This window comes from Sorghum bicolor, chromosome 5 (assembly GCF_000003195.3).
Source record: "Sorghum bicolor cultivar BTx623 chromosome 5, Sorghum_bicolor_NCBIv3, whole genome shotgun sequence".
Taxonomy (NCBI): domain Eukaryota; kingdom Viridiplantae; phylum Streptophyta; class Magnoliopsida; order Poales; family Poaceae; genus Sorghum; species Sorghum bicolor.
In genome coordinates this window covers 62,479,924-62,541,251 of record NC_012874.2, presented here as the reverse complement: position 1 = coordinate 62,541,251, position 61,328 = coordinate 62,479,924, and the positions used below count along the sequence as shown (strand labels likewise).

General features: G+C 41.9%; 2 protein-coding genes across 3 annotated transcripts; both read left to right on the top strand.

Annotated features, from left to right (window-relative positions):
• LOC8058616 (serine/threonine-protein kinase-like protein At1g28390) lies at positions 879-4,347 on the top strand. Its single transcript, XM_021460802.1, has 2 exons — positions 879-1,097; positions 1,861-4,347. Exon 2 carries the CDS (start codon positions 1,957-1,959, stop codon positions 4,003-4,005), a length of 2,049 nt encoding a protein of 682 aa, XP_021316477.1. The 5' UTR covers positions 879-1,097; positions 1,861-1,956; the 3' UTR covers positions 4,006-4,347.
• LOC8059347 (thioredoxin reductase NTRB) lies at positions 31,161-33,975 on the top strand. 2 transcript variants are annotated; one of them, XM_002450915.2, is made up of 2 exons: positions 31,161-32,128; positions 33,691-33,975. In XM_002450915.2, the coding sequence occupies exons 1-2, from the start codon at positions 31,177-31,179 to the stop codon at positions 33,756-33,758; spliced, it is 1,020 nt and encodes a 339-aa protein (XP_002450960.1). In that variant the 5' UTR covers positions 31,161-31,176; the 3' UTR covers positions 33,759-33,975. The 2 variants fall into 2 exon arrangements, with proteins under 2 accessions (XP_002450960.1, XP_021317396.1); XM_021461721.1 differs by having other exon boundaries at positions 33,672-33,975.

Genomic DNA, 61,328 nt, shown 5'->3' with positions numbered 1-61,328 from the left:
TGTTAGTCACCAACTCAACCTATTCGTGGATCACGTTGACAATCACTCATTACAAAACATACCACAACGGTACTTTCTCGACCTTGTGTTCGCAGATGGTGAACTAAACAGGGCCGTAACTACAAGAGGTCTGAAGAGTGATGACTGATTGTCAACTGTGGGGCTGGAAGGCCTAGTTCACCGAATTTTTTTAGTTTGGCTACTATAGCACTTTTGCTTATATTATATAATTATTTTTCAATTATGGATTAATTAAGCTTAATTTTTTTATATTAAATGCTTCATGTATACATTTAAAGATACGACGGAGGGAACTCAACAAGGCCTAAGAAGTAACAAGTATTGTAAACAGTTTTTTTTCTTTTTTTTGGTCGTATTATGTTATCGCTACTTTCATCTCTGTATATGAATGCTTACTGTTTGCAGTATATTTGTCTTTTTATTTATGCATGATGTCATAACTGTCTCCCCTGCAGGTGCAGCTCGAGGATTGGATTAGAGCGCAGCCACTCAAGTCAAGACAGAAAATCCCTTTTCCCCAGCCATCGCCATCTCTCTATCTTCGCCAATCCCTTGCCTAGGCGAGACCGGAGAGAGACGATAAAGAAGTCATATAGGTCCTTATCGGCGACGGCGACGGCTCTCCGGTGATGATTCCGACAGGGACAGGCCGTCGGTGTCACTGATAAATAAGACAAAAGGATTAGGATGACCCATTCAACTGCTTGATTCTGTTTATTATCCGTCGCATCGGCATCGGCCAACCAACCACCCGTAAACCAATATACTACTGGAGTACTTTTCAAAGTCAAGCATGGCCGTCAACGCCGCTCCGGCGCCAGCTGGCTGTCTGGCTGGGGGTGGGGGAGGAGCTTTATTGTTTCCGACGAGTCATGTGCAGAGCTACGGAGGAGTCCCTCAGACAGAGCAGCTAAGGTTTGGCTGGTCAAAGGCTGAGCAAGGGAGGAAGAGGGGAACAGCTGCTCGCCGTCGGCGCCACGTACGACACGGGCCCGGGCGGCGGCAAAGTCTCCGCGTGAAATCGGCCGGCGGCGAGGTGCGCCGTGCGCGGCCGCCGCCTCTCCATCGCATCGCACGTATGTTTCCTTGTTTCTCTGTCTTTTTTTTTTCCTCTGAAATATGCAGAAAACCATTTCGCGTGAGATTTTTTGAGAGCTTTTTTCTCGGCAACCATCAATCTTGTGCAGATTGGTGTAGTGTAGTACATATGCATAAGCATTTCGGCTACTACTAGCCACTAGGGGGAAGGCTGTTGCGACGTAGGGATTGTTTTGGGCAATTAATTTCTTGAAATAGAAAACTTGGAGGAAACTGAAAGTCGTTAACTTGCCTATGAAGTTTGAGTTCCCAGGTTTCTTGTGTGTGAAGTTCATCCACTAGGTCGCTCAAATTTGTAGGAAATCACAGAGATTTTCCTATGTTGCATCCAATTGGCTCACCTGAAGAAACCCTGTGATTCATGGAATTGGGAACAAAAAAAGGATTAATGATAGGAGTACATTGCAATTGGGATGGAAAATACTACTAGATAAACCCATGAGGCCATGAGTTGTCCTAGTTGAGTTACTTAAATTCATAAGAAATGGGTATAGGATTATGGAGAGACAGGTACTCTAAGTCAAATTTCATTCATGTATCCTCAAAAAAAAGTGTCAAATTTCATTAGGTTGTGCATTATGCTGAGTGTCCTTAGAATTCATATTCATGCTGACTGAACTGTTTAAGTCTCGGAAACTAAAAGCAAATAAAGTACCCTCTGCACATTGACAGATGAAGTTAGATATATCAACATTTAACATGTCTTGCAAATAATGACATTTAAAAATTATTTCCTATCAGGCTGTCAACTTAGATCTTGATTGCGGGACCCAAATCATTATTGGCCAACTGGAGCAGAAGATCCAGAAAATAAGCTTATGAGTACAGATCTCATCCATGGGTTCAATGAGTCAAAAAATTAAAATTTTCACAGAAGATGAGATTACAAGTATTACTAGCAATTATAGCACTCTTATTGGCAAAGGTGGTTTTGGAGAAGTCTATAGAGGGGTCCTTGATGCTGACAATGATCTAGTTGCGGTGAAAAGATATATCCGACAGGACTTGCGTGATGAGTTCATGGAAGAAGTGAACATCCACAGTATGATGAACCACAATAATGTGGTGAAACTCATAGGATACTGTGTTGGTGAAAGCACTCTGATGTTGGTAACAGAGTATATCTCCAATGGAAACCTTGATGACATACTCCATAGAAGTGAGGCCCCTATCCCTTTGGATGTAAGACTGGGTATTGCAATAGGGTGTGCAGAGGCACTGAGCTACATGCATTCGATGGATTCACCGAGTCACAACCATATATATCATGGTGATATCAAACCAGCCAACATACTTTTAGATGACAATCTTACAACAAAAGTATCAGATTTTGGACTGTCAAGGTTTCTTTTCGGTGGTACTACTCAGTTCACTACAACTTTAAAAGGAAGTATGGGTTACATGGATCCTGTATATTTTCATGAGGGGTGCCTGACCCCGAGAAGTGATGTATATAGTTTTGGTATAGTCCTCTTGGAACTAATAACCCGAAAAAGGGCAAAATATGGGGATGTTAACCTAATCCCTACATTCAATAAAGCATGTGCCAAGGGGAAGGGATTGAAGGAACTATTTGATGAAGCAATAGCTGAAAAGGATAATTTGAAGGTTCTTAAAGAATTGTGGAAATTAGCAGCAGAATGCTTGTCACTGAACATCCATACACGTCCTCAAATGAGTGAAGTGGCAAAACGCCTTTGCATGCTCAAGAAAGATCTAAAGAGTACTCCACAATCCATATTGGCAACACATTCCATATGGTTCAAACCGTACACACAGAGCTCAAGGCCTCCTAGTTTTAAGAAGAAATTGAGCTTTTTCAGGGGAAGTACTAGCTATTCTAAGATTCTATCTGAACTCTGCAATGTAAGAACGTTCACAAAAGAGGAGATAAATGAAGTCACACATAATTACTCTAATCTACTCAGTGGAGGGACATCGTCATCAACTGAGGTTTATAAAGGAACACTTGAGGACAATACAATGGTGGCAGTGCATAAATTGATTTATGAGGACTCTGAAGAGGCATTTATCAATGGAGGGATGGTAGTATCAAAAATTGCCCATAAGAATATTGTCAAAATTTTGGGTTGTTGTTTGGAAGCCCAAACTATTGCTTTTCTATACGAGTACATTGCTAAAGGTAGTATCTCTGACATTTTGGGTAGTCAGGAAGATTTCCCACTAGATTTACGTATGAGGATTGCAATTAAGACTGCAGAAGCATTACAATACCTACATTCATCAGAAACTGGCCTCATTGGACATGGCAGCGTTTCAGCATCCACTGTACTTCTTGACAATAACTTTGTACCAAAGCTCACTGAGTTTTCAAGGGCATGCATGCTCTTCAAGAAGAGTGAGACTACTGCTGGTGTAATTAGTAGCAGCCTTCTAGAAAAAGCTCTCAACAACGACCCGTCTCGCTACGGTTCTGTGTTGATGAACCTGGAAAGTGATGTGTACAAGTTTGGTGGTGTTCTCATGGCACTGATTAGTAGGGATAAGGATAGTAACCATGATGACCTTCTCGCTAAATTCACAAGAGCATATGAGACGGAAAAAACTGGGAAGGCATTGTTCGATAAGGATATAACAGCCGAAGAAGATATCATTCTGCTTGAAGAGTTAGGGAGATTGGCACTGAAGTGTACCATTTTGAATGCAGACAAGATTTTTATGAGGCCAACAATGAAGGAAGTGGCAGATGAACTTCGAAGAATTAGGAGATCTTGGAAGGAACACTGGACATCCGATGCAGCTACACACGTAACTACTGAAACTACTACAGATGTGGTGCCAGCAGAGCCAAGATTACCGAACCTGATGCGCCACATGTTCGGGTACCGTCGAATCTCCATCAGTGATCCCATACATGTATGCTAATTAGGATCTACGGGAAGATCAGCACACTGTGTGATGCTGATGTGTAAACTGCAAGCAGATGTAGCATTGTAGTGATATTTTTCTTCCTCTTGTTCTCTTTTTTTTTATATATATATAATGTACCTGTTTCTAGAATTCCTAGCTTGTGATGTCGAAATTGTAGATATGTTTGTTTCCCTTTTATTTACTTTAACAAGTATGGTTTCCAGAAACATGATATGATAACTGATAAGTCAGCTAGGTGGTGATCTTTATGTAGATCTGAAGACTGAAGTCATCTCTCCACTATTATATTGTTGGTCAGCTGGTGCTGTTCAGTAACAGAGCATGGATTTTAATTTAGTGTGTATATGGACAATCACGTTATGCAGTGTTCTGATCTGAAGTACATGTTCTTTTTCCGTGATCATGCACATCAATATATGAAAAAGCCATATTTTACCATCACTCAGAGCAGTCATTGGCTTACTGATTGCTCTCAAGACATTTGTGTGCTACTCTTATCTGTATAGCAAACAAATGTACTAGAAATATTCGTTCATACAAATGATGAGGGGCAAACAAAGAAACAGGGCCAGAAGTTCATCTTAAAGTTGTAGAACCAGTACAAGTTGGCAACTAGAGAACAATGGCTTGCGACTTGTGATTATGGGAGCAACCTTATCGTACAGTACTAGTACTCTGGTGGTTGTGCCAAGGTACAAGATTCTCATGTGTTAGACCCTGTTTGGTTGGGACTTTTTTTTTCAAAAACTTATCACATTGAATATTCAGACACATGCATAAAGTTCTAAATAGGTTATTTACTAAAAACACAGTAATTTGTGAGACGATTATTTTAAACCTAATTAGTTTATAATTGAACAATAATTTGTTGACGTCGCTGCCGCGAGAGAGTGGGTGGGTGGACAAATCAGTAGGCCCGTAGAGCTGGTGCTGCACGTGGACTGGATCCACCCAGCAGCCCGCATTGGCGTATCGACGTTTCAGGTGGACCATGCGTCAGTGTGTGCTAGTCCACAGAGTATTGGGCCTCAGACATCAGTCTCGTCCCCGCTAAGGCCTAAGGCTCCAAAGCCCAAACTCAGGATGGTAAGTTTCTGAAAGAAAAACCCATCAATGTGAGCCCGTTAGCTGCTTACTAGTGCTTACTGAGATAATTTTACAATTTTAATTTATACTAGCAAACGTACATTGCAACGGAAGAAAAAAAACTTGCAAATATCCAACCAATTCGCTTCATCTTGTTGCACAACTGCAGCGCCCATGACACCTTAATTTGTATAGATGCTACTTGTTAACCCCGGATTTTTACAAGACAAGATCTGCCCGTGGGACCGTCCCGTGGAAGGAAAGAGTGACTGATTGTTGGATCGACTAAATAGAAGCTTGGACAGAGATAGTCGATTAAAACATGTTGAGCCACGACAAGATGAGAAGGAAGACTTGTCGGACTTCATTATAAGGAAGGATTGGAGTCCAAGCTACCTTTTATTTTTAGTAATCGTATGATTTTAGGACATATGATTAGATTTTTGGGTTATAAATACCAAAGACCCAATCATTGTAAAAGATATACAATTCAATACAAAACCTTTTCGCCTCCGGCCACCAACCTTAGGAGTAGGAGTAAGAGTATATCTCGACAAGACCTACGACAAATTGAGTCGCATCGGTTGATTTTGACCTTCAGTTTGATTATGAGTATTGTCATGGTTCATATCTAGTTAACCACGGCTACATAATTCAAACTCGTGTTAAGCTTGATTTAAACTAGTTATCGGTTTAGATCTTGTTTGTAAGACTGCATTGTTTCAATCTCTTACGAAGAATTGATCTAAGCTAGTTATCAGCTCTATCAAATTGATAATTTGATAGATTCATTAAGTTACCAATATTGTTTGTACTTAATAATTTATTTATCATAATAATATCTCGCCCGGTCAAGGTTCAACACATTAGATTAAGTTTTTTCACCTTCGTCATAACAAATTTCAGTAAGTGCTAAGTAGATAATAATCGATTAAATCTATATTAACTAATCCGTTAACCTTGATTGTTACATGTTGTGCGTTTGAGATATCTATTCAATCATAATCAATCTGGAAACTAGCCCAAAATCTGATCATGATAAAGTAGATAGATCTTGTTCGTGCTTCATAGACCGTGTATCAGCTAAATAGCCGATCCAGCTAAGCTTCGATGAATAGCGTATGCATGGCAATTTGATTAGGACATTGAATAGACTAATAATCTATATTGAATTTATTGAAGCTCGTTGATCTTTAGACCAGGTGAATTTAAATTTAATGTATTTATGAAAGTAACTTATTAAGACCGCATGCCTTTAGACCAGTTTTAGTAAGTTATTGTCTATTTAAAAAATAAAAGAATAAACATGTATAAAATATATGTTTTATATAGACAACGAATCGACTAATTAGTCGATCCAATTATCTTCGCTCACAACCTGATTACCCAACTTAGATCAGAGAGCGATTGAATCAGTAGATAACAAATGTCATAATCTATTATTATTAAAATATTGCTAGGAGTTGACTTTTTAGTCAATGTCCTTTGATTAACAGCTATCTTAAGCCATATATTCTAGAACTGTTTGGTAGCAACCGACAGATTTCATAATTTGACATTTGTCTTTTTTCTTGTCAATTTTAGGTCAAATTGACTGGCACGCCGTGGATCTAAGTCACCAAACTCAGTTTGCATGTTGAGGCTTAGGAGGTCAAGAACTCTAGCTTTTAAGCGGTCTCTGAGCCTCTTCGATAGGCCCGGTCCTGTCAATTTATAGGCCTGGACGATGTGAGAAAGATGGGCCCTTCATTTTAATTATAATGATATACATAAAAATTATATCTATATCTTTTTTTCTATTTTCACTTCTAAATGCATGCTTTTTGGTAACACGAGGACACTAGAAATTTTGAAGTTAGTAAGTACCATTGTATTAGATTCACTTCAACGTTAAAATATAAAATAAATTGAGTGTTCATAAATTACCAAGTTGTTGTTGGTTTTTTTTCTTTTTTTGGAAAGTTGCCAAGTTGAAAACCGAGATAATAATTATTCACTGCTCTCACTGCACCCTTAGTTATTCCTCAATCCCAAATTAGAATCTCAGAAGAGGTTCTAAAGAATCAATAAAGGAGCTTAAGGAACAAGGGCAATTGAGCAAAGCGCTTTACATTGACACGTATGGGCTTAAGGACGTCTTGTACTAGCCTTGTTTAGTTGCAAATTTTTTTTCAAAATAGACACAATTCGTTTGTATTTGACAAATATTATCCAATCATGGACTAACTAGGCTTAAAAGATTCGTCTTACAAATTAAAGATAAACGATACAATTAGTTATTTTTTTATCTATATTTAATGCTCTATACATGTGCCGCAATATTCGATATGACGGGAAATCTTGAAAAATTTCACAATTTTTTTGGGAAGTAAACAAGGCCTCTTGCTTATGGGCATATACATATTTTCTATTGGACTAGAGTACGTATACCAGCTATACTTAATAGTATAAGTACGTAGACGGTAGACTAGAGATTGGGCCCCTTGCCTGTGAGGGCCCTGTGCCTTTGCACAGCTCGAACCCCCTAGGGTCGGGCCTGGTCTTCGAGTGTGTTGCACAAAGATCAAAAATTTTGTGCCAACACTACTTTTGATGTTGTGAGTAGTTGTGGCAACAATCACAAACGAATGAGCTTGTTAATGTAAGCAAGAATCATAATGTTACATATCTAGCATTTTTGGCCTCATCATGCTTAAGCACAGTGATAGCATACGATCCAAAGGTAAAGACTGGGCCTAAAAATCTTTCTCGGGCTGCCAAACCTGATGAACCCATCTCCAAGCGGGCATGGCTAGATTTCAGCAACATAGGCTCGGTGTAGCTCCGTGAAGAAGCAGTGTAGCTTGGAGGCGAGGGGACTGATGTTGTCCTTGTTGATTGGAGGCTCCAACTTGATGATCACCAAATTCTTCATTGTCGTGAGTGTAGCAGCTTGTGAGGTACACCTCCTGACGAAGTAGAGGACGGAGCGACTGCTCCACCAGGGTGAAGCCCTTGGGAACGTGAGGGCGTGGGTCGACGGCGAAGTTCGCCATGGAAGCCGACAAGCTCAAGGGAGCTGGGGGGTTTGAGGGAACTAGGGTTTTCGCCTCGGTGACAATGGCAGAGGAGGGTTGCAAAATGTGGGTGGTTGAGTCCAATTTATTTCCTTCTCCTGACTGTCTTAACGGTCTAGACAAGTCAAGATTGACGGGCTTTTCTAAGGCAAGCGTTGGATTTATGGCTGTAAAAGAAGCAAGATTTGCACCTTATTTGATTGACACAGGCCTTCCAAGAATGCCTAGAACTAAGGCAACGAGAACATGGTGGCCCATTGGGTTGGGCCGAAGGGCAGGCCAGGGAAGGGGATCTTCTTGTGTTGCACGGTGCTAGGAGTGGGCTGGGCCCAGGGGGATCCTTTTTAGGGGCATTTGAATTTAATTTAAACCAATGTAAACCGCTCTTTTACCACCCCTAGATCTCGCTTGGTCTTTAATGGTCCAGCGAAGAACACGGCCAATAGAGCCATGAGCACGGTTAGGGAGATGATCAACTTTTCTAGAAGAAAGATCAGGAGAGCCGTAATTCAAATGGTAGTTGCTAGGATAATTCAAATGGTAGTTGCTAGGATAATTCAAACTGATCGAGAATTTTTTTCTTTTTTTTTTTTAAAGGAGGGGAGCGGGACAACATCGGCTTACGATTTTGTAGGTCCAACCGTTGTCCACTCAGCCTCTTGCTCTTAGTCAAATATGTGCTGATAATTTTCAGTTTATTATAAGATATTCTTTAGTTTTTTTAACTATATGTGATGTCTTACTTCCTAATTCAGTTTCCAAAATATCTTACACATATTCCCAGAACAGCGCCAAAATATCACCTGTACATTATAGTGCGTAAGGACAGATAAGACCATGAGTTCGATCAACGACCATGATACTTGGCAAGCTGTTGTAGACCACCATAAAAATAATGGCATCATCACACTACTGCAGGTTGGAACTTTGCCAGAGTGCCGGCTGCACTCGGCAAAGGCAAAGGCTTTGCCGAATGTGGCACTCGATAAAGATTTGTCGACAAAGAAACTGTCGGCAAAAATTTCTTTGTCGAGTGCCAAATATTGGGCACTCGGCAAAGGCTTTGCCGAGTGCAAGGTCAGCACTCGGTAAAGAAAACGACGATCGTCAACTTGACGGCTTTCTTTGCTGAGTGCTGACATGGTAGGCACTCGGCAAAGAAATTTTTATTTTTTCTTTTTAAAATATTCTTTGCCGAGTGCCGGACACTCGGCGAAGCTACTGTTTCCCGCACTTGGAGGGAGGAGACCAGGATTCTGGTTGGTTCACATCTATACGTAAATATAGGACAGCGGGTGTTGGATAAGAGCATCTCCAACAATACTACCTCAAACAGACTACCTAAATGTCTAAACTCTATTTAGGTATCCACTTATTTTTATACTATCTAAATTTTGCTTCTAACTCCAGCACTACTACCTAAATCATGGCCCCCAAATTCAGTTTAACAGCCAATGACATATGCTCCTCCCCTCCTGTTCATCGGCCGGTTAGAGCGCCATCTCTTCTGCCGGCTGAGGATGGACTGCCACCATGGAGAGAGAGAGAGAGAGAGAGAAAGAAAAGAGTGCCGCTGGGGAGGAGCACCGCCGGGGAGGGCCGCCCGCCGGCTGGAGGATTGACTGCCACCATGGAGAGAGAGAGAGGAGGAAAGGAGTGCCGCTGGGGAGGAGCACCGCCGGGGAGGGCCGCCGCTGAGGGAGGGCGAGGCGCAAGTGCGGGTGATGTCGGGTCCGAGCATGTGGGGATGAGAGAGATGAAGGGACAGATAGGTAGACACTTTTGTTAGCCCAACAGATCTAGGTAGTGGGAGGAAAAATTTGTTGGGCCAACAAATTTAGGTAGTCTAATAGGTAGCCTGTTGGAGTGCAGTTTTTGGCCTCTACTACCTAAATATAGGATAAGTAGTCTGTTTAGGTAGTCTGCTAGAGATACTCTAAGAATGAGACTACTTTACTAAAAGCAACTGCCGTAGTAAGGATTGGGTCGACAAGACTATCTCCAACCATCATCACCTAAAATATAAGACCCATTTATCCTTTGGCTAGCGTTACATATAAAAGGTTCCATAACTATTTTTACTCTTCTCCAACAATAAAACCTAAAAGACAACACTCTTTGCAAATGGGTCTCGAAGAGAGAGGATACCCAAATTTGGGTTATGCCTCTCCTGATACCTAAAATGGGTCTTCTGTATGGGTACTCTGTTGGAGGCTATAGGTATTGTGTTGGAGACTCATTTTAGATTTTGGTTCCCAAATGGGTCTCCTATCGCTGTCTGCAACAGGAGACCCATTTGGGAACCCAAACCCAAAATAGGTCTTCAATATAATACCTATAGCCTCCAACTGTGTACCTATACAAAAGATCTATTTTGGGTACCAGGAGAGACTTAACCCAAATTTGGATATTCTCTCTTCTCGAGACCCATTTGCAGAGAGTGTTGTCTTTTATGTATTATTGTTAGAGAAGATTAAAATTAGGTATGGAACCGTTTACCTATAGCGCGCTACTCAAAGGACAAATAAGTCTTGTATTTTGGGTAACGATAGTTGTAAAATGCTTTAAAACCAACGGTAGCTAAATACTTTTGTTGCTTTACGAGATGGGGTGGTGGAGTGTAATTACGACCACCTTGTGACCGCAGCAGCCCTGCAACAGTAGTAGATCATGCCACCATAGTCTGCGTCGTCGTCGTCACCACCGGTCCTTGAACGTCGACGTGGTCACTCCATGGAGGAGGCACGCCGTGCTGCTATCCCGGCCAAAGTCGAGAATGGTGGTCTGTTCTGCCAGCAGCCATGGCAGCCAACAGCAGCGCTCATTTGACCCTGCCCGCGGTTTCCACCCTTGTGTGTGGGGTGATTTCTTCCTTGAATACAGCAGCCCCACAACACCCCGGCAACTGGTTTGTTGGTCATCATCAATACGTACTTAATTACTGCACTTAAAATAATAATAATAACATATACAGAATCTTCCTTCCTTTGTTTTAGGGCCTGATTGTCTGGGCTTTTGTACCAAGCGTCACAAAGCTACTTTTCAGCTTCTCGTACTAAATATGTCCTGGTGAAACACCTTCTCCATAAAAACTATTTTTGAGCTCCTCTCACGTACAAAGTTTCATAAATGGAGCTGGGTGAAGCCAAAAAAACCAGATTCTTCCAGCTTTCTCTGTGTTTTTTCTTCCCTGAGAAGCTCTTTTACCAAATACAAAAATAGCTTTAGCTTCACTAGTGAAGCTGCTTTATGGAGTAGAAGCTAAAAAATTGCTTCCTAGTAAAGCTATCTATACGTCCTAATGAGTCAGAAAATCCTAAACTTTGAATAGCTTAATAAAAACTAGTATCAACATTTATATCTTCAAATATATTTGTTATGAAAATATATTCCATAATCAATACAGTGACACTTACTATGTATCATAAACATTGAATTGAGACTTCTATTTTTTATGGGGCAGAGGTTGTATGTATATTCAGATGTAGAAAATCGTATATAAGTATTCTTTGGTAGCATCGATTGCTAAAAAATGGCAGTCCTCTTACATCTCTGAAATGTTTTCCTATTAAAACATAATTAACCAATAAGCATTATTTTGACTATTTTGTTCATCGAAGCTTATGATGTTTGACCTTTTAAATATACTGTAACCCTATAGAAAGAAATGGAGGGAACAATAATGCAGCCTCCCGCTCAACTAATACCTTGTAATTTTTATAAGCTGATTTTTTGCTTAGAAATTGATGGAAGAACGAGTGCAAAAACTTAAGGAAGATGTGGGAAAACTGCTATCAAGTTCAACTACCTGTAGTCTATTTCAGAGGGTCCATCTGATTTACGCGTTGGAGTGCCTTTGCTTGGATTATCTTTTTGAAGAGGAGATCAACAGTGTGCTAGCACAAATTATTGATGCTGATGTCAGTGACTGTGATCTTCATACAGTTTCATTGTGGTTCTATCTTCTTCGTAGTAATTGTCACTGAGTCTCAACAGTTAAGATCTATTAACACTCCAAAATGACAAGTTTATGGACCAAATAAACAAAATACAAGATGTTGGGTAATCTGCACCCACCTTTCTAGTTGTTGTATGGTAACCACAATTTACTCAATGAAAAGTGCATGCTAAGAATCTACGTCATTCTTTAATCGTGAGTGGCAAAGATACCAACCTTAGAGTGACAATACTGGTTATCTCAAACTTCAGATTTGGGAGCCTCTTGAGCAACTCTTAAAAGGTACCATCTAATAAAATGAAAACAACAATTAAATGCAATATTTAGCCCTCTAAAAGGAAGAAAGATGATCTTCCTTTGCACTCAACTGAAAATGCAATATTTAGCTGAAGAAACAAGCTAGGAAATTATTAAGGGGTTGCTAGTTACCAACCTTAGAATAAGGATGTGATGTTCTTCCTTTGAGAATTGGGAGTCTCCATGAGCTTGTCAAACTTGAATATAATTGGGGTTGATTTTAAACCATCTTGTTGTAAACTTCTCAAAAAAATACAACAATGCAATATCATCTATTATGTTGTCTTTCAATAGAAATGCATGGTCTATTCACTATCACTCACAAAATTTGTGCACTATGTTTTTGAAGGAACAAGCTGGAATTGATATGATTGCCTATTGGTGTCTTGTCGGTTGTAATGAAAAGCTGGCCCTTCTAGGCTGAAGAGTTTTCGATGTAAGTCAGGATCTCTGTGATGAGTTCAGGCAACCTGATCATGAACATGTCTAAACAAAGCAGAGTTAACATCAATAATCGTTTTCACCGTCGAAGTTAGGATGTGCTATGTGCTTCTTAATTAGATCTCTGGCCTATCTCATTTTCTCATAAACCAATGCGATTGAGAAATCAACTACAATGTACCACTATATCTGAACTCATTTTATTGAAGACAACTTTTTTCTTGCAGAACTGTAAGGCCTTTGCTTCAGTAGACTTCGACATGGAACTTGGATGTCAGTTTTTGTTTCAGATCATGACAACACACAGGTGGCATTTCATATGTCAGATTATCTTAACCTAGGCCTTTCTTCACCTGTTATTTTGTAACATTTATATTTCAGTTTTGTACATTACAGAAATCTACAATGTCATTTCTGGTGATATGCCTCTTGATTGAATACATGACTGGACCAAAGAGCCTGACATTGGTGCGTCCAATTACAATGACCCAATCAATTTTATTTGCCCCAAGAAGAATTGGCGACTACTTAGATGCCAAAATGACAAGTCTTTTAGTTTCTCCCCTTGGATCAAAAATCCTTTCACTTAAGATTATTAGAAGTTGAAGTTGTCACTAGTGGTATTGCAAGGGTTGCCCATATTTGAAGAACTTTTGGAAGTAGATTGCCTTCTATGCCCCAACTTCTTCAAGTTTTTTTTTGGTGATTTATATATATTGTCTAGAACCTGATATTTTTTGAATTTGTGCTCCATTGTACTGTAGGCACAAAAGCTACAGCCGAGCTCGAGGCCTGTTGGTGTAGCCCACATGTCAAGCCATTTTTCATCTTGTAATGAGCATGGATGTAACAAGATACAAGGATCCTTTTCTAACATTCTGTTTTCCCTCCCGCTGATGTTGATCTCTTGGTAGGGTTTTAGTATTGGTAATAGAGTATAAATGGTAGGAGCCATAAAATTAAGCCATAGTGTTAGCACGGGCACTATACTAGTTATGGAAAAAAATTTCTCTTAATGTGCTTTTCATGTGGGAGGTAATGATGTTCAATCTTCACCTATATAATTTGTTTGCTAAATTACAGATTATTATAATATAAATGCATATGCTATACTAATATAAATATGGTATACGTATATAATTAGACACATATATATAGGTCATGTTTATCATATATATATGTACTTCCTCTGTACCTGTAAAGAAAGTCGGTTTGGACAAGGTTTGGTTCAAACATTAGAAATATAAATCATGAATAACTTTTAAATTGTTGAGAAATATGATATAATAGATTTATCTTAAAAAATAATTTTATAAAAATATACATACACAACTTTTTGATAAATATTTTTTTTCAAAAATATGGAGTAAAAGTTAGGCTTTGAGACCATGTTATTGTCCTAAACGACTTTCTTAACAAGTATGGAGGGAGTACGAGGAGTCCGCACTACCTCACATTTTCAACAGGGTCTGCCACTGGATACACTACACCATAGCACCAACATTAGTGATAGATGATCTGACGGCAAAAGCGGTTACAGGGCAGACAATCTGACGCTAAAAACTTATAGCGATAGACTTTTGCTGCCGGTGTAAGTCCTGCCGGTAAGAATTTTTAGCCTCAGACAGTACCTTTAGCGACAGATCGTCAACCTATAGCGATAGATAGTCTGTTGTCAAGTTTCAGCGACCGATGATCCATTACCAAGCATATACCGACAGATCATCCAACAATCCATGTATTTATAGCGTCAGATCGTTCAACAGGACAATACAAATATTTAAAAAAATACAATGAGAAAACATGCAGCCCAAATTCAAGTTTATGGTCCATCACATACATTACACAGAGATCAATACAAATAAACATACAATCTTATCTTGTCTTGTGTTTGCCTAGCATACACGGTGGATGGGGAGCGATGGCCGAGCATTGGGATAAGTCGTTCCGGGCTGCGTGTGTTTGCTTGGGCACCGTTTGGTGCATGCATGCATTTTTATTTCCTTTTTTTATTTTTTTTGTTTTCATTTGGAAATTCTTTTCTAAACAAGAAAGCTAAAAAACCAAAATACAAAAATATACAGGCTCACATATATAGACACACATATACCCTTGTTAAGATTAAGTTTTCATACATTTAAACTGAATCATAGAATTCTATTTCTATGGGTTCCTTATGCTAAAAAAACAAAATAAAAATATATAGGCTCACGTATCAAAACATTTAAAATAAAATGGAATCTAATGAGATTGAAGTGCATTAGATATCAAATTTTAGGTATCGAAAAGTTGGATAGTGGTGGGGCACGCAATCCCATTTTCTTTAGTGATAGACAGATTGATGGTATACTTGGCGATGGATAGGTCAACGTTAAATATCAATATCTATAGCGACAACCAATAAATTGCTAAATGAGGAATTAGAGATAGATGATCTCTAAGTTATTTTTAGCGACCGATGATCCATCGATAAATATAATTTTTAGCATCACATGTCTGACGGTGATGCTGTGTTGTGGTGTAGTGATAAGACCAAGATCAACGACGATGATACTTCCATTCCTTAACAATAATGGCACGTCATCCTAGGAACTGTTGCGGACAGCTACCATATAAAGTATATGGCTTAACCACCAGATGAGTGGCCAGAATAACATATATATCAAAAAAAAGGACAGCGCGCGGTAGTGTGATTGGGTCAGCACGTCTATATAAACCGTGCATTCTAGATAATGATTGAATGAAGGTTGGTATCTGGCTTAATTAGTGCCCCGTTTGTTGCATTATGTGGTGGGGGTGGAGTGTGATACTATCACCTCCACTAGCTCTAAGCTGGCGGTAGAATTTAATTTTTACAGGCGGTTTCAATTAACGAACGCCTGTAAAAATAAATTGGCGGGCTCAACTAAAAAACCACCGTCTGTGAAAATCAATTTTCACAGGTGGTTTTCCTAACAAAACCGTCTGTAGAAATCATGTATTTTTACAGACAGTTGAAAGGTCCAAATGGCTAGAGGGGGGGTGAATAGCCTACAAACTTCACTAAGCAAGTGAGTTAGTAAAACAAATGGCGAAGCAAATCTAGCACCAGCTCAACTAAGCTATGGAAGCCACCTATACAAACTAGTACAAGGCTAAACACTAAAGCACAACAACAAGAGAAGGCTAGTTACACTCCTAAACAAGAAAGCTAAACTAAATAAGCTAAACAACTAGCAAGGTATAAAGGTAAGTAAGGAGTGGAGAGTGATTGTTATACCAACGTTGTAGAGAGAGATATATCCAACCAATCACTCACAATCACAAGAGAATCCTCGGCAAGAGATGACACAAGATTTTTACTGAGGTTCACTTGCTTCCCGGCAAGCTAGTCCTCGTTGTGGCGATACACCCACTTGATGGATCACGAGCTAATTGGCAATCCAAAGCCAAACCCTCAGCGGGTGCCGCACATCCACTCACAAGATGGGGATCCTCTAAGCCACGAGCAATCCACTAGAGTAGCCAATTGCGATCTCCTGTGGGGAAGGCTCAAGAACCCCTCACAAAACACTTGGTGAGTTTCGAAACAATCTCCAATCACGAGCTCAACACCACCGCTGCTCCAAGCCGTCTAGGGCGTCGGGAAACACCCAAGAGTAACAAGAAATCCACAGCAAACTCAAGAATCAAGTGCCACTAAATGCAACTCTCAAAGCAATGCACTTGAATCTCACTCAATCTCACTAGGATAAGCAATCGAGCAAGGAGATGAGTGAAGGGAGTGTTCTCTAGCTCAAAGTATGTCTCAAGTATTCAAAAGTGCAAGAGTGAACCTCCCAAAGCCGGCCACCTCCTATTTAAAAGCCCCCTCAAAGAAAATAGCCGTTGGCTGTTTTCACTGGGCTGAAAACGGGGGCACCGGACGCTGGACCCCCTACGTCCGGTGCACTGGGGTTGGCCACGTGTCCTTCCTCGAATTCGCGTGTCAGTTTCTAACGACTACCTGCAACACACCGGACGCTCTACAAGTCCACACCGGACGCGTCCGGTGCACACCGGACTCATGCGCAGAGAGTTCCGCAAACCGCAGGGTCACCGGACGCTAAGCTAGTCCACACCGGACGCGTCTGGTGCTCACCGAACTCATGCGCAGAGAGGGTTGCAAAACCTCCTCACACCGGACGCAACCCACCGGACTCTCTCCGGTGCGTCCGGTGCACTCTGCTACACCTGACAGCACACCGGACGCTAAAGGCCAGCGTCCGGTGCCTCCGCTCTGAGCGTCCGGTGAGTGTTTTCTCACTGAGAAACACTCCCGCGACTTCTCCAAATTTCCCACCGACGCAATAGAAAATATACACTTATTTTTCTCAAAAGCGCCGAATCCCGCCGAGCTTGAGAGGAAACCAAACCCCTCTCAACCCTAGGAACTCCACCTCCTTTGCAAAAGTGCTAACACCAACAAGTGTCCACCACCAAAGTGAAAGTGTGTTAGCTTTTCACAAATATTTTCCCAAAGGAGTTAAGTTAGCACTTTACTAGATCCTAATGCATATGCTCAAGATATGGACCTAGTAGCACTTGATTCGAGAGATGACTGTGATTTCCCCTCTTGATAGTCGGCTATCTATCCTAAACCCGGTCAATCACTTCTCTACTCATCTTAGACCGGCAAAAGTAAAACCCTATGTTTATACCTTTGCCTTGATAACTTTGCTCCTCGTCTATCACCATGATCTTCACTTTATGCTTCATCCCTTTGTGATCATGTGGCCACCTTTCCATGCCACCATGCACCTTCATCACATGTGTTGCTATGCCTAACTCAAATCACTTAAACACAAGGCATTAGCAACTTGGTGTCATTAATTACCAAAACCAAACTTGGGCTTTCAATCTCCCCCTTTTTGGTACTTGATGACAACCATCACAAAGATATGAAATGAAATCATAATGAACTTGAATTGCTTGTCCAAAGCATTGTAATCAAGAGACAAGGTTGGACAAACATTTCAATTTCAGTTTTTGGTAGTATTAGCTCCCCCTACATATGTGCTTCCATGAGATTGGTTCAAGTTTGCACATACGCATGAATTGGAATTTTGGGAGATTTATTACTACCAAAATGATGCTAAGGTATATAGAATGGACCTTTGAAGCGTGATACCAATCGGAGTTGCCAATATACCATCCTTAGCACCAATGTGGCTAGACATACATCAAAAACTCAAGATACCTCGTGAGATCACATTATATGTCTAGATACCACAAGAATATAAAGCTCTATGCTAGAATTCAAAGCATCATTCAAGTTCTATTTCTAGCAAACACCAATCAAACAATAGTAGTGAATTTAAACTTGCAATGCAACACCTCATTATGTTAGTGCACATACAAATGCAACAAATGGTTCACGAGCTTGCTCCCCCTATTTGTGTGCTCAAGTTTTAATTTAATTTTTCCAAAAGTTATCTCTCCCCCTTAAGCACTTTTCTCCCCCTTTATGACTTTATCTTTGTTTCTCTCCCCCTTTGTCATCAATGACCACAAAGATTCAAATTTTAGTGAGAATTAAGTCAATCAATGTGAGGGTCAAATTATGGTTCAATCTAGATCACTTGTCTAGAACATGTAATTCGGTTTGATCCGAGGACAAACTTTTTCACACCTCATGAAGTATAAGGGTTATCTTGACCATGTTGAATTACACATCATAAGCTTATATTCTAGATTCAACACTAGGCTTGCAAGCTCACAAACATGTCATATGCTACCACTAGATCAAGCAATCATAAAGACAATAGTGGTACCATACATACATCAAAATCTTTTGATTTTCATGAATGAGCCTATTTGTCATGCAAACATGTCTATATGTTCTAATCATGTCCTTAGCAAAGTATGAATGCTATGTCAACCAACTTTACCTTGCTTTGTTGAAGGAGAGGCATGTCATATAAATGTGGGGGTGTACTCATCTCAAGTTGGAGAAGTCAAGTATGTTCAATTCATTTCTCAACTTGCAAAATCTCTTCTCATCAAGTGGCTTTGTGAAGATGTCGGCTAGTTGATCTTCGGTGCCAATACTTTCAATGCTAATATCACCCTTTTGTTGATGGTCCCTTATGAAATGGTGCCTTATGTCAATGTGCTTGGTTCTTGAATGTTGAACCGGATTTTGTGTCATCTTGATTGCACTCTCATTGTCACATAGCAAAGGCACATTCTTGAATTTTATTCCAAAGTCATTCAAGGTAGCTTCCATCCAAACTAATTGTGCACAACAACTACCGGCACTAATGTATTCGGCCTCGGCGGTTGATAGTGCAACACTATTTTGTTTCTTTGATGACCATGAAACTAGAGACCTTCCTAGCAATTGACAAGTGCCACTTGTGCTCATTCTATCAATCTTGCATCCACCATAGTCGGAGTCCGAATATCCAATCAATTCAAAGTTAGACCCCTTGGGATACCATAATCCAACATCATGAGTACCCTTAAGATACCTCAATATCCTCTTGGTTGTCTTCAAGTGACTCTCCCTTGGTGAAGCTTGATATCTAGCACACTTGCACACACTAAACATCACATCTAGCCTTGATGCGGTGACATAGAGCAAACTTCCAATCATGGATCGATATAGCTTTTGGTCTACCATGTTGCCACTTGCATCACTACCTAGTTGATCATTTGTGCCCATAGGTGTGCTCATTGGTTTAGCTTCTTGCAACCCAAACTTCTTGATCATGTCCTTGATGTACTTTTCTTGACTCACAAAAGTGCCATCATTCATTTGCTTGATTTGAAGACCAAGGAAGTAACTAAGCTCTCCAATCATGGACATCTCAAACTCATTTGCCATCATTTTTCCAAACTCTTCACAAAAGTCTTGATTGGTTGATCCAAAGATAATATCATCAACATAGATTTGCAACATAAACAAGTCATTTCCTAGTTTCTTGGTGAGGAGGGTAGTGTCAACCTTTCCCATCTTGAACCCTTTAGAGAGAAGGAAATCTCTTAATCTCTCATACCATGCTCTAGGTGCTTGCTTCAAACCATACAATACCTTCTTGAGCTTGTAAACATGGTTGGGTTTCTTGTCATCTTCAAAACCGGGAGGTTGTTCAACATAAACCAACTTATTGATGTATCCATTGAGAAATGCACTCTTCACATCCATTTGATAGAGCTTGATGTTGTGGGCACAAGCCTAGGCTAATAATATTCTAATTGCCTCCAATCTTGCAACCGGTGCATATGTTTCTCCAAAGTCAAGACCTTCCACTTGCGTGTAGTCTTGTGCTACTAATCTTGCTTTGTTTCTCACAACCACACCATCTTGATCTTGCTTGTTTTTAAAGACCCACTTGGTACCAATCACATTGTAGTTCTTTGGCCTCTCAACAAGCTCCCACACTTGGTTTCTTGTGAAGTTGTTCAATTCTTCATGCATGGCATTTACCCAATCGGAATCTCTCAATGCATCTTCTATTCTCTTTGGTTCTTCAAATGAGACAAATGAATAGTGCTCACAAAAGGATGCTAGCCTTGATCTTGTTTGTACACCACTTTGAATTCCTCCAATGACTTGATCCAATGGATGATCCCTTGGTATGCTTGTAGGTTGGAGTATTGGGAGTTGATTGCTTCCACTAGCTTGATTTTGATTTTGATCATCATCATGAGAGTCACTAGTACTTGCTTGATTTGTATCAATTTGCACTTCTTGATTGATCATGTGAATGTCACCATCATCATCAACTTGTCTTGGCCTTATGTCACCTACATCCATGTTCTTCATTGCATTTGCCAATTGATCTCCTCTCACATCATCAAGATTTTGAGCTTCACTTTGAGATCCCTCAGTTTCATCAAACTTAACATCATGGACTTCTTCCAATGTGCCATTTGTCAAGTTCCAAACTCTATATGCTTTGCTTGTGGTGGAATAACCAAGTAAGAACCCTTCATCACATTTCTTCTCAAATTTACTCAATCTAGTGCCTTTCTTGAGAATGTAGCATTTGCAACCAAACACTCTAAAGTATGCAATGTTGGGCTTTCTTCCATTCAATAGCTCATATGGTGTCTTCCCAAGCTTTCCATGGCAATAGAGACGGTTGCTACAATAGCAAGCCGTGTTGATAGCTTCACTCCAAAATGAATGGCTAACATTGTATTCACTAAGCATTGATCTAGCCATATCAATAAAGGTTCTATTCTTTCTTTCAACTACACCATTGGATTGAGGAGTGTATGTTGGATAGAATTGATGTCCAATGCCAAGATCATCACACAATTCCTCAATTCTTGTGTTCTTGAATTCACTACCATTGTCACTTCTAATCTTCTTGATAGTGGTTTCAAACTCATTTTGCACCCTCTTGACAAAAGACTTGAAAAGATCACAAACATCACTCTTGTCATAGAGGAAGAACACCCAAGTGTATCTAGTGTAGTTATCTACTATCACAAATCCATACTTGTTGCCACCAATGCTAGTATATGTTGTTGGCCCAAATAAATCCATGTGCAATAGCTCAAATGCCTTGGATGTGCTCATTTCACTTTTCTTAAGATGTGCATTTTCAACTTGCTTTCTGGCTTGACAAGCACTACATGGTTTATCCTTCTCAAAGGTGACATCCTTCAAACCTCTAACTAAGTCATGCCTCAATAGTTTGTTCAATTGTTTCATTCCAACATGACCAAGCCTTCTATGCCACAACCAACCCAAACTTGATTTGCTAATTAGGCAAGATGTCAATTGAGTATCACTATCATTGAAATCAACCAAATATAAGCTACCATGCCTAAATCCTTTGAATATCAAGTTTGATCCATCAACACTAACCACCTCAACATCATCACTACCAAAGATGCATTTGAAACCAAGGTCACAAAGTTGTGCAATTGACAAGAGATTGAAATCGAGGCTCTCAACTAGCAACACATTTGATATGCTCATGTCATTTGAGATAGCAATTTTACCAAGCCCTTTGACCTTGCCTTTCTTGTTGTTGCCGAAAGTGATAGAATCAAAGCCACCATTTTGATTTGTATCAATTGATTTGAACATACAAGACTCTCCGGTCATATGTTGAGTGCACCCACTTCAAGCACCCAATGCCTTCCTCCGGCTTTGTAATTGACCTACAAGACAAGATCAATTCTTTTAGGTACCCAAACTTGATTGGGTCCTCCAAGGTTAGCAACTAAGCTCTTTGGTACCCAAATGGCTTTCTTCTTTGAGCCCATCCATGGTGCACCAATGAACTTAGCATGAACACCTTTTGTATCCTTGGTAAGCACATAGAAAGAATTAAACTTGATTGAGGATACATTGGCTTTGGGTTTCTTGTTCATGCATTGTTGCTCTAAATGACCAACTTGCTTGCAAGCTTTGCAATACTGACCATTGTTCTTCACAAAACTAGTCTTGTGAGGAGCAAAGGCAGCCTTGCCTTTCTTGGGGTTATAGCCCAATCCCTCTTTGTAGAGAGAGGCTCTTTGGCTACCGAAGCACATAAGCAAGCGGTCCTCACCACCATAAGCCTTGGCTAAGGTGTGATTGAGCTCTTTCACCTCCTTCTTGAGAATTTCATTCTCAACTTTTAGTGTGGTGTCACAAGTGAAACCATCACTACTAGATGAGGATGATGTAGATGTGCTACATGAAGGGTTAGTAGAAGCAACAACAATAGGCTTACTTAAGATATCACATGTTAGGCCTATGTTGCAAGTTTTAGCTTTCTCCATTTTAGTTGACTCATTTTCACATTTGTTAACTAGAGAGGAATGAGCTTATTCAAGCTTAGTGTGAGCCTTTTGAAGCTTCTTATGGTCTTCCTTTAGACTCTCATAAGATGCTCTAAGCTCATCAAGTTCTTGCTCAAGGGTTTTCTTATCCTTAAGCAAGGCCTTGCACTCATTTCTAGTTTTTTTATAATGATGAGTGCAATCTTCTAACATAGTGATTAGTTCATCTTTAGTTGGTTCATCATCATTACTATCACTATCACTAGCATGGTCACTCTCATCATCGGATGATACCTTAGTGGCTTTAGCCATGAAGCATGATGGAGTGTCGAAGATAGAGCTTTTTCCTTGAATTGCAATGCTACCATGCGCCTTCTTCTTGGTGCTCTCATCATCACTTGAGGAGTCATCACTATCCCAAGTCGCAACATGGGCATCACCCTTCTTCTTATTTGAGCCTTCCTTCTTTAATTTCTTGCTTCTTTTGCTTCTTTCTTTCCTTCTTGATAGCATCTTCATCATCACTATCATACGGACACTTGGTGATGAGATGATCCTTGCTATGGCATCTAAAGCACCTCATGGAATGGTCATTCTTCTTGGAGGAGCTCTTCTTCCTTCTTGCCCGATAGCCCTTCTTCTTCATAAACTTGCCAAATCTTTTGACAAGAAGAGCCATCTCCTCATCTTCATCACTATCACAAGAGCTTGCTTCTTCTTCACTTGATGATACTTGCTTGGCTTTGCCCTTGGATGTGGAGGCCTTGAATGACACACTCTTCTTCTTTTCATCATCCTTCTTCTCACCATCCTTCTTCTTTTTCTTGATCAACTCATCCTTCTCATCATCTTCTCTATAAGCATCATCGGTCATCACTTCTTGGAAGACTTGTTGGGGAGTTGATTCACTAAGTGTTGTCTTGACTAGCACAGTGATCAAAGTGTCAAATCTCTTGGGCAAGCTTCTCAAGAACTTCATAGAGAATTGACTATCTTTTACTTCTTCCCCAAGTGCCTTGAGTTCATTCACAATGACTTGCAACCGGTGAAACATTTCCGGCACACTTTCATCTTCTTGCATCTTGAAGCTTGAGAACTTCTCTTGGAGGACGTATGCCTTGGCGGTCTTGGTACCTTCGGTGCCTTTCAAATGTTTCTTCTAATTTTGCCCATGAATCATGAGCAACCTCAATGTTCTTGATTTGCTCAAAGGTCTTGTCATCAAGAGCTTCATGAAGAGCACTAATTGCAATGTCATTGCATTGAAGCTTCTTTTCTTCAACCGGTGTTGGTGCATTCTCATTTGCAACCTCAAACTTTGTTTCAGTCACCTTCCAAACTTCTCTATTGATTGACTTTAGATGGGCAGTCATCTTGACCTTCCAATAAGCATAATTTGTGCCATCAAAGTAAGGTGCCTTCTTGGTGTTGTTGATATGCAAACTAAGAGCCATTTCTTCACCGTAGGTTGTTAAGCCTCAAATAAACGGTGCCTCGGCCCTGAAACCACTTGAAAGGTCCAAATGGCTAGAGGGGGGGGGTGAATAGCCTATTTAAAATTTCTACAAACTTCACTAAGCAAGTGAGTTAGTAAAACAAATGGCGAAGCAAATCTAGCACTAGCTCAACTAAGCTATGCAAGCCACCTATACAAACTAGTACAAGGCTAAACACTAAAGCACAACAACAAGAGAAGGCTAGTTACACTCCTAAACAAGAAAGCTAAACTAAACAAGCTAAACAACTAGCAAGGTATACAAGTAAGGAGTGGAGAGTGATTGTTATACCAACGTTGTAGAGAGAGATATATCCAACCAATCACTCACAATCACAAGAGAATCCTCGGCAAGAGATGACACAAGATTTTTACCGAGGTTCACTTGCTTCCCGGCAAGCTAGTCCTCGTTGTGGCGATACACCCACTTGATGGATCACGAGCTAATTGGCAATCCAAAGCCAAACCCTCAGCGGGTGCCGCACATCCACTCACAAGATGGGGATCCTCCAAGCCACGAGCAATCCACTAGAGTAGCCAATTGCGATCTCCCGTGGGGAAGGCTCAAGAACCCCTCACAAAACACTTGGTGAGGCTCGAAACAATCTCCAATCACGAGCTCAACACCACCGCTACTCCAAGCCGTCTAGGGCGTCGGGAAACACCCAAGAGTAACAAGAAATCCGCAGCAAACTTAAGAATCAAGTGCCACTAAATGCAACTCTCAAAGCAATGCACTTGAATCTCACTCAATCTCACTAGGATAAGCAATCGAGCAAGGAGATGAGTGGAGGGAGTGTTCTCTAGCTCAAAGTATGTCTCAAGTATTCAAAAGTGCAAGAGTGAACCTCCCAAAGCCGGCCACCTCCTATTTAAAAGCCCCCTCAAAGAAACTAGCCGTTGGTTGTTTTCACTAGGCCGAAAACGGGGGCACCGGACGCTACCAAGTGAGCACCGGACGCTCGACCCCCTGCGTCTGGTGCACTGGGGTTGGCCACGTGTCCTTCCTCGAATTCGTGTGTCAGTTTCTAACGGCTACCTGCAACACACCGGACGCGTCCGGTGCACACCGGACTCATGCGCAGAGAGTTCCGCAAACCGCAGGGTCACCGAACGCTAAGCTAGTGCGCACCGGATGCGTCTGGTGCTCACCGGACTCATGCGCTGAGAGGGTTGCAAAACCTCCTCACACCGGACGCAACCCACCGGACTCTCTCCGGTGCGTCCGGTGCACTCTGCTACACCTGACAGCACACCGGACGCTAAAGGCCAGCGTCCGGTGCCTCCGCGCTGAGCGTCCGGTGAGTGTTTTCTCAATGAGAAACACTCCCGCGACTTCTCCAAATTTTCCACCGGCGCAATAGAAAAATATACATTTATTTTTCTCAAAAGCGTCGAATCCCGCCGAGCTTGAGAGGAACCCAAACCCCTCTCAACCCTAGGAACTCCACCTCCTTTGCAAAAGTGCTAACACCAACAAGTGTCCACCACCAAAGTGCAAGTGTGTTAGCTTTTCACAAACATTTACCCAAAGGAGTTAAGTTAGCACTTTACTAGATCCTAATGCATATGCTCAAGATATGGACCTAGTAGCACTTGATTCGAGAGATGACCGTGATTTTCCCTCTTGATAGTCGGCTATATATCGTAAACCCGGTCAATCACTTCTCTACTCATCTTAGACCGGCAAAAGTAAAACCCTATGTTTATTACTTTGCCTTGATAACTTTGCTCCTCGTCTATCATCATGATCTTCACTTTATGCTTCATGCCTTTGTGATCATATGGCCACCTTTCCATGCCACCATGCACCTTCATCACATGTGTTGCTATGCCTAACTCAAATCACTTAAACACAAGGCATTAGCAACTTGGTTTCATTAATTACCAAAACCAAACTTGGGCTTTCAGCGGTTTTCCTGTAAAATCATATTTCTACAGGCGGTTTCTTAAGAAATTCGCCTCTAGAAATAATTTGAAATTGAATTTTTTGATTTTTTTCAAATGACTTTGTTTGAAAAAACCATCGAAATGAAAGTTGTATATCTCGAAAAGTTATGAAACTTTGTAGTTGATAAATTTTTTTATTTGAAATCATCTTGTCGTCAAAAACTATGTTTGAATTTCTCAAATTTAAAATTCAAATTTTGTAAATGACCTCGGATGGATAAACTACTAATATAAAAGTTGTAGATCTTGAAAAGTTATGAAATTTTGTAGTTGACAACTTTTCTATTGGAACCCGTTTAGGGTCTCAAATAATCAATATATGCTCGGTTTAGTATAATATGTGGGTAACTAGTATAGACACAAGTGAGTGATAGGTGGAGTGGTAGAGGAGGCTATGCGCAAGAGCAAGGTCTCAGATTCGAATGCCACTGGTCGCGGTGGTATAATTGAACCGCCCGCCGAATTTCTACTATTTCTATAGGCCAACAGCACAGTCGGTTCGTCAATCCATCTGTAAAAAAGAGTTACGAACCGGCTGTACAGTACCTCTGTGTACTGGTGCTCGATCGTGGCAGCGCAGTCCTTCAACACTAGATGCCACCATAGTCTGCGTCTCGTCGTCACCACCGGTCCAAGAGGGTCGACGTGGTCACTCCTTGGAGGAGATAGATGAGGCACGTCATGCTGCTATCCCACACTCAACTACTAAAAAGATTTTGAAAGACGACAGACCCCTAGATTAATAGCAGGGCCGTCTCTATAATTTTGAGAGCCCTTGTGCAAGCAAAAGGATAAGGGTCCATCAAATTTTTTTTGATATGTCAAATATATAAAATATATAGTACAACTAAAAAGAATTAATTTGCACCATATGTTTTAGTTTATAAAAGATAATTATAGTACAACAATAAATAAATAGGATAGAATTAGAAATTTAGAACCCTATCACGGAATAGTAATAACAAATTGATGAAGTCTCGATCAGCCATGCTCTTACTCTTCCTGCTCCAGTGTCTAGTAGTGACATCGTGTGCGGACGTGTGGTGTTACCGTGTCATGGAGCCACATTGTTGCATTGGACGATTGGGCAATAGGATGAGAAAACGATAAAGGGAAACATTAATTTGCTCAACTAATCGATCAAGCGAGAATATAAAGCAACACTAGCAATAGGTGGATGTGGATGACGTGCTGATTAATGAATTTCTTTTTTAAATTAATTGACAAATTTCTGTAGTGTGTGTATAAGCCTCTAAAAAATTAGATAAATCTATATACTAAGTATTATATATATTACATATATATATTTATAGGCCCCTTAGCGGCATGGGCCCCCGGCCGTCGCACCGGCTGCCCACCCCCTAGAGACGGCCCTGATTAATAGAGCAGGCACAACAGGACGCCGCCTTTGTTAATTGTACAGGACACCCTAAGACAAACGCCGGCCTCCATTAATCTTTAATAATGGAGGTGGTCATTTTAAGAAGACCGTGTTTGTTAAATGACTAACAGAGACGCGAATTCTTATTGGCCAAGCGTCTCTATTGATATAATAAAACTTTAGCAAAGACGGGCTTCCTATAAGGCGTCCTCCACACTAATAAATACAACAACCCAACCACACTATATTCTTCCTCTACGAGCACCCCATTATTTTTACAGGGTGGACAGCTCTAAAAATGAAAAAAGATCCATTTTTCAATGGGGGAGGTTTTGATCTTGTTATCTCTGAGGGAGGTGGACATACGAGGTTTGCGCTCTCATATCCTCTTTCTTTTCCCTTTTTGAAGTTTTTGGTGGTTTTGTGGTGGTCTACATCTCCTCCAATATGAAATCGGTTTTTAAAAATAGAAAAAAAAAATTTTAATACAGGGAAGACCCACTGGTTATCAAGTCGCAAGTCGCGCATTATTTCACGTAAAATCACATGCTACGCGGTCGGTGGGATTCGAACCTGAGATTGTGTACATATTAGAGTTTAGTTCCCCACGTACTATCATAAACCAAGCATAAATTGATTATTTAAGGCCCTAAACGGATTCAAATGGAAAAGTTGTCAACTACAAAGTTTTACAACTTTTTAAGATCTACAACTTTTATATTGGTAGTTCCTTCATCCGAGGTCATTTACAAAATTTGATTTTCAAATTTCAGAAATTTAAACGTAATTTTCAATGACAAGATGATTTCAAATGAAAAAATTATCAACTACAAAGTTTCATAAATTTTCAAGATCTACAACTTTCATTTTGACAGTTTTTTCAAACGAGGTCATTTGAAAATCTCAAAAAATTCAAGTGTATTTCTACAAGCGGATTTCTTAAGAAACCGCCTGTAGAAATCATATTTCTACAGGCGGTTTCTTAAGAAATCCGCCTGTAGAAATACATGATTTCTATAGGCGGTTTTGTTAGGAAAACTGCCTGTAAAAATTGATTTTCACAGGCGGTTTTGTAGTCGGGTACGCCAATTTCTTTCCACAGGCGTTCTTTAATTAAAACCGCCTGTAAAAATTATGTTCCACCGCTGGCTTTGAGCACTTCTGTACTAGTGAAAGTCGATTTTACATTAAATACTTTTTATTTATCAACCAATCACCATTAATAATATTGATGATAGCGTCTGATTAGAAAACAAAATGAGGGTATATGCATCTTTTATGATCTCTCTTAGTTTGTCTCAAAATTTCTAGAATGCACTATATTATAGGACAGATGAAGTATGTCAATTGTTAGTATGTATTTATATCAACTCATGTTGCCTACCTTTTTTTGACATCGTGAATCCATATTTTGTTATTTACGCATTGAGGTTTGTATTTTTTTAGAAAATTGAAAAGACACAATGGCTATTTATTACCAACGATGATTAGAGACAATGAAATTATAAGCCAAATGTTCCTAGTTTTTATGAGAAATTTCAAGGTGTTATCTCGTTTTCCTACCTCTGAAATCTTATCAGGATTAATGTGTAAGCTCCATTGGAGACCTCTGGTTAATAATATTAAGATTGTGTCGCATTATTATATTCAAAGTTAATTAGATGATGTAAATAAAGTTTCAGAAATAGCATACATGCATGCATGTGGCTAGCTTTTTCCAATAGAGACAAGAGACATTGGTAGCTTGAGATATATGGTTAACCAATCTTTTAGATCAGTTTAATGAAGCAATGGTGCACTTGCAGGAAGCAACGACTTGTGACGTAGCTTCAACCATCGACAGCTGCATGAAGGAGCACAATACTTCATTGGCTTTAGCACGTGAAAGGATAAAAGCACAGCTGCTAGAAGAATCATGGAAAGATATTAATGAGGAGTGGCTTAAACCAGATAGAGACCAACCAAAGGAGTTACTGGAAAGGATATTCAACCTGGCTAGAACAATGGAGTTTATATACAAAGGTGATGTGTATAACAATAATCATGCCATCAAGGAAACTATCAACTCTCTGTTTGTGGAGTCTTTCACCAACATATAGGTTGGTGTATGCTTTGTTCATCACATGCTGCGTTAAAGCATCTCTGTTCAGTGCTATGCTATCATGAAAATTAACAAACTGCCAAATGTGTATATGTTGAATATGTTTTTTTTCTTATGTTTGTATGATCAATAAAGTATAGTATATATGTATCGTGAGTGTAGATGCTTGGTATATATATGTTGGACATGTTTTTTTTATTAACAACAAAAGGCAGAGTTTAAATCTGCAGCAAGATTAGACAATTGCATATGCCATATGGTAGTTCACCCTCATGAACACCTCATCAGATGATAAAAAAATAGCACATATATATTGCTTAATTTGGAGTTTAGATATGAAAAGTATATTTTATAGATACAAATGTTTATGTGTTATTTGATATATTTCTAGATAAATTTAAAAAAGTTTGACTCGTTAGGATGGGTGCGAGACGTGTATTTATTTGTGGATGGAGGGAGTACATGCAACTGGACAAATCGCAACAGTACACAATACAGGTATGTAGGGTTTTACCTCATATAGTACGTATACAGATTAAGCAGAGAGGCCGCAGCGTGCACGCATACATGTCTGTCCACTGCCCAGTGCATGGACAGCAGCCATGCGAAAGGAGCCTGGCGAGGTTTGCATTTTGAGGAGGTTATAGTCATTATGAAAGTGACACCTGTATATCTTTAGAATTGCTCAATTCCAAAATGTGCTAGGTGACTAGGTAACATACTAGAGTTAAGCACAATGAAAGTGATTCAACTATATATGTACCAGAAGAGAGTTGCTTTGGAAGAATATCACCTTACATTTGAAAAGTTGGTGTATATTTGAATATTCCATTTTGCTAATACACACAACACCAATTGTCTACCTTCAAATTTGCTTCATTCCTAATGTACTAATAAATGACCTACTAAAGTTAGTCACTTTGAAAATGACCTCACTTGGACTTACTACAACAGTCGCTTTTGAACAGACCTTCAGTTCCTAAATTGTACAAATTTAGTGCCATTTTGAAGAGGTTGTGTCAGTATAAGGTGTTACTAGTATAATTACTTTGAAAATGACCTGGCTCTTGTATGTCTCACTTAAGATATTTGAAAGGGACAATTTTGAAGTATTAGCGAAATTGATAGTGCACACCACATTCTTCATTTACATTAGGGTCCTCATCAAAGTTGAGTAGTTTTTTGTTACAAAATTTATTTCGTGGCCTTAAAAATTGCTAACCGTTTACTATAAAGTTTCAAAACACGAATATTTGGTGTAGATTTGAACATTCCTTGCTAATACTGCAATGCCAACTGTACACCTTCGAAATTGCTTCATTGCTAATAAACAGTTTTAACATATTTGAGCTAAACAGTTTTAAAGTATTCAAGATGCCATTCTACATATTAACAAAATTCATCCAACACAATCATATCCGTTAGCCTACGGAATTATTAGTTCTATTAGAATTTTCATTTGCCACAAGTTATCTTATATTTTTATATTAAAATCAAAGTTCTTTAGCAAAACAAATCCATAAATAAGAGCACCGGGAGCGACGGACCATGATCGACACGTCCACACCACAGCCACTGATTGGCTGGTGGTCTTTATAAAGGGACTTCAGGCGTCCACTGACCATGCAGAGACAAGTAAAGTAAGCAGCAGCCATGGAGGGATCCGCCGCTGCAGCGCCGCTCCGCACGCGCGTGTGCATCATCGGGAGCGGCCCGGCGGCGCACACGGCGGCCATCTACGCGGCCAGGGCAGACCTCAAGCCCGTGCTGTTCGAGGGCTGGATGGCCAACGGCGTCGCGGCGGGCGGGCAGCTCACCACCACCACCGCCGTCGAGAACTTCCCGGGCTTCCCGGGGGCCATCATGGGCGGCGACCTCATGAAGCGCTGCCGCGACCAGTCCCTGCGCTTCGGCACCAAGATCGTCGCCGAGACCGTCGCCGCCGTCGACTTCTCAGCCCGCCCCTTCCGCGTCGTCTCTGACAAGGCCACGACCGTCCTCCTCGCCGACGCCGTGATCGTCGCCACGGGCGCCGTCGCGCGCCGCCTCAGCTTCCCCGGGTCCGACGCGTACTGGAACCACGGCATCTCCGCCTGCGCCGTCTGCGACGGCCCGGCCCCGATCTTCCGTGACAGGCCCCTCGCCGTCGTGGGCGGCGGCGACTCCGCCATGGAGGAGTCCAGCTTCCTCACCAAGTACGGCTCCCGCGTCTACATCGTCCACCGCCGGAGCACCTTCCGGGCTTCCAAGATCATGCAGGACAGGGTGCTCAGGAACCCCAAGATCCAGGTCGTCTGGAACTCGGTGGTTGTCGAGGCCTTTGGCGGCGCAGACGGCGACGGCGACGGCGGCCGGCGGCTGGCTGGCGTCAAGGTCAAGAACCTGGTGAGTGGTGAGGTGAAGGATCTTCAGGTGGCTGGTCTCTTCTTCGCCGTCGGGCACACGCCGGCGACGGAGTTCCTGGGTGGGCAGCTCGAGCTGGACTCACCGTCTGGATACGTGGTCACCAAGCCGGGCTCCACCCACACCAGTGTGAAGGGGGTCTTCGCTGCCGGCGACGTGCAGGACAAGAAGTATCGCCAGGCCATTACTGCCGCTGGATCAGGTGAACACTCTGTAGTGCTCTATATGATTCTTCTACGTCGTCTATTCATGTATTGCAATTTGCAAGTGATTAATATGCAAACATATCGATTAGAGGAACTTCACCGCTATGAAACGGATTGACACAGACGGCTGAAAAATTAAATATTTTGAGAGGCACGCCCACTTCGCTATGTAAAGGTTTGGTGCTGAGCCTGCTGATGATGCGAGCTCACTAGTGAGCTCACCGCCGAGACGCTGCGCCCCCCTCCCAAGGATCTAAGTACATCACGTGCGAATCGGGACACCACACCGGATCTATAAGGAGAGTGGGATAGGGATAGCAAGAGTTGAAGGAGAGAGAGAGAGAGAGAGAGAGAGAGAGAGAGAGAGAGAGAGAGAGAGGAGGAGGAGGAGGAGGAGGAGGAGGAGGAGGAGGGGTAGAGTTCTCGTCGGGTGGGGGCATTCCTTCATGTAGTGGTGGGTGGGTGGCGACGGGGGGTGCGTCTGATGCAACCATGATGTGCTTGGATTTGAGTTTAAGAGAGGAGGAGGTGCCCCACTGCCATATGCAAGCTATGTTGTTGTGTCTACGTGCCATGCCGTTGTGGGGAGAGGAGAGAAGGGGTGTCGCCATTGGGGAGAGGAGATTGTGGGGAGGTGGGGTGGAGGAGGAGGGGATAGGTGAGGAGTGGGACCGCTAGAGAATTGGGATGGGAGTTGAGATATTTGGGGTCCATGGTCCTTTTATAAATGTGGAATCATTTTCACTGCCCGCTTGTATTACAAATTATTGGTGAAAATGGTATTGAATGCTAGTTTGTATCATGAACTGGTGGGTGATATATTCTTAAGAAGCAATTTTTGTTGAAAATTTTGTTGCAAAAGTGTTTACTGTAGTAGTGATTGGCAATATTGTAGTGCTAGTTCATATGGAAAGACTATAGATAAGATGTAGGTGGGCTGTAACAAAACTATAGCTAGACTATAGCGGGCTATTTAGAACTACAATAATAAGATTTAGAGCTTTACTAAACAATAGCACATAGCTTTAAAAAACACATTTGTCTAGAACCAGCAGCCAGGTATCTAACCAAAAATGAGTTTGTGAACCGTCATTGAGGCCTTGTTTAGTTTACTTCAAAAACCAAAAACTTTTCAAGATTCAATGTCACATTGAATCTTACGGCACATGCATGGACCACTAAATATAGATGAAAACAAAATTTAATTGCACAGTTTGCCTGTAAATCGCAAGATGAATTTTTAAGCCTAGTTACTCTATAATTGGATAATGTTTGTCAAATAAAAACAAAAGTGCTACAGTGTCAAAATCCAAAAAAATGGATCTAAACAAAGCCTGATTTTAAAAGACCCAAAACCCATGAAAGTATCTTTGACATTTATTAGGCCTTTCTAGAAATGAGAGTCGGTTTGTTTTTAAACAACTTCCTATAATTTTGTCTTTAATGTATTTATTTCGTAAGAGTTCTCCTTCATCCTTGTTTAGAAAGAGTTAACACTTACTTGTGGATGCACGTGACGATATGTAATTTTTCTATTAGTTACTTGTGGATGTTGCAGGGTGCATGGCCGCTTTGGATGTTGAGCATTATCTGCAGGAGGTCGGTGCACAGGAGGGGCAAATCTGAGTGTCTGATTGACTAGTTCAGTTGACGGTGCTGAAATAATAAGTTGCAGTCTTATGAGCGGTATGCCGTTGACTGTCATGATTGAAAATAAAACCTGAATAACCACACTGCTTAGTAGCACACTATTCTTCTCATTATGGTCGTCTAAACTCTAAACTTATAGTGATGTACTGGGAACCAGTTCGTGTTTACCGGCTATGAACGTATCATTTAGATATCTCTGTTTTTTTAGAAACAGGAGGGACTTGGAGCCCCTACTGAAATTTTATTAAAAATTTGAAACATACAAAGTATTACACAGCAGGTTCAAGAACCAAAGAAAGTCAAAAAGAAAATAGCCAAGATTACACAGGCTTCTAGCCATGAATCTGTCACATACTATGTACTTGGTCACGTAGTCATTTCTATTTGGAACCTTTCTTACTATTCGGGCCAGAGCTTCAGCCATGGGCCGCCTGGGTGTAACTGGGCTCGGCACATGCATTTTACAACTCTGGTATTTAATGTTCTAAAATCCAAAAACTTTTCAATATGAGCTTAGCGTCTGGAACACTCTGGTATTTAATGCTCCAAAATCCAGTTACAACCAGAGTCGGTAACCAACTGATTGTATAAATACTAGAGTTTAGGGTTTCCTTCCCACAGTCCACTCCCCATCCGCAACCACCGACGCCCCCAGAGTCGTGCCCCAACTCCCAGGCCGCGACCCTCCCACTCCTCTCACACAACCGTGCCCGACGGCCCTCCCCTTGCATGCCCGCCGCCCCTCGCTCCCTCCTTGCTCCACCTTCCTCCCTTGAAGTGGCGACAGCTTCCTTCCTTCTCAGTAGTGGCGGCGATGGCGACCTCCCTTCCTCTCGAGCAGCGGCTCCCTCCCAGCCGAGCAGCACGGCATCGGCTCGTTCCTTCCCACTCGACGCCCCAGCCTCCTGCGAGCTCCCTCCAGCGGGCAGGTGGTGGATCCAGTGAGATCCTCCACGTAGAGCTCCAGATCCGATAGGTGGGAGGTGGATCCAGCATAGGAAGACGACGGGGTGGCCGGATCCGGCGAGGGATGACGAAGGGATCTAGGTCGGCTGCCTCTTCTTTGATGGGTTGCTCCCCTCCCCTCCGAGTGTCTCTTCCTCCCATCTCTGACGTGGTAGAGGCGATTCCAATCGTGACAAGCAAGCAGGTCCAGAGGTCTCATCGTCGAGCACCAACGGCGATGTCACCGCATCGATGGGCTCGGCGGGCACATGGATGGGCTCGTCGGGCTTGTTCATTGATTTTTTTTCTTTTTTATTTGATTAACCAAGGTGGTCAGTAAACCGCCTTGAAAAAAGGTCATTTACCGTGACCTTTGATCCGAGGCGGTTACGAAAACCGCCTCGGTTAACTGATTTTGCCAACCGTAGTAGTGTATACAGGGATGAAAATGATACAAATATTTTCCAACCGTATTCAAAACTGATTCCATTTAGTGGGGTTTAGATCTGTCTATATCCGAGTTTGAATATTCAACATCAGATACCATATCCATATTCGAATACTTAAATCGTATATTTATGATGTCGACATCCAATTGTATCTTATCCGACATGATTGACATTATCCATATTTGAATCCGAATTTGACCAGAAATATGAAAACAAATATGACATTAGTGTATCAATCCGTATCTAATCCGTTTTCATCCCTAAATACATTCAATTCAAACATTCAGTCAAGCATCGGAAGAATGAGACGGTGCAGCAGCCCACCTACGTTTCGGCCAGCCACGCAAGGCCCAACTCCGTTTGCGAGCTATCATAAGGCCCAGATTAGGCAGATCCGCAGTTCATACGCTCGCTAGCTGCACAAAGATCACAATGCAAGTGCAGTCATGTCATTGCCGTGGAGTCAATAAACTAAGTCATGTTAATATACTTGGCTAATTTATATCTGATCTTTAGTGATTTGGGATATACTTAATGAACATCATATAACCACGAGGACCATTAAATTTTTGCTGCATATCTAGCACCACAAGACCCTAGAAACCATGGAAATTGTTGTGGAACCAACAAATTAAATCAACCCCTTCTGATGCCATATTGAAGATTAAATGGAAAGTGCAGAGAATTTGAGGTAGGGTGAGAAGACCCATGGACACAAGTTGGGGTAACTTTCCAATTACCCTTCTACTAGATCTCCACTACTCTCTGTTCTTTTATTTATCTCTTTTCAATTTAGTTCTTTTATTCTCTACAACATTACATAATTACATAAGAAGGCTTACACACACATGCACATCGTCAGGAACACGCTTGATTGTTTAACAGCCAACACATATGCATCTTAGCTGCCCATCATGACGAGTCCTCTAGTAGAACTCAATGCTCGAATAATGGCATACGCTTGGTACCATGAAATCCTAGCTAGGCATTGAACATGCTCAATGACTTGATCTTACTTGCCATAGATCTGAAATATTTCAGACACAACAGCATGCTTGGACAATCATGAACGCAGGAATTAGTTTTGAATAATAACGGTTGGGGAAAACGCTTCTCTTTCTGAAACCAGTCCACGGCTGAGCCCAGCAACTTGGCAGGTGCGTGCGCAATCCACGAGTTCATGAACTCATTATTCACACTTGCCCATCCCTGTACCTTCTTGGCCTGCTGTCGTTCAGAACATTTTCCACCCATGTCTTTCCGAGTGGTTAGTCTCCTTGACATCTTCTCGACCCGAAGGTATGAGCCACCATGCTTGGACTTCCACAGCATCTGATATGAGGAAGCTTCAACATTCCCATGAAGGCAATCTACCGCCTTTGGCAGCATCATCTTGCCCAGCTGTTCAAACGAAATGTTGGCATACAGGCTGCCATGCTGCATGGCCTCCCCGTTGACTGTCTCTGTCGCTGAACCCCCAACTGTAGGTGACAAATCTTCAGAGCAGGTATGGGGCCAGAAGTGCATTCCAAGTTTTAGATATGGTAAGTCTCTCGTGCAGCTTGTTTTGCTTTCTCCATCAATGACCGCTCTTTGCTTGTTGTTCCCAACTGAGAGTGATACATGGGCCAACAGATACACTTGCATAACTGGTTCCAAGTATATATCACATAGCAATGATTCTGATGATGAGCTTGTGGCACTGTAGCTCCGGGCATAGTAATGATCTAGTTGCTGACAACAAAGCGGGTTCGGTTGAAACCATTTACAACAGTTGCTGTAAAGACTGTTGTGGAGTTCACAAACAGATGATACCCAGCACAAGTCTTGCATTGGTACCTGGGTGAGCTTTGTCTTCACAGTCTCAACTGTTGAGCTCAAGTGAGGCATGAATAGCTGTAGGCAGCTTACTGCAACCCCAACTATGTCGATACTCTCAGAGAGCCGTAAATTGAGGGCAAGGATAAAATTGTTCTCTAAAGCATTGCTATCTTTAAGTAACAGTGTCAAGGCAACCTCCATCTCACGGTTAGGTGGACTAATAGGCTGTAGAAGAAACGACAGATGTTGACTCCCTCGAACAAAGCAATACTTTGTTCCTTTGCCAGCAAGAAGATGGCGTATAAGAGGATCAAAGAACATATATCTACGTGGCGTACCACCAAGCTCCACATACTTCAAGAACTCGCTCGCACCATCTGCAAACCGCTCGAATCGCCGGACGGCAGCGGCGCCTCTCAGCTCATCCTCGCCGTCTCGGCTAAAGATGGATGCGACGAACGACCTGGCAGCGTAAGCGATCTGCGTGGGAAAGGAGGAGCTCCTTACAGTGTCCTCCTCTTCTTGCAGGCGCTGCCTGCACCTGCGCAGAGTGTCATCACACTCCTGTGCGGCGCGCTTGAGCTTGCTCTGCCAGCGCAGCAATGGCGCGCTGGTGGTGATGTTCCACTTGGTGGATGTCTCGAGGGCAGCCTCCAGCTTGATGTGCGCCATCTCTCCAAGTTCTCCTTTGCTTCTGACTTGTGCTCACACCTGTCCTTGAATCTTGACAGGACTTGGTTAACAGCCTCCTGGGCAACTGCAGAACCGACCATCTCTGCTGCCATTAGGATCGATCAAAGCAACGCAACTTGTAGAATCTGTTGTCCTGTGTGAGCTCGGAAAGATAGCAAATGTACTCATCAGTATACTAAAGATGGACAAGACGAGAGACCTGCCACTCTACCAGTGGAGAGGAAACCAGAACGTACCTGGAGAGATCGAACCAGCTGTGTACGTCAAGGCCACAGCAACAAACACAACAGTTTGAGGATCTATCCTGCCGAGCGAAGTGATATATAGAAAAGCCATTGGAACGCGTCAGGCTTAGGCATATGCCATCGTGAATCAGAATTCCACGCACTGGACCGAGAGCAGTCAAGTCAACTGTGGACTAAACGTAGAAGATCGTTTTTTTTTAACCACAGTTCCCTATCTGTAAAACTTGGCAGGAAACTGCCATCGTACATCGGCAGGGGAACAGGTAGAAAAACAATTGCAGAAGATTAAGACTGATTGCCTACATTATGCTAAGCTAAAGGTTAGTTAGGTATACATTGACCAAGAAGACTTGGGAAGCAAGGAAAATAATCTTTTTGTCAGAGTTAGACTATAGTCTAATCAGAGGGAGTTCTTTTGTTTTTACACAAGTTCTTAATGTTACATTGCTTACTTTGTGTTTACAAATGAAGAGAGTTTTGCAGCATACATAATTTAAGGCTATGTTCGATTCAACTTCTGGAAGATGTTTCTGTTGTCAAGAAACAGAAGATCTCAGGGTTATTTTAACCAAATAGCTTACAATCATTTCACAGCACATAACTCACAGCAGCTTTTCTAAGCTCAAATTAATGTAAACAAAACAGACCCTAACTCTTCGTATACTGATGTATCATACTTTTTTAGTATACTGATGTATCATTCTTTTTTTTTTTAATCTACTGATGTATCATTGTGGCTCACTAGTTTGGTTATCATGTCATAGCTCTTTTTCACTCGCTATAATGCATGCCAGAATAATCTTAAAGCTTGTGCATTTAATAGTTTTTGCCACATAGAGGGTTTTTATCCAACACTTCATTGATTTTGATATATAGCTTACCGTTTTACAAAATATAATATTGGAACATTTTGGTTAACTAAAAATATAGTTACACTAATCCATCAACCTATATATGGTCCAACATATGCTAGAATGTTACGAGGGTTAAATGTCAGAATTATGTGATAAATTTAAACTCACAACTAATCATAATTACTTTTTACCACTTTCTCCATTTCTAACATAAAACACATATAAATACTACGTAATCCCCATATAAACTTTGGTTTTATCTATTACTCTATATTTTTATATTCATAGCTATTCCAGTCCATATTCATCGTACTCAGAGAGTTTTCGTTTGTTTAGTTCAAACCTTAGGCTAAGTTAACCAAACTAGATTTTGGCTTTCTAATTTTTATATTATTAGTCTGTTCAATTTTGTATATGTATGTTAAGTGGAAACACTAGTGTTAAGTATACATTTCGTTCAAAGCACTCTTTCTATATGTTATTAAATATTGATTTTAGGTCATAAATTAAACTCACATTACTACAATTTTAGCATGCACCCAAAGCTCAAGCTACTGAATTTTCTGTATCACCAATGTTTGTTTGCCAACATTTCTTGTAAAACATAGAGTATTTATAATTAAATTATTTGAAGGGGTGTTTAAAAAAGTGTAATTTATAAAAAATAGCAATTTAAATAATTTATCATGGATTATTAATATAATTAAATATTGTGAAAAATATATGCTTGTAGCTACTGCACCCTATACTTTTTGGTAATGTGGCACAACATATTAGGTACGTTTATTTTAAGTAAGTTAATGTTTTCTTGACATATTTATAGTGGTAACAATGGAAATTTATATTGTTTCCATAGGAAGCCTGTTTTTAATAATGATGGAGTATTGTAATTTATATATGAATATGCTTAGGTTATCTTCAAAATAGCAAAAGTAATTTAAATGGACATTAGGGCCGGGGGACACATTATATCTTTTCACAACCCAACATGTTCTGTACATCTTGTACGTACTCTACAGAGGTAATCCTACTCTTCATCTTCGGCTAGCGAGAAATCCAAAACAGATATATAATGGCAATATTTTGGAGATCTCATTAAACAAGCTATTGAAGGGCATTTTGCCACCCAATTTGTATTCATATCAATAAGATAGGATATAAAGAGCTTCTTGGAGCTGCTGCTGTAATATTGCCGTTGCAACTTGCAACACTTGTTGCTCCTGCATAGCGTATGAATAATGTTTTGGGTGGAAGTAAACAAGGCCTTATTAGGCCCTTGTTGTTGGCTTGCCCAATAAGGGTCCTTGGAATTAGTGAGACGGCCTTGCTTCCTACTCACAACTTTGTGGGGGTTGTGGGACGCCAGAAATAGAGAAATCTTCCGAAACAAAAGGAGCAATGACCGGCTTATCATTTCACGCGTATGTGATGATCTTAATTATAATCTGGCGCAAACGCCTTAAAAAATGCAACTCTTGTAATAAACAGTCTAAATACCAACTCCAGTTCGCTGGAGAACTCTCTGATCTAACGAATTCAAGGTGGGGAAGCTCTCCCCCTGTTTTTGTCCCAAAAAAAAAAAACATTGTGTATGTGTGCATACTAATTTCTCCCTCCCTACCTTTGACGTACGGCCCAATATGGTCCAATGGCGACTGGCCCAATCAACAACCTTTCTTGTCTTGTCCCCGTAGCCTGCTAACGCGCATCCCGCGCACAGACCACTCGCATCCCATCGGGTCGCTCGCTGTCGCCTCCGCCCTCTCGTTCCAACTTCCAAATCAAAAGCCTTAGACTGGATCCCATCCACGCATGCAGCGCCGGCGGCGCGCGGCGTCTACTCCGGCGATCCGGCGTTCGTAGGCGGCGGCCGGCCAGGAGGCGCGAGAACTCAGGGGCCGCGCACCTAAATGGCGACGACGGGAGTGGCTGGCGGCTTGGCCGGCCGGTGGCGTCATGCTTGGTACGGTGGCCGACGCCGGTTGTGGCTGCCATGCATTGTGGCAGTAGGCCAGGAGTTGAGCAGCAGGACTACCGGCCGGCCGTAGCAAAGAAATCCAACAGCAGCTCGCCCTAGCTAATCCGAGAATGGTGTGCATGGTTATTATTGCAGACACATACGAGCGTAGTACTGTGCTGTTGCCGGTCTGGCTGTGAGTCTCCTCCTCTCCGATCGACCGTGTGTGGGTCGTCGCCGCGACGAGCTGGCTGCCACGGAAGCGGACAGCGGCGCGAGTCTCCCTGCAGGCAGAGCTCCATCCGGCCGGCACGCCGAGGGTTCACGCATATGCTATTGCTAATGCCTAATGCTACGCGACGGACAAATCAGCAGGCAGGCCAATCACGCAGATTATATTCCCCTGCTGTCTGTCTGTCTGTCGCCCACGCCTACTCCGTGCGTCTCCTACTCCTACCACGTACACGGAACGAAATCGCACGATTATATTACCTGCGAATCCTGCCATTAATAAATTAACTACTATATACGTTCTGTCTGCAGTACTGTGCTGCGAGGCAGACAAGTGTCGTCACCACTCCGTCCGTCCGAGTCACCCTTTTTTTTTCTTGGATTGGATTGGATCACCCTTGATATGAACACGCTGGCGCCATGAGTTCATGAGGTAGCGGCGACGAAGGCGACGTGAAGCAGCGCCCTAGGACTAGTAGTAGGAGACCGGGGGTATTATAAAAAAAAACATTAAAAATTTTGAGACGCATATATGCACACGGTGGCGAGCGAGCGGTGACTGCTGACGACGTGCTCTGCAGCCGCTGATCAGATCAGGCGTCTCAGCTCAGGACAAGAGTGGTGTCAGCCGTGCTGAATCTGAGTGACGATACTGTTGGGCTTCCGGCAATATACTCTTGGGCTTCCGACAGACAGGTAGCGGTGAACTGCAGGCTGAGGAACTGACAGTGGGGTCAGCTTGTCAGTGATCGTTTAGGCAAAATTGGTTGTGCTTAGGGCCTTTTTAGATTGGTGATGAAAATTTTTTGGGTGTCACATCGAATGTGTCGGAAGGATGTCGGGAGGAGTTTTTAGAAACCAATAAAAAAACAAATTACATAGCTCGTCAGGAAACTGCGAGACAAATTTATTAAGCATAATTAATCTGTCATTAGCATATGTGGGTTACTGTAGCACTTAAGGCTAATCATGGAGTAACTAGGCTTAAAAGATTCGTCTCGCGATTCTCAACTAAACTGTGTAATTAGTTTATTTTTTTTATCTACATTTAATGTTACATGCATGTGTCCAAAGATTCGATGGGATGGATGAAAAAATTTTGGGTGGGGAACTAAACAGGGCCTTAGCTGGAGTCAGTTATTACGTAGTTTGTTAGCGCGGCACTCTCAATGCATAAACCATCATAGTTTCTATAAATATTAATTATAATATTATCTAAGTATTTTGCTGATGTGGCAAGATAGTTATTGAAGAGAGAGACCAAAAATCATAGAAACTGGGTCTAAGTTAGAAACCATGTCTACACGAGATCCAAAACATGAAGTGATATGATTGGTTGAGAATGGAGAGAGAATGAATGTGATTGGATAAAAAATTATTGTATAAATACTATCCATTAGGGCCATAGTTTGTATACAAAGTGTCTATAGAAATTAATATGTATAGAAACTACATGTAGTTTATAGCATTGGGAGTGCCCTTAGCCCTTGGTTAGTTCTCTCCAAAATCCAAAAACTTTTTAAGATTCTCCATCACATTAAATCTTTAGATACATGCACGGAGAATATAAATAAAAAAACTAATTGTACAGTTTACCTGTAATTTGCAAGACGAATCTTTTGAATCTAGTTAGTCTATGATTGGACAATAAGTGTCAAATACAAAGGAAAGTGCTACAGTAGCCAAATACAAATTTTTTCACCAACTAAACAAGGCCTTAGGCGCGGGGCGTCGGTGTTCGGCCTTTGTACTGAACCTATAAAAGGCATCGAATAAGAAACCAATGCATTCCTGAATCATTGCTCTGTTCCCCCCCCAAAACCACCTCTGTTCTTCCACAACTCTATCTGCCCTTGCTATTTCTACCCTTGGATTCCTCCTATTCCCTTGAGTTATGTGATGACTCCTCCTTGGATCGTCACAATTGGTATCAAAGTGGTCGTGTTTTGCTCACCTTAATTGATCGCGTTTGTAAATTCTAGCAGCTGGAATTGCAGTTGTTAGCCTATTAGGATCATAATAGGGTAGAACAGTGGGGTAAAACTTTGCATTTCGGGATAAACAATTAACACAGTACTAGATCTATGAGATCCGGGAAAGGGAGAAGAGAGTGGGTGCATACCATCGGAGGAGGTAGGAGCAGGCGTGGTGGAAGATCCGGAGCCGACCATGGAGTCGGTGACAATCCTCTGCGCTAGGGCAGCGACGATCGGGGAAGAAGGTGATGCAATGAAGAACTCGACAGAGACGGTGGTGTAGTGCAGTGGCGGCGAGAGCTGCTGCGCCTCTCTTGAGATCGGGTTAGGGTTTTGTCAGTGGGGAATCGCGGCTCACGGTGAACCTCGTGTTGAGAGCCTGCCGGCCCCTACCTCTTTATATAGCGTAGTGTGACAAGGGTCTTCCAGCAATAGATGGGTTAGGCGCCATCGATCAGGGCGCGAGTCAAGGCCCGATTAGGCCTTTGAGCCTAATTGGCGAGAGATCAATCTAACAGCAGTCTCCACTTTGTGTGATTCCGTAGGTCCGAACTAGGTCAAACGGGTTGTAAAAGCAGGAAAGGGCGAAGTTGGTGCATGAGCTCTCGGTGTAGATTCAGACCATGATGAAGCAATTTGTTGGGTTTCAGACCATGATTACAAAACTATCTTTACTCTTTGAATGCCATGGGGGCATGGCAAGCCAATGCGGACAAGGTGTTCAATGATTTGTGTGACCAGGCGACCAATGGATTCTCATTCTCCGGAGCATGGGCGGATGTATACAGGAGGTGTTGGGTGCAGGCACACCCACAAAAGAAAACTAAAAACAAGTGATTATATCTAAATTTTCACCATATTCACACCCATGGTAAAAGCTTACACACCCACAAGGGAACTGCACCTCTCTCAAATTTGCTCTAGCTCCGCCATTGCTTCGGAGGTACGGCTGACGATGCATGTCTCCCACACCCAGTACTCTGCCGATCCAGCCCCTACCAGGGTTGAGGAGAACTTGGACCTCAACAACTCTGCTCCCGGTTCATCCTCTTGCTCGATCACCTCGGACCCCCGCCGCGGGACTTGGGCAAAGGGTATGTCTATGTGCCACGGCTCCATTCCTACCCCATTTGCTGCGAACTGATCCGGCTTTACCTGCTGAGGACTTGCGTTCTATCCGGCAACGCCGAGGATTATCGCGCACGTATGCTAATGCTACGCGACGGACAAATCCATCAGCAGCACGGCCCAATCAGGCAGATTATATATATTCGCCTGCTGCTGCTGCTGCTGTCTGTCTGTCGCCCACGACTAACCTACTCCGGCCGTGTCTCCTACCATGGAAAGTCGCACGATTATATTACCTGCGAATCCTGCGATTAATTAATAAATATAAACTACACTAAGGCCTTGTTTAGTTCCGAAAAAAATTCGGATTTCGACACTGTAGCATTTTCGTTTTTATTTAACAAATATTATCCAATCATGGACTAACTAGCTCAAAAGATTCATCTCGTGATTTATAGGCAAATTGTGCAATTAGTTTTTATTTTCGTCTATATCTAATGCTTCATGTATGTGCTCTAAGATTTGATGTGACGGGGAATCTTGAAAAGATTTTGGTTTTCGGGGTGAACTAAGGCCTTGTTTAGTTCCCAAAAATTTTGCAAAATTTTTCAGATTCTCCGTCACATCGAATCTTTAGACGTATGCATGGAGTATTAAATATAGATAAAAATAAAAACTAATTGCACAGTTTGATCGAAATTGACGAGACGAATCTTTTGAGCCTAGTTAGTCCGTAATTAGACAATATTTATCAAATACAAACGAAAGTGCTACTATTCTTATTTTGCAAAATTTTTTGGAAGTAAACAAGGCCTAATCTGCAGCTCTGTTTTTTAGCAGTACTGTCTAGTTGTCACCGCTTGTTATTATTTTGTAAAGGAACATGCATGAGATGAAGTGATGATCAACATGGCTTGACGAGGTTGTGGTGGATCCTGTGGGGGCCCGGCCGGCCGGCTGAACCGACGATCGGCGCGCGACGACACGAAGGCGACATGAAGTAGCAAAAATGAATATTTGAGACGCTAGAGGTATTGAAAAATTTTGAGACGCATGCACACGGTGGCGATCTCGGTGACTGCTGAGGTGATCTGCGGCAGATCAGATGATCAGATCAGCTCTGGTGAGGTGGCTGGCATCGAGCACATGGTCTCACGTTTTGGTTCAAATGCAGCAAAAATGAACAGTACAGAGAATTGTTGGATTACCTTGCTTCTGTGTGTGAGGTTTCCAAGATGCTATATATTCCTCTTCGCACACAAGAACTTTTGCTATGCAGGTGAAGTAATCCCTCCATTTTTAAACTGTAAGGTATTTTAGGGTTTTTTTTCTAAATACTAGACATAGGAGTAGTGAAGTATCGAAATACATATATAACAAAATCTACTGAATCTAGAAAAAATCATAGTGTATTTTTCTAACACAAAATAAAATGTCCTCTGTCACCTCATAAAGTTTGAAACTAAAATATAATTTGTGCATAGAGAAATAAAAAAGAAAAATCATTTTAAGGTGTTAGTTGGACTAACTTAAATAGTTGAAGGAAGTAAATTGAACCAAATGTTAGTTTAAGCGGTTATTTGGACATAGGTCAAACTTGGAGGGAGTAATATGGACTTTTTTCCTTAATTATTATGTCCACATCCATCCTCATCAATTCAACCAAAGCACAAAAAAAAGAACCATCTCGTCCTTAAAAACAAAGATCTACAATGGATGATCCCGTCCCTAAAAATATAGATTTCCGTCCTCTCTCCTCTCAGACCAAACGCATGTACGCTCGAATTTGAAATGGAGAATGGACACCTGAATACGGCTATAGCTCTCCGGTTTGAACATATGTACAGACAGTGTTCGATGTTGCAATTGCACTAGTGGTGGCACGAAAATACTACAGTACAGTACTACTCTGCAACATTTCCTATTACTCTCACATCAGACCAGCACTACGAGATCAGACCTGCACAACCTGAACATCTGATACACACACACTGGACGGGGAAAACTGCAAAAGGCTGCCGAGAACATAACTGTTCTGCTTGCCATCAGCCAGGATTCAAACCAAAACCACTGCAGGACTTGAATAACACCCTACCAACTCGAGGCCAAGTGCCGTTTATGTGAGGCCTTGTTTACTTCCCAGTACATACATACAACATTAAATATAAATAAAAAATAATAAACACGACGAATCTTTTAAGTCCAATTAGTTTATAATTGAACAATAATTATCAAATATAAATAAAAGTGCTACAGTATTCCTAGTTAGTCAATAATGTGAAAGAGGAATTTTGTTTAGGTGAAGAGTTTTTGGGTACTGTATTACTTTTGTTTTTATTTGGCAATTATTGTCTAACTATAGATTAATTAGGCTCAAAAGATTCATTGCAAATTACATTTTTAAAAAAATTTCAAGATTCTTCGTCACATCAAATCTTTAGACGTATGCATTGAGCATTAAATTTAGGTCTTGTTTAGTTCATAAAGTATTTTGCAAAAAAAACCCAAAAACCCAAAACCTTGAGACTTCCACCAAAATTCTAACATCAAAATTTTTTGGTTTTCGTGTTCACTTCCCAAAAAACTTTGCAAAACTTTTCAGATTTCCTTTCACATCGAATCTTGCGGCACATGTATAGAGCATTAAATATAGATAAAAAAATAACTAATTGCATAGTTTATATGTAATTTGCGAGACGAATCTTTTGAGTCCAATTGTTCCATATTGGATAATATTTATCAAATACAAACGAAAATAAACAAGTCCAATATCCCTATTTAATTTTGCAAAAAGTTTAGGGCCAAAATATTTTGGACATGTTTACTTCCAAAATGCAAAATAGCAAAAAAATTGGCATTTGGCCCACAAAATTGGAACTAAACAAGGCCTTAGACGAAAAAAACTAATCGCACAATTTGCCTGAAATTTACAAGACGAATCTTTGAGCTAGTTAGTTCGTGATTGGACAATAATTGTCAATAACAAACAAAAATGTTACATTAGTCAAAGTCAAAAAATTTCACGAACTAAGGCCTTATTTAGATGCGAAAACTTTTTAGATTTTGCTACTGTAGCACTACTTTTTGTATTTGGTAATTAGCGTTCAATCATAGACTAACTAGACTTAAAAGATTTGTCTCATAATTTATAAGCAAACTATGTAATTAGTTTTTTTATTTATATTTAATGATATATGTATGTGCCCTAAATAAAAAATCTTAAATTTTTTTTAAATTATAATAAGGTGAACAAGCATGCACTCCCAAACGTCCCTGCTCGCAGGCTTTTCAGTTTTCCACCTGGCGATTTGACAGCACCCCAGTCGCAATGCATGCATGCATGCACTTTCTCCTCTTTTTCATACAACGAAAAGATACGATCAACATGCATACTAGTGCACTCACTCCCATGTCCCACACCGGCATGGCATGGCATGGCACGGCAACACTGAGAGTTTTAGTCAGAGTCAGGTCAGCCATCTCCGTGCATGTATATGAAATGATTCATAGGCATATGCAACACACCAAACAACAACATTTGATTAGGAATTTTTTTTTTGCTTTGTTTAGCCATGTGTGATTAGGAAAATGAAGGCTTGTCTGATAATAAGACAGGATTAGTAGGGCAGCAAAGCAAGCCAGCAAAGCTTACAAGAATCTGCTGCTCTCAACCTCCTTGTCTCCCATTCATTGCTCCCTGAGTCCTCTCCTTCCTTGTCTCATCTGCCCACTCACCACTCCATTTTATAGCTCCCCACCCTCCACGCATCCACAGCCTCCCCTCTCCCCCCCTCTCCTCGGCTTCCTTGCTTCCAGACTCGTCTCTCTCTTTCTCTCTCTCTGCCCCTACACAGCTCTCTGTCTACTGCAATGGCGCCGTGCCTGTCGCCGTCGCCGTCCGGCTCCGGCCGGCGCCTGTCGGAGCTGCTGGAGGAGAAGCAGGAGCCTTTCGTCCTCGACCTGCACCTGCTCGAGAAGGGCTGCTCCTCCGCGCGCCTCCTCGACGGCTACGACACCACCGCGCTCTGCTGGCCCTCCGCCGCCGCCGGCAACGACGCCGCCGCGGCCGTGCTCAGGCGCCTCACCAGCAAGAAGAGCAAGAAGGGCAAGAACCACCACCACCAGCAGCAGCAGCAGCAGCAGCAGCAGCCTGCCGGCGGCTTCCTCCAGCTCATTCTCTCCAAGATCCTCCGCGGCAGTAGAGCGGCGACGGCCCAGCGCCAGCGGAAGCCCGCCGCGCTGCAGTTCTCCGACTCCTTCAAGCTGGCCGCCGTCGCGCCGGCGCCTTGCTCCGACCGGCACTTGGAGATGGAGCTGGACGCCGTCAAGACCGCCGCCACTGCCACTGCCACTGCCGCCGACGGCAATAAGGCGCAGGACGCCACCGCGGAGCGCTACTCCGACTCCGACTCCGACTCCGACTCCGACGACGAGAAGCAGCAGCTGAGCCCGGTCTCGGTGCTGGACCACCCGTTCGAGAGCTCCCCGGTCCACGGCAAGCTGCTGCTGTCCCCGTCGTCCGCCAAGGGCGCCGCCGCCGCCGCGATGCCCATGGACGTCTTCCGGGACCTCCTGGACGCGGCGTACAGCCCCGCGCTGCTCGCCCAGCTGCTCGCCAAGTCCGACGACCTCCTCCTCGTCGGCGACGCCGCCGCCGACGAGAACGACGACTACTACTACTACGGAGCCTGCCGCACCAGCCCCAAGAACTGCCGCGACGACGAGTCCGCCGCCGCCGCCTACTGGGACGCGCACAGGTCCGAGCTGGCACGGGTGTCGGAGCTCGTCGCGTCCGAGCTCCCGACCTCCAAGCTGAACCCCGCCGACGTGCGGCCCGAGCGCCGCGACGTCGGCGCCGAGGTCGAGGCCGCCGTGTTCGAGGCGCTGATGCGGGAGCTCGTCGTGGATCTCCGGAGCTGCTGCTGATCGCCGTCCATGGCGGTGCACGTCTTGTCCTGGCGACCAAGAGAAGCAGAGGAAAGCGGTGCTCTGCTTTGCTCTGCTTCGGTTCGGTTCGGCACATGCAATGATGTGACGGAAAACGTTTTGTTTTCTTCCTCTTATTTTTATTTTTTTTTTGGATTTGGATTGGAGTTTCGATGGGTACCTGCTGGTAGGTGGGGCCTACGGCTCCGCGTTTCCTTGGCATTGCGTCAGTGCCAGGTGGAGGCTGTAGACTAATCAAGTAACTAGCCGTAATAATATATTAATTTTATCATTATAAATCGGAGGTTGGAAACTTGGCATGCAATAGTTCCATTTGAGTGGTATGTGGATGTTATAAAGGTTTGGGATATGGATTCAAATTGAATAAGGGGTCGCTTGGTTGTCCTCGAACGAGCACGCGAACCATTCCAGCTGATCAATTTTGTACAGATTGGTCAATCATTCTAAACAACCGAACAAACCCTAAAAGTGAGTACATTCCGTTGCTTGATACTCCCTCCATCTATCAATGCAAGGCTTGCATTGATGGAGTTGGAAAGTCAGGCAAAATCGATTTTGATCATTAATTTATCTTACAATTATATACAATGTAAATCGTTAAGAAACAAAGCTATCTTACAGACACTTTGAATGCAAATTCATTAGTGAAGTTTTGTGCCCTAAACAGGCAAAAAATATGACTAATTGTTAACAAAAATTTTGTAAAACTTGACTTTGCACTAGTCAAATACCACTTTTATTTCTAGGTGTAGTGAGCATATCAAATGGAAGGACTTGAATTCCAAATGACTATAAACACTTTAATGAAGTGGGGGGAACCAATCGAAGAGAAGGAAAAAATATAATTCAAACGAAATCTTACCAATATTCCACACACCTCACCCTATCCCACCCCAAAACCTTAGGTTTCAAAGGGTATGCTCAATCCATTTGGCCAGTGTCATCTTTGTTGCTTTTTGGTAGCGTAAGGTGCTGACAATGCCTCTAGTGAATGGATCATCTTTCTGTTGAACCTGCACACCAATAGTTTGACATAGCCAAGGTAATCTTCTTTACGTGTTCTTGTTGTGAGGATAAAATAGTTCATCATGTATGTTGCAATCGCTTCCTTGGCCACACCACCGCTAAGAAGCTTCTCTCTCTAGCCTACCACCAGACCTCGGACATTTGCTAGAATTGGTTTGAAGGCTTCAGTGGTACTTTGTCCTGTCACGGTTGGGAACCCAAGGTATTTTTCACACGGTGCCTCAATGCGAATGCTAGTGGACAACTTCATCTTACCTTTCATGGCATCATCACAATTAGCACTAAAAGATATTGCTGACTTAGTAGTATTCACCATTTCGCCTGAACCCGTCTAGTAGATACATAGAACGTCCGCTGGGCGTAGCCCATCATGTTCACTTGCTTGAGTGGACACCAACCAATCATTTGCGAGGAAACCCATAGAGTGTGGGTGCCCACCCAAACTCCTTTTGCTATAAATTGAGGTTCTGAAAACTTTAGTTTACTCGAAAGACTTTCAACACATAAGGGAAAGAGATACAGAGACATTGGGTCACCTTGTCTAATTCAACGAGTAGGAGAGAACATCGGACAAATGCACGTTCACCCTCACGAAAAAAACTCACAGTCTCCACACACATCATGGTGTACTAGGTTCTCATTGAACTCAACTTGATCACGATGCTACAGAGATAGCTCCATTGAACTTGGTGTAAGCTTTGACCGCCGTAAGCTTTGACCAGATCCAATTTCACCGCACAGGTACCGGTTTTTCCCTTCTTCTTCTTCTTCTTCTTCTTCTTTAAATAATGATGAATCTTTTTCATATGCTACCATCACATTATCCGTGATAAGACACCTGAGAACAAAAGTCGATTGCTCCTCAGAGATTATCTCATCAAGCCGTACCATCCTCAAACGGTTAGCGATCACCTTTGACGAAATTTTATATATAGGACATTGCACAAGGCGGTTGGACTGAATTTGCGAAATAACGCTCATGTGGTTTTTTCTTTTCACTTTAGGGATCACAACTAGAACTTGTATATTATTCAAAACTGACGGCAATATCGCCTCCGTTGAGAAAACCCAATCACTGCCTTACACATACCATCACCCACTGACAGAAACCATGGCATCATTCAGCAATGTTTCGACAATTAAGGTCGTGTTAACTACTCCTAACATAGTTCCGTTCCGACGCAGAGTCTAATCTAATCTAATTAATCAAAAGTGGCCACATTTGTCAAGAATCCATGGATTGCAAGCCCGGCCGGCCGTTTCGCCACCAACCAGCAAGGCAAGGCAACAGTAGGACACGTCACGGTCACTGTACGTTTCAGGTGCGATGGAACCACCATATATACCACGGCTCCATCCCACCAACAGGCAGCAGCGATCGAATAGGTGATCCGCGCGCGGTTGCAAAGCCCTGTGTGATTGAGGGGCCGGAGAGGCGATAATCGGAGAACGGCGACGGGCATGTGCGTGCATGCATGCGCGGCGGCAAAGCCGGAGAGGCCCGGCGCGTGCGCGTCCCCGTCCGGTCGCTTTTCCGCCGTAGTACTACACGGACCTAGCTAGCGCAGCGACGTGTGCGTGCGTGTGTACGTATGGTGTACATGTATTCGTACGACGAGGAAGCGCAGATGTAGCTGTCTGGTGTACTACACAGCCGGCCGGGGGACCCATCCCGTTACGTCGTCGTCGTCGTTACTTGGAACGAACGGCGGTGGTCCATGTAATACCGGCAAATAACGTACACGGCTCTTCGAATACGTTGTACAGAGGTACAGTAATGCATATAGGAGCAAATTAAGCAACGTACGTACGTACGCGTGTATATATATATATATATATATATATATATATATATATATATATATATATATATATATATATATATATATATATATATAATTCCTTTCTACACGTACGTGTAGTTACTCTCATCTTCAGTAAACTACATTGTGTATGTATTCATACTTATTTATCGGTTTGAATATGTTTATATACTCATATTAAGATACTCTAGATCTTACCACGCGAAAATTTTTCAAAAAAAAATATATTTTAAATATATTACTAAAATGCCACTACTATATTATATATAATAAGTATAACCATATACTCTATGCATGCATACTTAACATATATATCACTCTAGATGGTCTAGTATGATCATATACTTTGTCTATATATATTTCGTTCGGTCACATACACCTTAAATCTAGAGATATATAAATGAAAGTAACTACACGCGTGTGTAAAATAAACGCGTCCTATATATATATGTAGAAATATATATAAAATGCATCGTCTGCGTTCGTCTGCGTCAACCAACCGTAGATTGGATTGTTCGTTCCTCTAGGGGCGTTTCGCACGGTGTGCACGTACGGCAGGCACCGACCCGACCCGCTCCCCCGAGCGCGGCCGCGGCCCAGCCGCGTGGTCGTCATCAATACCCGCTCGCCTCGCCGCCGATGGAATTTAACCCGCCGGCAGTGCGCTCGCGCTCCGATCCACCGCCGGCCGCCGCTCGGAGAGGAGAGGAGCGGACGACGATGGAGCCGTTTGAGTTTGAGCCCGGCCGGGCGCGCGCGTGGTCACGGGAGTCGGCCGGCGGCGCGCGGGCAACGGACGGAGAGGGCCGGCCGGACGACGACGCTACGGGCGGATATGCAGGCTGTCTCCGCATCCGCATCTACTATGTGCTGAATGATCCATGCTGCACATGTTCTTTTAATTTAATTTAATTTTATTTTATTTTTTTCACATGAAGTTGGGGTCAAAAACAATTTGGTCTACTTTGTTAAAGTTTAACATGTACGGTACCTTTTTTGTTTTATTTGGCAATTAATATCTACTAAGCATGAACTAATCAGGTTTAAAAGATTTGTCTCGTAAATTATTTTCTAGTTGTGTTTTTTATTTCATAATAGTCTATATTTAGACCAGTCTCAATAGAGTTCCATTAGAGTCTCATGGACATTAAATATGCTGATGTGACACCATATTAATGAATAAAGAGATGATAAGAATTTCACGAGAGTAGACTATTTCCAAAATATGTACTCCCTCGGTCCCCTGCAACTTCTAGAGGTGTAAAGTCATTTTTTTTAAAATTTTGACCAAATTTATAGAAAAAAGACGGTAAAATTTATAGTACCAAATTAATACCATTAAATTTATCATAGAATATATTTTCATAAGTTACTAATTTTATGTCATAGATATTGATGCTCTTTTTTATAATTTTTTTTGACAAGTTTTTTTAATAAGTTTTTTTTAAAGTTGATTAAAGTTAAAAAAGTTTGACTGACACGGATTCTAGGAGAGAGAGTATGTATTAAACTGAGTCATGAAACCCCATTCAGGATGGTCTTAGTACTCGATGTATGTGTCCAATGCTAGACCATCTCTCTATCTAACTCTAATATAAGACCATCCGCAATGGTTATTAAATAGCTATCTAGAAGGAATTCTATTGGCTCTCAATAACACTTTACAAACAACTAGTGAGATGAAGTATAAAAATACTAAAAAAGTAGCTAACGACTCATAAATAGATAATCTAGCACGATCTTCTAGAAATAACTCTCTCAAATACTACTCTCCACAGTAGCTAGCGATTTCTTAATAGTTAGCGACTTCCTAATAGCTAGCGACTCATAAATAGCTAATCTAGCACGATCTTCTAAAAATAACTCTCTCAAATACTTTGCACAATAGCTAGCGACTTTGTAAGCTAGCTATTTGCAAATTACTATTGAGAATCAATAACACTTTTTTGAATTGCGGACGCCCATATGCACCCACTGCACAGTCAGTCACCGGGGTTTCAGTGATCGCAGCTAGCACGTGCCGATTCGCGACGCGACGCCGCCGCCGACGCCTACTATCTGCGGATGCGACGCGACGCACGTGTGCGGTGTGCCTGCGTACGTGGATTACTGCTATAAAGCACGCCGGTGCGGTGCACGCGACAGATCTAACAATTTCGGGGGTCGTCGTCCGGTCGGGTCGACAGTACTAGTTTCACCTGCGCAGTACAGTACGTACTACTCCTCTACAGTACTCCCTCCGTCCCTGAAAGAATCAATTTCTAGAGTTGTCCTAAGTCAAATTTTTTAAACTTTGACCAAATTTCTAGAAAAAAATGCTAAAATTTATAGTATCAAATTAGTATTATTAGATTTATCATAAAATATATTTTCATATAATGTGTATTTTATATTATAGATGTTGTTACTCTTTTCTATAAAGTTAGTCAAACTTTAAAAAGTTTGACTGACACGGATCCTAGGAATTGATTCTTTCAGGGACGGAGGGAGTAGTATGTACCACAACGTGTGTTATTACTGGCAAATCTCTCTAATAATACGTACGTACTAGTACTATATATAAGCGCGCACACACAGTGACCGAGTCGTTTAATTACCGCAAGTAATTAATCGCAGCTAGCACGTGCTTCACACGCGCCGAACGTTTTGGTTTTACCCGACAGGCGACAGCGCGCAGGCCCAGATCGGTCACAGGCGAGAGAGAGCCCATGCCCCTGCCCTGCCTGTTATAACGTGCGCCGGCCGGGGCACCGCAACGAGCGGCGAGGTGTCCGGGCGCCGAGTCGTGCCAACAAATGGCTGCCCGGTTCGATCGCCCGCGGCGCCGACGCCCCGACAGAATCACAGAAGATCTTTTAGCTGGTTGATATATGGTATGGATGCTACTATCTTTTTAAATTTATTTTAGAATTTAATAATGCTAGTATTTTTCTAAGTTTTTGGTTTTTAGAGTGAACTGTGACGGGGAATCTTGAAAAGTTTTTGATTTTTTGAGGTGAACTAAAGGCCTTAGTTTACCCCCAAAAACCAAAAACTTTTTAAGATTCTCCATCACATAGAATCTTGCGGTACATGCATGGAGCACTAAATATAGACGAAAATATAAACTATTTGCACAGTTACATGTAAATCACGAGATAAATTTTTTAAGCCTACTTACTCTATGATTGGACAGTATTTGTCAAATAAAAACGAAAGTGCTACCGTTCCGAAAACCAAAAAGTTTTCGGAAGTAGACAAGGCCTAAACAAGACCTAAACTCTGCAATGTGTTCTTGTGACATAACAAATAAGGCCTTGTTTAATTCCTAAAAAATTTTGCAAAGTTTTTTATATTCCTCGTCACATCGAATCTTGCGGCACATGCATGAAACATTAAATATAGATAAAAGAAATAACTAATTACACAATTTTATCTGTAATTTGCGAGACGAATCTTTTAAGCCTAGTTAGTCTATAGTTAGATAATATTTATCAAATACAAACAAAAGTGCTACGGTGTTCATTTTGTAATATTTTTTTGAACTAAACATGGCCTAAAGGACAGTTGAGCTCGAGCTCGCCGACTGGCTTGGCTTAGAAGAGAAAATGGCTATTATAGGACTCCAATCATTGCGGCTTCTCTCAAATAGGACTCTAAATATTTGTTTCTCTCAAATAGGACTCCAAACATTGTTTGGAAGCTCTAATGACACTTTAATACAATTAACTATGTTTTAAATTCTTAAATACATGTATTTAATCATGTCATGACTCCTTTACCCCTGGGCTTTACTAAAAACGTGGTCTGGCTTGGCCGTGGCCGTGGCCTGGTCTCGCTGTTGGCTCCCTGGCCGCTCCCTGGTAATGAATGGCTGCTCCTTTTGCCGTGGTTGTGGTCTGGTTAGGTCTGGTGATGAATCAACGTTCCCTGGGCTGGCTGGTCTGGCTGCCGTCCCTGGCCGTGGCCTGGGCTGGCTGGCCACCGCCTCGCCATGGAACCACGTATGTACAGCATCTTAAAAAAAACTCTAGCATATACAGTATGCTATAATAAAAACTCCAGCATGTATACCATGAATTTTAGCACAAATATAAATCTAACAATTACAAGTTCATCTCACAAGACCATAATTTAGTTCCAAACAAGATCAAAGTCATAGAAAATAATTCATAAGTTTACATCTCATCCCAGCTAAAATACTCCATCATCCAAGGTTTAGCTTCCTTCTTTTTGGAGTCATATTTTTTTGTGGCACCGGGGTAGGCATCCTCACTGGGCTAGATTTATCAGTTTGTGAAGACGTGCTCTCTCCAAGTAGTGTCGCTAGCATGCTGCACACAAGTATGATCGGTAATTAGATGTGTATATAAATCAATTATTGTGTACAGTCAATGTGTTAATATTTCTTACCTTCTAGTGATTCTTCCTGGACTATCGCGTAGGATTTCCTCCTTGGTTAGCCTTTGCGGGGTGCTAGGTTCTGCCGTTCTTTCTTTTGTGACATTCTTCCTAGGTTGCCTACGCTTCCTACAAGTGATGAAATAAATTAATATTGACATTTGTAATCAAGTTTGTTGATAAAGAAAATCATCAATTACCCCTTTTTGGCGGTCCCATTTAATGGGCACTTGGAACTAGCTTGTCTATGACCTTTTCCTCCGCATCTTTTACAAGTCATAGGTCCTCTGATCATCTTCTGTCCCTTTGCATTTGTTGGAACAATTTTATTGCCACCTTCACCCTCATCCCATCGCTTGTCACCTTCATCCTCATTGGTAGATTTTCCTTTCTTCTTGTGTCCACCTTCATCCCATCCTTTGATTCTTAGTTTCCTCATTCTTCTAGCAGATAATTTAGTCAGAGGTGCACCAACACCAAATGGTAGGTCGACATGTGGCCACTGTGTTTTATCTGTCATTGGCTCAATCTCTCTACCATAAGCAGCTCTAAATCTATTCACAGAGTAGTACTCATGGACAAACTGTTCTAGATCCACCCCCCTTTTGCAGGTTACATAGGCCAATACATGTTGACATGGCTTACCAGTGTGCTGCCATTCTTGACAAGTACATGTCCACTGCCGTAATTTGATAATAAGCCTTATAGAAATGGCGCCGCTATGGTCCCACACCTCTGCACTCCAGTTTGAACATGGTACCACTTTCAAGTGTCCCAAACCTCTAGTGTTTGCCCTCAGCTGAATCATGATAGCTGGGAGTATCCTGCCTTCAGGTAGCCTGTGTGCAATAATTCTTCTCTTGTTCCACAGTACCATGACCATTTCTCTTATCTTATCAGCAAGGTCAGCAACTGGTAAGTCCTTATGGTCTCTAATCCAGTTATTAAATGACTCAGCAATGTTACTAGTTATATAGTCACACTTGATTTCTGGATTAAAACCACACCTGTACCACAGTAGCTTATGATTGTTATGTAACCATTGCACAGCTGCAGGTGATTGACTTAGCATTTTTGCAATATTATCATAGAAAATCTCCTCTGTGTAAGCCCTTGCAGCAGGATATATCTGGCCAAACCCTCTATATCTCTTCTTGAAGTTTCTGACCATATGATAAAAGCATTCCCTTTGCTCTGCATTGGGGAATACATTCTTCACTGCATTTTCCAAACCCTTGCAAGCATCAGAACAAACAGCAAGGAGTGGAAGATCACCTATAGCTTTCTTTAATTGTTCCATAAACCAAGTCCAGTTGGTTGTTGTTTCCTGAGCTATGAAGCCATAAGCGACTGGATACATCCAATTATGACCATCAACTGCTACTGCTGCAGCCAAATGACCATTCCACCTCCCATTTAGTGCTGTAGCATCTACGCTCAAATGAGGCCTACAACCTTCTAGGAATCCATCAATGCATGGTTTGAAGGCACAGAAAAATCGGTGGAAATATATCTCACCATCTACCTCAAGAACATCAATCTCAACAACACTCCCAGGACTCCGCTTCATCACCTCGGCCTTCCACCTAAACAATAGCTCAAAGCTATCTGACCATTTCCCATAAATCTCTTAAAGAGCTCGTCGTTTACCCCGACAAACAGTGTCATATCCAATTGTACACTTATGCAGTGGGTTTGTCTCCAACCTTGTTTTTAGTTCCTTGGTTCCTATGTTTGGTTCAACTCTAAGGATATCCACAGCTCTGTCAGCTACCCACTTGCAACTTGGAGTTGTAACCTCCATCCTCTGGCTAGAAACACATTCATGTTTATCAAATAATACGGTTACCTACAAAAACAAAAAATAATATTAAATTTCATAACAAGAAGAATGAATGAATTAATTCATACAAAAAATATTTTATGTGCCAAAATTTTTTGAGAGATTTCAGGCAACAATTAAGTACAACCAACCAGTACAAATAAAAGAATAACTCACAAGACACAACCATAATTTTTTTCTATAGTCAAGCAATAACAAAATTGCCGATTGCCTGATTAACAACAAAAAAACAGATACCTAAAATATAGGACAAGTGTATTAAAAAATATAATATTGTGGTGCCCACTAAATATAATGAGATCAGTTATAAAATTACTTTTGTAATAAATATAATTAGAGACATAAATATCGGATTTCATAACAAGATGAATGAATTAATTAATTCATACAAAAAATATTTTACCTCCACAGTGGAGCTGCCATCCAGTTTAGAACCATTTATCCTCCAAGGACAAGGGCCCGTTGATTCATCACCAGACCTGCAAAAACCTCTATACTTCTTCGTAGTTGACTTCTCTACTCCTAACCAGAACTCCTTCTTGATGGCATATGTCCGCACTGCCAGCCTGAACTCTTCCATTGTTGGATACTGTGTCCCAACCTCCATTGATGGGTTGTTCTTATCATATGAAATAACAATCTCACCCGGCACGACATCATTAGTAGGAATGGCAGCACCATCAATATCTTCCTCAAACTCGTTATCATTCCCTTGTTCATCCATTTGGCGAGGAAATCCTTGCCTATGTACATTTGTTGTGCCCTCATCCGTGAAGCCCAAAAGTTGACACATCTGATTCTCGCTCATAACCTCAATTCGCCCCTCATCATCATGTGTCTCCTCAATTTGTAATGTTGCCCAATCAACTATTTCAGCATTGACCTCATCATCTACTTGGGATTGGGACCTATAAAAAAGGGAGTAATGATCATTAACTATTGTCTCATATACAACTAGTATAGTAAATGTAATAGTCATTCTTAGTGTCTCGTACACAACTGTACTAGCTAGAAAATGACAGCAATAAGCGATGGAGATCAGTACACATGAGGGCTAGCTGTGAAGTGCCATGAGGGCAATGGAGATCAGTACCTTTGCACATCCATCACTGGAACATTGTACTCTATTGTCGGATGATGAATAGAGGGCAGCAAGGACCTAGCTAGGGCCAGGGCATCAGCAGCCGCCGTGGCCATCGGCTGATCCTCTAGAGCCGGCTGTGGCTGCCCATCGGCTGATCCTCCAGGATCCGCGACCTGTCCACCATGAGCCGTCGTGGGCGACCCTCCACCAACCGTCGTGGCCGGCCTTCCACCGGCCGCCCTGGCCGGCCCTCCACTAGACTCTCCAGGATCCACGGCCGAGGGAAGGAAGCATGGTTGAGGAAAGGAAGCAGGTCGGTCGCCGTGCATGGCCGAGGGGAGGAAGGGCGGAGGATCGTCATCCATGGCCGAGGGGAGGAAGAAGGCTGGCGGCGCGAGTTTGGCCGCGATCTGGCGGCGGCGTGAGTTTGGCCGCGGTGAGTTAGGTACGTACGAGGGAGTTCCGTGACATACGTAACAAATCGTTGCTCCAGAGTCCCACGTACAAGGGCAATATGGTCATATACGAAAATACATGTATTTGGGAGATGAGAAAAATAGTTAATTATATTAAAATGTCATTAAAGCTTCCAAACAATGTTTAGAGTCCTATTTGGGAGAAACAAATATTTAGAGTCCTATTTGAGAGAAGCCGCAATGATTGGAGTCCTATAATAACTATTTTCTCGGCTTAGAAGGTGGCAAAACATTCAGACTCATTAGCAAAATGAACATTTCTAGCCTTTGGCGTCTAAAAGGAAATTATTTTTAGGGATAATTGGGCTTGCCAGATGCGTCCAAAAGTAGACATTTCTAGCCTTTGGCGTCTAAAAGTAGACATTTCTAGCCTTTGAAAATCAGTTTTCAAAGACGGGAAACTAAGAAACCATTTTAGAGGGGATTTTGATGGAGTTACCTCTAAAAAAATAAGAGACATTTCTAAAAGTTGTTTGTTTCATAACCTATCCGCTACAAATGGCCACAGATAGGCTCACCGGGCCGTGGATGGACTCAACGGGCTCAGTCACAGGTTTTTTCTTTTTTTATTTTTTTTATTAATTTACCGAGGCAGACATCAAAACGTCTCGAAAAACATCTTATTTATCCTGACCTTCGGTCCAAGGCGTTTTACGTGCCCACCTTAAAAATTCTTTTGTTTGCCTCAGTTACTGTTTTATGTAGTAATAGGCCTGGCTACGTTTCAAAGCAGAAGTGAGCTCGCAGCCTGACTGTTTGCAGAAATAAAAATCAAATCCATTTCTTTGCGAGCCTGGCTAGCACCATGCATGTAGTCTTTCGTACATTTGGTGTACTGGCATCTCTAAGAGCATCTCCAAGGGTTTTGCATTTGAGGTTTGTATTTGAGTAATTTGCCAAAAAGCTTTAAAAGAGGTATCCAACGGTTTTGCATTTGGAGTTTGCAATTTAGGCAACTTGGCAAAATGAGAGAGCAAACTTGGCAAAAATGTCAAGTTGTGGACGGCTTTGCAAACCCGATCACGTAAGCAAAGTCACGCACAAGGAAAGCGCGCGCGCGTGGAGACCTCCTATTTTTATTCTTTGCCAAATTCAAATGCCAATTCCCTTGGACAGTGGCGGATCCAGAAACGGACCAAGGAGGGGGGAGGGGGGCTAAAGAACAAGGCGAACAAAAAATTTTGCTCGGTAGACACAGTATACTAGTAGATATAACCTAGATTGATAATGTAATATGGATTCAAAGTAGTTAAAGTCAATACCAAATACAAGGAGTCTTCCAGCTTAAGAATTGACATCACTTGAACCAATACGACTTGAACCGCCACACTCAATGCTACATAATTTACAAATGTCATACACTTCTTCAATAATCAAGATAACAAGTAAAAAGAAAAGTATTAAAACAATACGCACCTTTGGACCTTGCGTGGCAAGTTTATCTTACGATTTCTTATGCCCTGAAAACGCTCCAAAATTTTGTCATCTTCAATAGATATGGGGTCTTTTTAAGACCTGGATCAGCAACTATATCATTCATATCAAGCTCAATACGGGGTCTTTTTTGCTCAACTCGACTCTCTTTACTGGAATCATCTTTCTTAGAAAAATATTTTTCCATTCTATAAATTCAAACCAATCAATAAATCAGTAATGGCTTGAATCTAAATCTAGTCAGTACAGTAATGAAAAAAAATAGAGGGATCTTCTCACCTTGTTGCACAATCC

Excerpts from the sequence above, each read along its gene's own strand:
- LOC8059347 (XM_002450915.2), top strand. The coding sequence starts at position 31,177 with ATGGAGGGATCCGCCGCTGCAGCGCCGCTCCGCACGCGCGTGTGCATC. Across the intron at positions 32,129-33,690 it reads CATTACTGCCGCTGGATCAG|GGTGCATGGCCGCTTTGGAT; the intron begins GTGAACACTCTG and ends TGGATGTTGCAG.
- LOC8058616 (XM_021460802.1), top strand. The coding sequence starts at position 1,957 with ATGGGTTCAATGAGTCAAAAAATTAAAATTTTCACAGAAGATGAGATT.